Source organism: Camellia sinensis, chromosome 12 (genome assembly GCF_055761805.1).
Source record: "Camellia sinensis isolate YWXY chromosome 12, ASM5576180v1, whole genome shotgun sequence".
Taxonomy (NCBI): Eukaryota; Viridiplantae; Streptophyta; class Magnoliopsida; order Ericales; family Theaceae; genus Camellia; species Camellia sinensis.
The window spans coordinates 136,914,186-136,986,274 of record NC_138972.1 but is presented as its reverse complement, the minus strand read 5'-3'; the positions used below and the strand labels follow the sequence as shown (position 1 = coordinate 136,986,274).

Sequence of the window (72,089 nt, the reverse complement as noted above, 5' to 3'; positions counted from 1 at the left end):
AAGTGATACCCGTGATATTATTTTATGTTATTCATTTCATGCAATTTTGAGTACCCGTGACTTTGTGTACCTGTGATGTAGTCACGGACTTGGTTGTCAGATAAAATCATAATTGTAGGCCAGAGGATCACAATGCAATCCCTTCATATTCGAGCAGTGAGTTGTCAAATAAAACAAAATGCAGTGAGTTGTCACATCGCCACATGAAACTATTTTTTCATGCTTACTTTTGTAATACAAAAAGTAGTCACTCGGAATTGACGGTTTCAGTATAAATAGGTGTTTTAAAAAAATTATAAATGAAATCATAAAATGAAACAACGGCTTTAATTTTCTTTGTTTTAAAGTAATATTGTTCATAAACAACTATGAAACAGAGTGCAAGTAAATACACAACCGTCCAACTCACTTCGACCTACAAAACTATCGTTGTTTTTTGCACCAAAATAATAAAATGGTCACCTGATATGTAAACACGATTGGAACTTTGCACCCTATATTTTATCTTATTTTCACTTAATGAACTTCACAGTCATCCCATTTTCTCCTCTTTGCATTTTCTGCTTCTTTTTATATTCGGTAAATTACACTTCACTCCATCAGTCCATCACATAATTGTTTAGCAACACTATTGCCATGTGGTCGTATTAATGTGACTTAGATGAATTCTGAAATGTGAGGAAAAAACAAAGCATGTAAGTTGCGCTGCACAAAGTCACATGCATCACGTAATGTGAGGAAAAAAGTCACAACGTATACAAGCATGGCAAAGTCATAAAGTTACATGCATTACTGCATAAAGTGACATGCATCACTGTATCACTGCACAAAGTCACATGCATCACTGTATCACTGCACAAAGTCAGATGTATCACTGTATCGCTGCACAAAGTCACCTAGCATCTGAGGAAAAAACAAGGCATCCAAATTATTACGTCTGTTCAAGTCACTAGCGAGCATCACTGAGAAATGTTGGATGTATCACTGAGCCGAGCTACAATTTATTATCGTACCATACCTACTATGCCCATATGAATTGTGCAATTCATACAAATTTTGAGGGGATGCCAGAACAAAATAACAATAAATTAATAAATATTTCAATACACCTAAAAAGTAAAAAAATTTGTGAAAAAATATTTCAACAAATTAATAAATACATAAAAGTAAAAAATATTGTAGAAAAAGTGGTTTGAACAATGGGTAGAAAAATATATTGTAGAAAAATATTATAAAAAGACAAAAAATACCCTTATTTAGATCATCCCAAACAACCTCTTAATTTTCAACTTGCCTTTGAAAGAAGGTAAAGTTACATTTTTACAGTAGCCAGGCTGACACCATCTGCGGCACAACAGCCGATGCTACAGGCCTTTGATTCGTTCATGACTTGACAAAAGTGGAGTCTTGGCAGCCGAATGCACTGTATAAGGCCAGTGGCATGCATGTGATCGAACAAGAAATGCTCATAAATTGGTTGAGACAAAATATTATAATCAATTAAAATATTTTAGTACTTGAAATTGTAAGTATATTTCAATGCAATATTGTAGTCAAAATTGAGGCAGTGTTCAGTTATATTTGTCAAATACATTTTTACCCAATTTTACGGGCGTGGTGTTTGTTTTGGATTTTTAAATTATAATTTCACATTTATTTTTAAAAAAAATTTCAGGCAGAGAAATTTGACTAATTCAGACGTTTAGTCGGTTGATCAGCTTGCTTGTTTTCATTTTTTAGAAAATTCTACTTTCTTAATTTTCGTGTTTTTTTTTGTTTTTACTGAATTTTTTTAATATTTTAAGCAATTTTTTTTACTTTTTAGACACACCTAACATAAATACACTTAAAAAGTAAAAAAATTGTGAAAAAAATCTTTTAAAAATTCACTAAATACCAAAAATATTTAAAAAAAAATACAAGCATTTAATACATTTCTTTTGTATTTTCATGTATTTATTAATTTTTTGAAATATTTTTTCACAAATTTTTTACTTTTTGTTTTGAAATAACAATAAATTATGCAATTCATAAAAGTCGAAGTGATAACTCCTATCAAGTTGATGCATAGTTGTTCAGGTCATTAAAGTTGACGTGACAACTCTGATGTATAGTTGTTTACAATAATTTCATACATACAGCTACCATGTGTATATATGGTATAAATATCGCATCATACCACAACAAAAGTTTTACAGTTATTTCGAGCGATATCATCATGAGATATACGGTGGTTGATCTATATTCAGCAATGGGTCGCTGTTAGGTTGCAGATGGAGATGAATTTCAATACCCATTAAATCCAAATTTGCGGTACTCACGTGCTACCGTCAATACCATGAGAGCTGAGTGAGAATTTTGCATAACTCGAGCAAACGTTTTCGTTGAGTTATGTCGTGAAATTAATATTAAATTTCCTCGCCAGTTAGCCATGCGTATGCCAACTGACACTCCACAGTTGTTGCAAAGGGCATTGCATCGTATCCGCGATGAAGTTAATCGCATGACCCAACGTTCGCAAAGGTCCTCACTAATGAAGACCGCAAATGAGCGTACCGAAGATGGGTTAATGGATGATGCACACCAGTACTTCGCCTGAAGCATGGATGTTATGTATGAATCTGATATTGAGATGTCAGATGATGATGATAATGAATGAAATTGTTTGGATGAATGACCAAACCATTTATGTTGTAATGGATTTGTAATGCTTATCCACGACTTATCAATGAAGGAAGATGTTTCAATTGTTTTTAGGCCTGAACAAACATATTTTTTATTTTATGTTTTTATGGGTTGTTTAAACATTTTGTTCAAACCAAACGCGTTTGTAATTTATGTTTTTCTAAAAATAAACAAAAACCAGTTTTTAATTTTTTTGTAAACATAAACAAAAAACGTAAACGTTACCAAACGCTACCTTATTTATTTTTATTTTAGGGTTTAGGATTTATAGTTTAATTCTTAAAATTTATTTGAACTTCAATTTTATAAATTGATGTCTCAATTTGTTCGATAATTTTTTTGGTTTATAAATGGTTGTCTCAATTTGTAAATTTGAGGAAAAAACGTAAATTACTATAAATAATGCAGAGACTACGGAGAATGATAGAGAGGTAGAGATGTGAAAGAGACTTGTGTGATTCATCAAAATAAGTAAGAATAAAAAATTGTAAAATTATAATTTTGAATAAATAAGTATAGCACATTTACATCATCTGTACAAGTTTGATTTACAAAAACTATAACAATTACTACAAAAAAAAAAAAAAAAAACCATACAGTCCATATCATAACCGCTAATGCCCTAACCTGCCCCCAGTCCTACAACCCCGACCGTGGACCTCCCTCATCGGTCTCCTGCGGTAGACTCTCTGAATATCTGGCACTCCCTTCCCTGCATGTGGCCTTCCACTGACTGCCTGTGGAGCCTGTGAGTGTGACCCCCCCTCTCCTGCATCTGATGTCCCTGATCCTGTCTCTGTCTGAAGATCGGATACTACTGTGAGATGTGAAACTCCCTCATCTGGTGCAACTGTATCACGATCTATAGCTGGACCTCGACCTCTGCATTTGCCCGCACCCCGACCTCGGCCGCGACGTCCCCCATGACCATAACCTCGGCCTCTCCCTCGCGCTCTGGGGGGGGGCTCAATATGGGCCTCATCCTCAACGTGAGAGATGTCAGTGAGAACTGCATCATGTGTACTCATGGACGCGGTGGAAGTAGTCCCTAGAAAAGCAGGTGGTAATTGGGTGGGTGGGGTAACAACATCTGTGAAGCCCCTGAAAAATATTTTCTCTAAAAAAAAAAAATGTTTAAATTATTTGCTTAAAGCCCCTCAGTTACTAGACTTATTTCGAACTAGTGTATATAATGTTTAAATTATTGTCCAACTAGTGTTCATTTAATCCAACTAGTGTCCATTTAATGCCAACTAGTGTCTTTTCATAATCCAACTAGTGTTTATTAGTGGGCTTTAATGAACCAATAAATCCTAACTTGCCCTTTCAATTCCTTGTTACACCAAGTTGCCTATAAATATCACCAAGCAACACTCTCACACACCCACATTCAACTAAAGGAGAGGAAGGAGAACAAGAGAGAAATTTTGAGAGGAAGAGGAAGGGAGAAGAGAGTCATCTTGTTCAAAGCTTAGCAAGTAAGCCACAACACAACCTTCTCTTCATTTTCCTTTTCAATACATGTTCTTTAGAGTTCTAAAAAAATGTTTTTCAAATCTGTTATTTATGAGTTACTTGTGTTAAAAATGCTAAGAGTTGAGTATTGATTCTATCTCTCTTGTATTTTCCCCATTTCGGTACAAAACCATTTTTTTTCATATCAATCTCTCAACTTTCCAAGGGCACACCTTCAAGCAAACTTTCTGAGTTAGATATATGTTGGTTAGCATGTTTTCTTCACAAAAGAAACGAAAACTTTCCCTTGATGGAACCCTTTTCTCATAAATCTTCTTGTTTTGGACATTCTACCTTAGAATCTGTTTATGCAGGCCACTTTCAAAAATTCCAGAAAAATGTATAAAATCATTCTGGACCTCTATTTTAGGTCAAAATCTTCCTTAATGAGTTATCTTTAAACTAAAATTGGTTTCATCGAAAAACGTTTAGTGGTTTGCAAGAAAATCAAATTTTCGTAACAATCGACAGGTCTGGACAGAATCTGGACAGTGCTGGAATGTGTTCTAAATAACTTAAAATCTGGCAAAGCAAACCCATTTCCGAAAAATGTTCTAGAAACTAGATCAAATTCTCTACGAACCATAGAAAGACCGAGTCCGGTGAAGGATCTAAAATAGTCCTTTCATTTTAATCTTTAGGTGATGTTAAATCTGGAAATTTTGTTATGTTTTATGCCCTTGTATTCATGGAAATGTTTAATAGCTTATGATCATATCTTGGCATGATATTGTATGTGTTATGTTATGTTATTTATCTTTTTCATCTTAAGGATGCGTGCTTATGTGGTTATTATTATCTTGTAGGTTGGACTAACCTTGATTAAAACATTTAACTCAACGGGAAACCTAATTGGGAGGGTATTGGGTTTCGAGCACTTGAGTAATGAAAAGATGAGAATTTGTGATATATGATTTGTTGGGATGCGTTCCCTATTCGGAAGTTAAAGTCTTGGGCAAGTGGTTTTCGGAACCCTTGAACGGAGCGGTTGTATTCGGACCCTAGGTGGTTTGGTGTGAGGAGGGTTTTGGGCAAGGCCCTATTTCACCGTCTCTTTTGAGGCCCTGCGGTTGGCGCTATGCGGTATATAACCGATGGTAGGCATCCGAGGTTAGTTCTGCAACAAAACAGCAAAAGAGGGGGCATACTGAATAAACCGAATCTGATTCTTGTGGTTGGGAGGACAAAATCTCTTTGGGGGATTTCTAGTTTACTAACATTTAACTTGTAACCATTTATTTATTTATTCGTGTATCATGCTTTACTACTTGATGTTATACTTGTGATTGCGTATTGGACTCGGAAAAAAAGGTATGGGATGTGTGTGTGTTTACTGGGCATTCAAAGCTCACGGCGTGTTATGCCAGGTGATGAAGAAGAACATATAGCTGGAGACGATGAGCTTGAAACCTTTGAAGACCTTTGGCTATCTTAGAAAATTTAAAAAGTTCTCTTTTAATATTTTTGTAAGACTCGTACAAAGATTTAAATTTTCTTTTTGGGATGTAATGTAATGGAACAAGCTTTTGCAATTAAGGTTATTTGTGGTTGTTATGTATTTATATTCAATATAATCAGAGGTATACACCTTATCGATGCTTATGAGACCTTGTGTCAATACTTGTTAGAATCTGTCAAAATTGACCATAGGACTCAGCAGTGACCCTCCCTTACCTACAACCAATAGTGTAGAATCGAGGCGTTATAACATCATGCATGTACCGGGGCGGTGTCCAATCAGGGTCAGCATGCTGGGTAGGATGTACGTATGGGAAATCTGGAGAAATATATGGGGTATCATGCGGTGGGGTGACTGAAGTCCAAGGACCTGCTGTGGCTGGTGCTGAAGTGGGAGGCACTGACGTGGATGAGACTGATGTGTCTGGAGCAGCTGCTGCACTGTGTACACCGTAGTCCCCAAAATGCAGACGATCTACCCGATGGGCATGCTGGATCCCCTCGTACAATAACTCTCGGATCTCTACAAGGGCCTGCAGACCAAGCTGTCCATCACGTCTGAAAAGGGCGTCCTCAGCCAAGTGATATGACCTCCCAGCTCGAACCACTTGAACAAAAAATCAGACATATTAGGCTATAGTTGACTGAAAGTAAATCAATTATGATATTAACAATTATCTGACACATACTATGATACTCACCAATGCCTCGAGAGAAGGCCCAACTCCTTGATATCCGGACTCAGACAGGTGGCTCGAATTACCAACTAGTAGGTGTGTATGTTGCCGATACCACAACATGTAAGGGTCGGGAGAGGGGAGGACCCCATCGCTCCAGTCAGCCTGTACAATACTGTCGCGACGGGCATCCCGCAGCTGTATGTATCGCATATGATACGCACTCTAGTCAGTGCCGGCTCGGCCACGTCTATCAGTCGCATGCAACCGCCACTCGGTGTCGTACCGATCCAGCACGAACTGGACCCGACCAAACTTTCGGAGGACACGATCAGGGAGATGCCACTCAACCACGTCAAAACAAATAAGTGGCACTCTCGCCATCCATATCTCCTCACCTAGTCAGCAATAGTCTGGGAGCGTACCGAGGACCCCAGCATAAGGCTGCCAGATAAACTACAAGTCTATTAAAAATTGCTTATGAACATATACACTCCATATGACAATTAAAATTTAGGTATTTAAATTTCATACCTCGCCCTCTATCATCCGGTCAAGCTGGTCTCTATACACGACGACTACGTGGGTCGATACGACCTCGTGGCCCATGTCAACCCTTCACCGGCTACCTCGAGGTCCGGCCGGCAACTGCATGTCTCCCTGGCCGATGGGAACCTCACCAGGAGCAACCAGTTGCCGCCTAGACGGGGCAATGCAAATCAATCTCTCCCACGCCCAAATCTATAATAGTTTGAACGCAATTACAATACTAATATATGCCATACAATATGAATTGACATGTAATAAAATTCTTACTAACCTGTAGCAAGACAAGGGGTCCTCCGATCTCCTTCGCACCCATCTGAGATGCTCGACATAGCATCCTATACAAGCATGCCAAAGCCGCGGCGCCCCAGCTGTACTGGCTGATTACGTCAATGTCTCTCAACAGTGGCAAGTACATCAGCTTGAGCAGGTTTTATGACTTATTAGAGAGAAGTACCCCCCCAATAAGCCACATAATATATGTTCGGGCATGCTGCTGTACTAACTCATCTGGAGCATGATCTGGAAGATGGCTCTAAACCTACTCAGACAGCCATCTCACCCTCACTTTACCTGCCTGTAAGTCTGCAGGTGTAGGTGCTACTCCCAATAGCTCAGCACATAGGGCTATCCACTGGTCCCTCGTCAATGATGGGTCAGGTCCAGTAACTGCTCGCCCATCAATCCGTAGACCGTATAGGACAGATACGTCCTGCAATGTGACGGTGGCCTCACCAGTCGGGAAATGAAATGTATGAGTCTCTGTGCGCCACCTCTTGACGAGAGCAGTAATGAGTGGGTGGTCTAGTCTGATATGGCCTATACGATAGACACCATAGAATCCCGCGCGTAGTAGACACTGCAAGACTCTATGGTCCAATGGACGCTCCCACAGGCCGGAATCTCCCCGCCGGCATGTTACCACAGTGCGTGCCTGGTCCTGCATAACAGAATGAGTAGTTTAAATTATAGCATTATCACGTAATACAAAACAAAATGCAGGATATTTTCATTGTAAGCATAAAGTCCAACAAACATTATTGCATACCGGGTCCTTCCATATACTGTCAGCCCGATGTGGATGACTAAAAAGTGGGACCTCATCAGGTAGATGTGCCATGAAGCCTGTACAGTTGAAAAACAAATACATTTTAAAAAACTGTATTGGTGAGCATGCAATTTAACTATAACAATTAAACTCAAATTATTCCGTACATGATGACTTGAAAAACAAATGTGGTCGATTATTTTAAAAGTATCAATTTGTGTGCCACTAACATGGAAGCAATTTACTAAAATCTAAATTTATCAATTTATGTGCCATTAAATATGATAAACAATTCGAAGAACCTATCGTTATCTATGCTATAACTAATATAGAAATCTTTTACAAAATCATTTTAGGGTCTCAGTTACATAAGCTTAATAATGACCAGTAACATGTGGATAGTTTTCATACATAAATATTTGCGAAAAAATGGAATGAGAATTTTTTTTTCCAATAAGAGGTTGCTCATTACATTTATGGCATATTTGACAAAACTTCATTATTGATTTTGTAATGGTAAAAGTTCCAATAAAGTATAAAATTTGTAAATTACGTAGATCTGATTCATGAATTATAAATGTAAAAAATGCTTGCAGCAGTTGAAATATTAAAATCTTAAAATGGTAGAAGAACTATGTGATTTTCACTAAAATTTTGTAATAGACATTTTCAATCAAGTAGAGAATAAAAAACATATGCCTATGTGGTATAGTTAAATGTTTTTGCATTGTCATTTAGTTTAATTTATTTGTTTAGTATGTTAGTTGTAAATTTTGTCAAGGAAATCAAACAATTACAATATATAAAGAATTAAAAAATAGAAATGATCTATTACAAATAAAAAATGATCTATTTAAATGTACAACCCCGTTTACAAATAATGAATTACAAAATAAAGAATAAAATGATCTATTACAAATAAAGAATTAAAAAATGATCTATTATAATATGTAAGTATTACATAGTCTTCATCGACCAAGTCGCGCCAGACGTGTTCGCCTGTCATGACCTGTCTGCTGGCACTCACTGCACGAGCGGTCAAACGCCTATCTGATATATCCATCTCATTCGGAATACGAGACATAGATGTATGACCCTGTTTTACTTCTCGCAGACGAAGTACATTAGGCATTAAGGTCCACTCCGGATCATCCCAATAATCTTGATACGGTATTGGATTGAATTTAGTTTCCCAAACTCTCATGTATATAGGAAGCCTATATACTAGATCAACGCACTCGAATGGATTGTCACCGCATTCAGACATTACAGCGAGCATATGGGAACATGGATAGTGCCGTATCTCATATTTCCTACAACTGCACGTGGGTTGATTCATCCGCGCAACTTGTGTATTGCGACCTCGTCCATGGCGAAAAGATGTTTGCACCTCAAACACGCGGCGTGGCCTATCAGAAAATTGTAATAGAAACTAATCAAGTTCATGTTTTTAGGTGTACTTAACTTCACAACATAATAACAACAATTTAGTTTATATTACAAACTAACCTATCATACGATATTAACTTGAAAGTATTTGCCCTTGCGATGCCATCCTCAATAGTTTTTTTGCATCTCTCTGAGGTATTGGAACTCATTTTGTACATCTATTTCAGCTCTCGTCAAAATATTTTATGAGCCACCGAAATGTAAATTCAACCATAGCTGAGATAGGTAGGTTCCTTGCACCTTTCAAAATGCTATTGAAGCACTCTGCATCATTGCTGGTCAATACCCTTCACCGATATCCACCGTCATACGAAAGGGCCCACTCCACAGGATTCATCTTGTGAACCCAATTGATGGCATCTTGGTCAATAGCCTGTATTTGTTGTAAGTAACCATTACACTTTCGTCGTTGATGAGCACTCTCTGCTTTCCATAGAAGTTGTTTCAGCTCCTTATTTTTGAACCTAGTGTTGAAGTTACTACAAACATGTCGAAGGCAGTGCCGATGATATCCAACAAATTGGAGCAAGGGATTCAGCCAATGCCACCTCACAACAGCTAAAATACTCTCAGCTTGATCAGATATCAAAGTCACTCCCTGTCGGTCCATGACAATATGTTCCTTGATATTTGAAATGAAGAACGACCAAGACTCCAAACTCTCCCTGTCGACAATAGCGAATATAAGCGGTAATACTTTGCCATTGGCAGTGACAATCGTTGCTATAAGCAACACACCAGTGTATTTCCCGTATAAGAATGTACCATCTATGGTTATAACAAGCCTACAATGTCTGAATCCATCGATGAGGGGTTTGAAAGACCAGAAAACAAAGTGGAAGACGGGCATAATGGTTGTACTTCTGGTATATCTATGCTTCCATTGCACGATGGTGCCAGGATTAGATGTTTGTAATGCATGCATGAATTTAGGCAACATCCTATATGATTCATCCCAATCCCCGAATACCATTCTAATTGCCTTTTACCCTTGCATGCCACGCCTTCTTGTTTGATATACTATAGTTCATGGTCTTTTTGATATCTTTGATGACATTCTTAATGGGCATATCAGGTTCATTTTGCATACGATAATACCTATGAGTCAGATTATTTTGGTGTGAACACTTTAAACAAACAAATATGTATATAAATGTAAACATTTATTTTGTATACTCACCGCAACTTGTCCCAAAAGATGAGAAGCAATGTAACTTGAGCTAATATTAGTGTGGTCCCTGTTCATTCCTGGGTATAAACAATGGTGAGGACCCCTATACTGCTTTATTTCAAAAAGACCATGTATCCTACTAAGAGATGCACGCAACCACCGTCTGCAATCGTGCTTGCAAGCACACACCCAAACGTCTCGCTTAGAGGTTACGACTTTATACTCTCGATTATTTGTTGCATGGTACAATTTCACAGCATGTACGAGTTGCTTCTCATCAACGAAAACCATCCCTTTGTCCAACTTTGGATTTTCAGCATTCCAGATTCGGTTACGGGGAACGACATCGCGGTTACTAATGTCAAAATCACCACCCATGTGAATGTTTTCATAGAAAGGGATTTCAGGTCTAGGTGGAATGGGGGCATTCTGAATATAACGAGAGCGTCGACATTATCATCTTCATCATCATCATCATCATCTGATCCGCCCAATAAATTTTCTTCATCACACATTTCATTCTCATCATTGTGTAGGGCGACATTAGGACCGTACATGTCACTGTTAGCAAACTGTACAGAATTAACCGTTTCAGCCATATTACCAGCAACTTCAACTAGAGTGGTATGATGGCTGTAGGTGGGCACATCTTCGGTGTTATTGTGAAATTCAGTCTCATATCCACCACGTGAACTTGATTCTCCACCATGGCCATGAAATGTCTGCTGTGTGTAGCCCGCTGCATAACATTCATTTGATTCATACATAGGAGACTGAAACGCTGTCGTGTCAATCCTATGTTTCAGCAATGTAGTGAACGGATGAGAATCCATCTGTGTCATATTCGGGAGATTGTATACAATATCTTTCTCAATGTACACTTCCAAACAATTTGGTGGTTGGAAACTTCCACCGATACTTAATACGGTGTTCAACGCCTCATCGTCATTGATCGGTAATATTTTGTATTTGCTAGTTACTTGCCACTGGCGATAAGGATATGTACATTTGAAGATCAATTGGACTGTTTCCCCGTAACTTGCCACCTTGGACATAAACATCTCCTCCAAATTGCTAAGTGTGGTGCCAAGTTGCACCCCATATATCCCTTTCGGCTCAGCATCATATGACACACCTTCATCGGGATCCCGAATTATGTTTCTCCCCCAGTAGAAGATAATTGGAATAGTTGCCATATACTTGCTTCAATGAAACAATAAACATTAAAATATCAACAATATACATATATCGAATTTTACTTCTAAAAGAATTATATGAATTTTAAATCATTTAATTAGAATTACTTGTGCGGCAATAACTTTATCTAAGTAATCAGTAATTGTAATCCAACAATCATTATTCATTTTTTAATTATAATATGAGTTAAAATAAACCTTATGTTTTGGATTTTTTAGCTTTTTTAAGAAACAAGCTTACAATACATAAAGAATGTTGGTTTGTTTGGACATAACTGTCTATGGAACTCCTATGTTCTGCTTTTTCCATTATTTATTACGATCAATTTTGTTTGTTTATAACAAAACTACAAGATTTTTAACTACTGACCCATTTTGATTTACAAGATCTATAAAGGGACAATTACAAAGATTACAGTCATGGTAGAGCTTAGAGGAAGATCAGATATATGCATGCGTATTATTCAGTATGCAGAGACAGTGTGTTTGGTTTGTGTTTGTAGAGTAGTTTTTGAGATAAAAAGTAGGAAAACTTATTTGGTTTGCCTTCTTTCGGAAATGGTTGTGGAAAATTGTTTTGGGGAGAGAGTTTTACAAAAAGTCATTGATTTGATGTGTATGACAAAGAAAGTTATTTTGGAAAGTAGGTAACCAAACAAAAATTTGAGATTTTTTTTGACAAAATTTGTTTGGTTTGATTACTCTTGAAAATTTGTTTGTAGAGAATTTTTCCCAAACTTTTTTTATGAAAAACAAACCAAACAAGCCCATTATTTCTATGATTTGAATCCATAACACTCGAATTATAATAGATTTATTTTATTTTATATTATTATCAGCATAATAAAACAACCTTACCATTTCGGCAACAGCCTCCCTCCCTCAATATGATCAATTTTTAAAAAGCATTCACTGAAAATAAATAAATAAATAAATAATAATAATGACTCTAAACAACCGTTAATTTAGGCAATAATTTAATCAGACACATGTAAGCGGGACCAATTTTAAAAACACTAATTTTGTTTTATTTTCATAAATCTTTATCTATTTTTTTGTATTTTGATAAAATAGATAGATATATCACACATTTAAAAAACACTTCATTCTATCAAATATTTTTCTTATTCAGTGAGATTGGACAAAATTGGACAAGTCATACAAACATTTTAAATCATAGTGTAAGTTTTGTATGAAATTATTATTTTTCTCATTGAGTTGAAAGAACTCGATTGATTTGGACTATATAAAATAGAGGTTTCAAACATTGTTCTTTATTTTTTAAAATTGGTGATCCAATTCTTCAAATTTATGGACAATTAAAGATAAGTTAATTTGATTTGCTCAAACTTGTACCATTAGGGACCGTAATGACAAAGTTATTTCCTATGTAAAATAGTAACCCTCGTCCACTTTTTAGATTTTTAGAGGTCATAGAGGCTTTGTTATGAAATTCAAACAAAAAGCTCATTTTGGCTCATTCAATACCCATTTCAAAAACTTTTTCAAAGATTAGTTTCATGAAATTTAACTTAGGAAAAAATGTTAATCTTTCCATACACTTAGTATTTTTAATTGAAATTCATATTATGAAATTCATATTTGTCATTTTTTTGAAAGATAAAATTGACTTTAACCCCCTTTGCTTTACTCCATGTGTGATTTACCTTTGATATTTGAAAATAAGAACATAACCCCCTTATGACCTAGCACATGTTTCACACTTGATGTGAACTTGGATTGAACGTCTGACGGTATACTTCATTTAGTCCACAAACCAGAAGAACACTATAGTTATTTCCAAATTATATGGGTAGTTTGCACATGCACATTGAAGTGAAATTTGCCCTTGATTAAATATGCACAATGTCTTAAATTGAATAAATACACCTAGAGGGTAAAATAGTATAGTCATATAATAGACGGCAGATTCAAGTATACAACTCCACCTTGATATTACCAAGTGAAATACTGAATAAAGGTGTATATATATCTAGTACTATTATAAAGAGAAGTCTTCTCTGGGTGTTTATGTCTCATATTTTGGGTTTTCTATTACATAGTTAGATAATTTTCTCAGTTTTATTAGATAATTTCGCAAACTGAGAAATTGTTAATTTCGTATAACTAAAAAAATAATATTTTATTTTAATGAAATTTTATATTCAATATTGGTCATGTTTGATAAATCTCATTGTGTAGACTCCAAAAATATATATTTTATTAAAAATAAATGTGTATAATAAAAATTATGAAATTTGTAAGTTTTGAAAAAAAAAAGAAAGTAAAATTCCACATCAACAATACTATTTGAATAAGAGAAAATATCTAATACTTTTGAGGCATGGTTAGGTGATTTTCAAAATATTTATGATTGATGGGGAGGGTGGGGCCTACAATTTTGTATTAGGGCATAAGGTATAATGCTTGGTGATTAGTGGATAATATTGTCATGTGGTGCACTTGTAACACCTAATAATTTTCTACTAACACTCAAGGAATTGACACAATTCCTTCTTCTTTTAATAAAGAGATGAGTTTTATATAAATAAATATTTTTAAAATAAGATTTTATGCGTTAACAAAAAAGAAAGAGAACTTAATGGAACATGAACATTCCCAATAGGACTTTTAAGTAATTAACCCAATTATTAGGACTTCTTCCTTAAAATTTAAGAAAAACAAAAAGAAAATTTGATATTGAAGATTAAATTTAAAAACAAAAAATTAATAGAGTAGCGATGTATACTAACAAAATTTGTATAAATTTTTTGGGTTTGATGCGGATCTTTCCCCTAAAAAAAATGTAGATGACTTGCATTTGTAATAAAAGGCAAATTGAATCCCTAGTCGTGCAGTTTGCTTTTTGTCTCAAATCAATTTGATTCTTGAAGCTCTAATTGTATCAACTTTTATCCTTTAATTTTACACAATGTATGAATTAAGTGCAACAGATAATATCTATTAAGAGATTAGACCAAAATCAAATGCAAAATAATTCATTCAAAATGAAATAGATCACTCACACTAATCCCTTAATTAGTTTGAGAATAATAAATTGAATATTTTAATCCAATTTCTAAACACTGAATAAAGGTAAAATACTGAATAAAATTGACTTTAAGAGAATATGATTTCTTTTTTTAAAATTGACTTTATGAGAACATGATCTTTTTTTTTTATTATCAAAACTCTCAAATTTTGAATTTTTCAGATTCATTTCAATTTTCAGATTTTGAATTCAATCATACAATTTACAGTCTTATTTTCTGGAACAAAATGATCATATATATGTAAGCATGTGGACCTTGAATTGAAATTGCCAGTCCACCTTAATTCTCAATTCATGAATTTCATAATATGAATTTCAATTCTCAATTCTCAATTATATGAATTTCATAATATGACATTAACAATTCTGAATTATATGAATTTCAATTCGCATAATTTTATTCTTAATTAAAAAAAAATTCCTTTTATTAACAAGCAATTTTATAAAATTTCCAATTCAACAAATATAGGTTGGTTTATTCACAATACAAAATTCCAAACCCTAATTTCAAAAAATATACAATAATTTCAACAAATTGAAAACCCTAATTTCAACAAATTGAAAATCCTAATTCCAAACCCTAATTTCAACAAATCGAAAACCCTAATTCCAAACATTAACAATTCTGAATTATATGAATTTCAAGTCGCATAATTTTATTCTTAATTAAAAAAAATTCCTGAAAACCATAGAGCATAATCATAAACCCTAACATTTTACAATTCAAAACCCTAATTCCAAACATTAACAATTCTGATTAACAATTCAAAACCCTAACACATTTTTAATTTCATTTTGTTCCAAACATTAACAATAAACCAACCTAATCATAATTTCTGATTTCACAATTCAAAACCCTAACATTTTATGATTTCATAATTTCATAACCACACATTTAAAACCCTAACACATTTCATAATTCCAAACCTTAACACATTTAACCACACATTTAACCACACATTTCATAATTCAAAACCCTAACACATTTATAATTTCATAACGCTAATTTCTAATTTCAAATTCAAAACCACACATTCACAAACACAATAAACACATAAGATTGAAATGAGACACAGAGAGATAGATGCCATACCACAGACAGAGAGAGAGCAGAGACAGAGAGTGAGAGTCTGAGAGCAGAAGGAGAGGGAGAGCGAGAGTGCAAATCAGAGAGCAGAGGGAGAGCTCGAGCAAGCAGAGGAGTCGTCTGAGAGGGAGGAGATTGAAATAAGTGTAAAAACGTGATTGCAAATAAGGGCTTTTCCGTGTTTTATATGAGTTGTAAAAGCATGGTTTCAATCCACGCTTTTATTAATGAACAGTGAAAGCGTGATTGTGAATCACGTTTTCTTAACAAAATTAGATGAACAGTGAAAGCGTGATTCACAATCACGTTTTCTTCAGAAAAAAATAAATTATATGCACAGTGAAAGCGTGCTTCAGAAAATGAATTAAACGAGATGCACAGTGAAAGAACCACGCTTTCTTCAGAAAAAATTTATGTTAAAAGCGTGATTTGTAACCACACTTTCTTAATTAAAAGCGTGGTTTACAATAGCGCTTTCACTATTTATCACATTTTGGGCTCCAAACAGTGAAAGCGCGATTTGTAATAACGCTTTAGCCTAGTTTGGGAATTCCATCCAAACTAGGCCTAGTTTTGGAATTAAGATACAAAATAGGCTTAATATGGAAAAAAACCTCCCATATGTAGTATAAGTCTCCCTAATAGGACTTATAAATAATTTTCCCATAACTTTATAACATCGTTATTAAATTAAAGGATAAATTACACTTTACCGAGTAATGATTGAGACTTCATCTTCACAAAACCCCCACAAATCTGAACCTCTCATGTTGTGGATCCCATACATATATGAGTAGATCTCATACATACATAGAAGACCAGGATCACTTTAGGGGTGTAAGGGTCATCTCCAAATGGGGTTCCAAACATTTTCCCACACTTCACCCTTTTTATGTTTAGTCACTTTTCACTTTGATTCTTAAAATTTATTTTTTTTTTTCCACTTTTGGCCCTTAATGTTTCAATTTTTTTTTTTTCCAATTTACTCTTAAAGCTAATTTTTGTCTAAAATTAGATAGAAAATATCACGATGACTTTCACATAATATAAAAATATATTATTATATTAAAATTTGAATTTGTATAAGATATGTGAATTATTTATAATAAAATATTCTTATGTTATGTGATTGTCAATAAGTCATTTTTTATCTAATTTTTAATTGAAGTTTTTTTAAGAATAAATTAAAAAAAAACTTGAAATTTAACAACTAAAGTAAGAAAGGCGTCAAGTATAATTTTACAAAGTGTAATTTATCCTAAATTAAAATAGACCCAAAAAAAAAAAAAAAGTCCATTGGTTTAACGTGGAAGTAAGCGACAGAGCAATGAAGTGAAGGCGACATGGATGAGCGCTCACCTAATAACAAGCATCGTTCAACGCCCCCATTCGTCCTATTTGGCACCCCTCAAATTTAATTCCCAGCTCCCCCAGTGCGTGCTTCGCCTAATGACAAGCATCGTTCAACGCTCCCATTCGTCCTATTTGGGCCCCCTTAAATTTAATTCCCAACTCCCCCAGTGCGCGCTTCTCTCTCTCTCTCTCTATCTCTCTCAACTTAGCAGAAACTTCAGTTCCAGAGGTTTGTCAATCCAAATTCTGATTATCAAACAGTTTTACGAGACTATACATTCTCTCTATGTATGTGCAGAATGCAGATTTAGTGTTTGATTGTTTGTTTCTTTGAATTTTGATCAAGAATGGGAGGAAAGAAGCGTGTTATGGTTCCTGCGAACGAAGTTGACTTGGCGGCCGTGAAGTACGAGCCCGAGCCGATTCAAGGTGTGTTTGTTTGCTCTTTTAATTGCAGTTTCAATTTTTTCCCCATCATTTTTAAATTCAATGTTTAATTTGTGTAAATCATGGTGAAAGAAGAGAATGATCAGATTGATAATCGCTTGTTTTTGATGTTGTTGGTGGTTCTCAGCTCCACATTTGACCGGACTCTCGCTCAAGTTTTTTGTTAAGATACTCGAATCCCCACTGATAGGTTCATTGATCGCATCTTACTTGAAGAAGCAGAATCATATGGTTGAGGTCTGTTCATGTGCAAATTCTCCTTCAAATTTCGATGTATAGGCCATGTTTGGTACAATTTATTGGAAGTCAAAAGTTGATAATTATGAAGAAGAAGCCAAAAGCATCCTCAGTGATAGCTTCTAGATAACCATTTGTTTTTTAGCTTATTGAAGTTGTTTTCTGTTTAATAAGAAGTTACATCAAACCGTCTGGGCACAAACTCCTAGAATTAAAAAAGCTTTAATCAACTTAAATAAACTGCACCAAACAGCCCCTACGCATATACATGTGTATATTTGGATATGTGTTATTAGAAAACGCTAATACGTATTGAAATGCACATTTCGAAACATGATATACTTCTGTTCAAAACGGTAAAATTAGTGATCTGAAACTATTCTAATATATTTTCTTAAATGTTATCTTAAACCAAACCAAACCAAGTATTAAGTTCCATCAAATGGGGTCGGCTCTTAAATGATATCTTTGGAGGAAAAAAAATAAAAATAAAATACACCGATCCCAAGAGGAAAAAAAAAAAACTAAAATGAGTTAAGATTTGACAAGACAAAAACATAAAAATGAAGGGAAAAAAATTTATTGGATGCCTAATAGTTAAAAAAAATTATTGTAGAAGCATCTTAAATTTTCAAGTGTTACATATATAAGTGTACTCTTATGTACCACATTTTAGAGCATGTGGTGTACCACGTTCCCGTTCCCGTTCCCATTCTCGTTTCACATACGAGGATGATCCACGTTCTAGGAAACATAGATTTGGACATCTCTTTCTAGTTATATTCATATTTTTTTTTTTTTTGGTGTCAGTAGTTGTGATGTTAAAAGCATGAGACTAATTTTGCTAAAAATGTTGATAATTGACAGAAATTACGGAATACTGTGATACCAGAGACACCAATGTTTAAACCCGAGTTTCCTCCTCAAGGTTTGTTCTTAAAATTCTTATATCCATGATTCTTTTCCTTAAATGAAAAGCTCATGTTCAATGTAGTTTACAAATTGTTGGAATGAGTAGCTCCATGTTAATTCACTGAATTGGAAGGAAGTGGGGGGGGGGGGGGGGGGGTTGTCTGGGTTATCAAGCATTAAAATTTATTTTATTTAACCTGTTCAATTCATATATCACTCCTACAAATGATCCCCATTCACTGGTGAGTAATTAGATGAGAAGACCATGTGCTTAAGCAGTTTGACATCACACAATCGCATTTGTCCAGCTCTTTCTTGATGAATATTGTGATTTTCTTTTTGTCTAACTCTTTTTCAATGAATACTGCAATTTTCTTTTTGAACCTTTTTTTTTTCTCCCTTCCCGAGAGGCATTACCTCATTTGTGTATTATCAATGTCAGAAATTTGGGAAATTGGAAATCTTGATTGAAAGACGTTGGTGCTATACCTTGCTTGGCCTTTTGGCTTAGGCCAAGGGTACTTTGTGCTCTTATCAATTTAAGACACTTGCACTAGCTTTGTTGCTTTACCTGTGAGAGTATTGAAAGTGATTGAGGGCACATGAATCATGACACAGAGAAATTTGCAGTGTGGAATGGAGTGAAACATAAAAAAAAAAATTGCTTACAATTTGTTGTTAATAAGATAATGGCCACTGTACATGAAATTTACCCAGTTTGTATGATGTGAGTTTAGATCCAGAGCCCGGAGTTGTTGGTTTGGAAGAAGATGGAAAACCTGAAGACCGTGTTGAATTAGCCTTGCAGTGTCTCCCACGTCATGATGCTTCTACCTGTTGGACTGGTGATTCAACTCCATCCTTCCGCTACTGGAAGATACGTGATTATGCATATGCTTATCGGTCTAGGCTGGCAACCCCATCTATGGTATCTTGTTGTTTAAAATGATGTAATATTATTGCTTGATTGATTACAAGATTGATTTGATTACAATTCCTATACAATCTATATATAGAAGAAAATGTGGTAGTAGGTGTAGTGGAGGTGATAGTGGGTTAGGTGAAGTGGAGTGTGTGGTGAAGTGGAGGTAGGTGAAGTGGAGTGTGTAGTGGAGTAGGTGAAGGTAAAGGGGAAATTCTAACAGCCCCCCGCAAACTCAAGGAGGAGAGAAACTAACCAACTTGAGTTTGGAGAGAGTAACAAACCAAGAAAATACATAAAAATAAAAGAGGATAGGAGACACTGTATGGTCGTGTCAGACCATTGGTGAAGACACTGTATGGGGTGTCATAATGTTGTAGAGGACACTGTATGGTGGTGTCAGACCGATGTAGAGGACAGTTTATGGGGTCATGTCGGACCGTTGTAGAAGACAGTTTATGGGGTCATGTCGGACCGTTTGTAGAAGACAGTTTATGGGGTCATGTCGGACCGTTGTAGAAGACAGTTTATGGGGTCATGTCGGACCGTTGTAGAAGACAATGTTGTGACAGTTTACGGAGTCTTGCTGGACCCTTGTAGAAACTAACCGGAATCAATGTCGGGACAGTTTACAGAGTCTTGTCGGACCCTTGTAGAAACTAACCGGAATCTATGTCGGGACAGTTTACAGAGTCTTGTCGGACCCTTGAAGGAGCTAACCGGAATCAATGTCGGGATAGTTTACAGAGTCTTGTCGGACCCTTGAAAAAGCTAACCGGAATCAAATGTCGGGACAGTTTATAGGGTCATGTCGGACCGTTGGTGAAAGTGGCACCTTCAAAAGGCGTGCCCAATTTTATCAAAAGGCGTGCCCAAATCATCAAAAGGTGTGCCGGACATGATGACGAGGCACGTGGGCGCCTTGGCTTGCGTGCCCGTTTGTCGGCTGGTGGTAAGAGGCGCGCGATGCGCGTGGCTGCCTCGGCTATAAAACGGAGGCTGAGGCTGAGGCAGACGAGTCTGAAACCTCGGAACGCTCGGAGAGCTTGTCTCTGCAAATCTTGAAACACCTGGAAACCAACCCTTCTCTGAAACACTTAGCAACTCAAAAACATGGCCTCTTCTTCCCGTCCAGTTACCCAGAACCTGCTCACGCTCTTTCCAGAACTGAACGAGCCCACAAGAGAAATAACTGGTGCGGTGGCCAGTGAACCGCAACCAAACACCTTTGGTTTTGCTCCATTGAACTTTCCGATGCGGTCGGTGGAGCAAAAAATGGCGATGCAAACTGATATTGAGGCTAATCAGTATACTCTGAAGTCATGCGTGGAAACCATGACGGCGGTCACAAATTTGTCGAACCGGCTGCAGAGTAGGACAAATGAGGTGCAGCATTTAAACGCCCAGCTGGCGCTGCTCCAACGCATGTATAAGGATGCGCGAGCAGAGATAAGCGTGCTAAGGACAGAAAACAAGGAGCTGAAGCGGAAGGCCACCGTGATGTTCCGATTTGGAGGACCGCCATATGCGGCAGTGGAGGAGCAGGGAGTAAATGTGCTCGGTGGCGGGGGAAATCCGGAGGCAACACCGTCAAGGGCTGCTCAGGACGGAGGCAAGAAGAAGAGACCGGCGGAATAGGCGAAGAAGTGAGGTCGAGTGGTGGCCGGCTGCAGAAAAGAAAACAAAGCTGTTGGTTTTTTTTTTTTTTTTTTTTTTTTTTTTTTTTTTTTTTTTTGGTGTAAAATGGTGATCGGGGTGAATCCCGACATGAATAAAATAAGTTTGGTGTGCAGTTCTTCTGCTTCTTCATTCGTCCTGTTTTGTTTTGTTTTGTTTTTTTTTTTTTTGTTTTTTTGTTTTTTTTTTTTTTTTTTTTGAATCAAAAAAAAAAATATATATATATATATATATATATATATATATAAATATATATTCTATAGACTCTAGTGGAAGGAATGATGGGTTTTGTGTGAAGAATAAAAAATAAATAAATAAATAAATAAATAAATAAATAAAATAAAAGGTGTCTCTTTATGTGCGTGTCGGCTAGTGGAGCAGATATTAAAAGAAAAAGAAAGGAAAAGAGAGGGTGTAAAAGGAGAGAGAGAGAAAAGAGTGTGCTGTTCAAAAGATGGAGTAAAAGAAAAAGAAAGTTGAGTGGGCTCTCTCTCTCTCTTTGTGTTTTAGAGTTTAGATTTGATATATTCCTGCAGATCTGGTGTAACAATGGCGTGGCCTCCATCTGCATCCAACGAATCTGGATCTGCCAATTTTCCATATTGCAGAAAACAGAAATCTCTTGGTCTCTTATGCACCAATTTCGTGAGCTTGTACAATCAAGACAACGTGGAAACAATCGGACTTGACGATGCCGCCACTCGATTAGGAGTTGAGAGGCGTCGGATCTACGACATCGTCAATGGACTAGAAAGTGTTGGTGTTCTTGCAAGAAAGGCAAAGAATCGATATTCTGGGAAAGGGTTTGGAGGAGTTCCAAAGACTCTGCAGCAGCTAAGGGAAGAGGGTTTGAGGGAGAATTTCAATACATTCAATGGAAATAACTAGGTAAAAGTTTCAGATGATGATGAGGATGAGAAAATTTCCAATCCAAGTTTGGATTTCTTCCCATAGTCAACTAACAGACGTTCCAGCAGAAGTGAACCAAGACCAGAACTAGTGCCTCCACCAACAGCATTGAAGACCAGGAATGAAGAAGTCATTAATGCCATCATGCAGGATGTGGACACCGACAAGGATGAACGTATAAGTCATGAAGAGTTTGCATCAATGATGAAGGCCGGGACGGATTGGAGAAAAGCATCAAGGCAGTATTCAAGAGAGACGGTTAGTGTGTAGAGGTCCGGCGGGCGGCCAAGGCGAGGCTGCCGCCCGCCGGGGAAGCAAAATTACTAGCTTCTTTAACCTTGCTCTGATACCATGTTTAAAATGATGTAATATTATTGCTTGATTGATTACAAGATTGATTTGATTACAATTCCTATACAATCTATATATAGAAGAAAATGTGGTAGTAGGTGTAGTGGAGGTGATAGTGGGTTAGGTGAAGTGGAGTGTGTGGTGAAGTGGAGGTAGGTGAAGTGGAGTGTGTAGTGGAGTAGGTGAAGGTAAAGGGGAAATTCTAACACTTGTAATTGTTGCCAATTTTATTTATTTATTTATTTATTTTTCCCAACTAACTACTGTGAAGAAGAATCTCACTGTCAGCATATAGGTTGCAGAACGCTTCATTTCAGCCATGGAGGAGTTCAGCAATAAGAAGCCCCCAACTCCACTATTGATATCTTTTGATGCTGAGGAAGTAAGAAAGCAAGCTGCGGCTTCCACACAAAGGTTTGAGGAAGGTATCACTGATTTTGAATGTGAATTCCTGTTTTTGTTATTGTTAGTAGCAGATCTGTTACTAAATGTGTATTTTACATCTGACTGTCCGCTCTTGAGTGTGGAAGTTTTCTGAGCTAGAATTTAGTTGTTAATTCCCCAATGGTTGTGGGTTGTGCAGGACACCCACTGTCAATCTTGGATGGGATTTTCATGGCTATCAAGGATGATATAGACTGCTATCCTCATCCATCAAAGGGTAAAATATAATTGAATTTTCATTTTCATGAAGTTTTCTTACTCAATTTACAAATGTAGCTCAGTATTCTATGACAAACAGGTGCAACGACGTGGTTTCATGAGGTGCGCCCTATTAAAAAAGATGCAGTTTCTGTATCAAGGTTACGTAGCTGTGGTGTTATTTTTGTTGGAAAGGCAAATATGCATGAAATGGGTCTAGGAACAACAGGAAATAATGCAAACTATGGGTAAGATTCCATGTAGTAGCTATGTAAACAAAGAGATAAATATGATTTCAGTGTTCAACATGCATGCATGACAAGGTGACTGCAGAGATTGTTGAATGGAGAAATAAGACTGTTATATTCAGCGTATTACCTGCTGGTAGCGCGTTAGCTTTACAAAGGCTACTTAATTTATAACGTATCTTGCATCTTAGAATTATATTTGATTTATTTATCTGCTTAAAATTGCTTTATACCCTGATATTTAAGTCTTTGCAATGTTCTTAGAATTATTTAAATGGACCCCACATAACAATGGTGCTTCATATATTGAACATGTTAGATTTTTAGTTTGGGGAAATATCTCAGCATATTGCCTTTTGTTTGCACGTTATTCTTGGAAAACTTATATTATCAAATGTCTTGCGTCCAATTATTATTTATATGATTTACTGGTTATCCACTTTTGCATATATGCTAACCTCATGAGCCACTAACCTCATGAGCCACATAAGTTATAACTTAAGTGATTTTTTTTGACAGAATAAATATATTGTTTGGACATAAATGGCCAAGATTATGTTTATCTTATATAATTTGAACCACGGTTGGCTTAGTTCCTGATTTTTTGTTTCCAGTTAAATGAACCTATTATTAATAAAAGTGATTCATTGGCTTTAGATCTTGCTTACATGAACTTAAATCGTCTCACATTATAGTTATTTATTTATTTATTATTTTTATGAACATGATTTATCCATTCACCTTTTTATCTCCATCACTTCTTTCATTGACTTCTAAATTGCTATCATTGACAAATATCTTTCACAAATCTGCTCATAATGACAGAACAACAAGAAACCCACATGATCCAAAAAGGTATACAGGTGGATCTTCCTCAGGCCCAGCAGCAATTGTAGCTTCTGGGCTTTGTTCAGCTGCACTAGGAACAGATGGTGGAGGTTGTACAAATTTGTCATATTGTCTTCAACTGATTCTCTTTATTTTTCAAGACAATTATTGATATTGCTTTATTAATGCAAAATACAGGTTCAGTTCGTATTCCTTCTTCCCTTTGTGGTGTAGTGGGCTTGAAAACAACATATGGTCGGACTGACATGAAAGGGTAAAATTTTGGAATTATATGATGTCCAGTGTCTTACATTACCATTGTCCATTTTACTGTACGGTTCTCTGCATAATGAAGTCACGTTAACTGATAAAAAGAAGCATAATGCTTGCGTCTGTCAGCCAATCTTCTGCGTGTTTTAGGGGAGGTTTATTGATTAGTATATTTACAGACACCCACACACACACACACATATATATGCATGCAAATATCTTTGTACATTTTTTTCTTTTATGTGATAGAGGGCTTGCTTCATATGCTGTTGGTGTATTGGGTAAGCTATGGATATAACAAGTCTTAAAAAATGGACACCTACCACAAAGCAAGAAGAAAGCAAACTAAAGAAGAAAAGCTACCACAAGTCTTAGTATATTGAAATGAAGATAAAGAAGAAAAGCTTCAATATTAAGAAAGCAAACTGAGCAAAGCAAAAGGCTTGTGGCCACACCATCCTTTGCAGCCTTAAAAAAACTGAATGGCATATCATTCATGATGTAGGGTCATGTTACCATAGCCTGACAACCTGTGGTTTATTGTTGCAATATCATAGATGCAACTATAGTTGCACTTAGCCAATGCTAAGTTTTTATTCCAAGTTGTGTGCAAGATTGAAGTTAGAATTGCTCAAGGGCTAGCATATGCTTTTGTTGTAGTTAGAAAGGTATTCAACTGATAAAAAAGAAATTTTTTTAGCTTCCCAATGCTATTAGTGGTTTTTAAAAAAAGTAGCGTTTTCTTTCTTTTCCCTTGTAGGTACAGTCCAAGAAGACCTGTTTTTGTTTTATGAGTTGTCTGAAATCTCTCCTCATTTTTTTAATATCCCCGTCAGATAAGCAATCAGATAGTGTCACTTTGGGTGATAAAATTTGCAACAAGTTTTTTGGCCATCCACCAAGTCTTTTGAGTCTTTTATCTCCAGCGGAATGCCTCTTCCCGCTTTTTATACGTCTTCCTTGCACAGGCTCAGATGATCTCACTGGCTTAGGAGGTCTCCAATATATATATATATATATATTCCTGCTAAGGTTATCCAACAATTATAGAGCCTAGATTCTTATCTGAATTTACATTTAATGTTCATTGTTGCTAAATGATGTTCAACAATTTACTTTGCAAGTAACAGCTACTTTTACCTTGATATATGGAATCCTTTCTATCTGTATATCAGTTTCAGTTGCAATTAACTTTTCTATTACATGTTGCTGACATTGAATTCCATATTATTTGTCTCTGTAAAAAATAGATGTATTATTGATTGATTGTATTGATTGATTTCTAATTTATTGTGTTAGTTACAAATTCCTATATATAGAAGAAAATGTGGTAGTAGGTGTAGGAGTGAAGTGGAGGTGGTAGGTGGAGTGTGTGGTAGTGGAGGTGAGTGGAGGTGGTAGGTGATGATATATTTTAACAGCCCCCCGCAAACTCAAGGAGGATAGGAACTAACCAACTTGAGTTTGGAGAAAGGAACAAAACAAGAAAATACATAAAAATAAAAAAAGGATAGGTGACACTGTATGGTCGTGTCAGACCATTGGTGAAGACACTGGATGGTGGTGTCATAACGTTGTAGAGGACACTGTATGGTGTTGTCATAACGTTGTAGAGAACACTGGATGGCGGTGTCAGACCGATGTAGAAGACAGTTTATGGGGTCATGTCGGACCGTTGTAGAAAACAGTTTATGGGGTCATGTCGGACCGTTGTAGTAGACAATGTTGTGATAGTTTACGGAGTCTTGCTGGACCCTTGTAAAAAACTAACCGGAATCAATGTCGGGACAGTTTACAAAGTCTTGTCGGACCCATGAAGGAGCTAACCGGAATCAATGTCGGGACAGTTTACAGAGTCTTGTCGGACCCTTGTAGAAACTAACCGGAATCAATGTCGGGACAGTTTACAGAGTCTTGTCGGACCCTTGTAGAAACTAACCGGAATCAACGTCGGGACAGTTTACAGAGTCTTGTCGGACCCTTGTAGAAACTAACCGGAATCTATGTCGGGACAGTTTACAGAGTCTTGTCGGACCCTTGTAAAAGTTGCACCCTCAAAAGGTGTGCCCAATTTTTCAAAAGGCGTGCCATCAAAAGGCGTGCCCAATTCATCAAAAGGTGTGCCGAACATGATGGCGAGGCACGTGGGCGCCTTGGCTTGCGTGCCCGTTTGTCGGCTGGCGTCGCGCGATGCGCGTGTCTGCCTTGGCTATATAACCAAGACGAAGGCAGAGGCTGAGGCAGAGAAAAAACTGAGAGAAACCTCTGAAAAATCCTTCGTGTTGCTGAGAAAGATAGTTCCGTTTGCTGAGAGAGAGTCTGTAATACTCTGTTGCCCAGAAAATAGTCTGTAACACTTTGTTGCCCAGAAAATGGCCTCGTCCTCGTCTTCCCGTGGACTGCTCACCCTCTTTCCCGACCTCAACGAGTCAACAAGAGAGAGAACTGGTGCGGTGGCACTGGAATCTCAACCAAGCGCCCCGGAGTTTGCTCCGTTGAACTTTCCGATGCGGTCTGTGGAGCAAAGAATGGCAGTGCAGTCGGATGTGGAGGCCAATCAGTATACTTTGAAGGCATGTGTGGAAAGCATGACGGCGGTCACAAATTTGTCGAACCGGCTGCAGAGTAGGACAAATGAGGTGCAACATTTAAACTCCCAGCTGGCTCTGCTCCAACGCATGTATAAGGATGCGCGAGCAGAGATAAGCGTGCTAAGGGCAGAAAACAAGGAGCTGAAGCGGAAGGCCACCGTGATGTTCCGATTTGGAGGGCCGCCATATGCTGCAGTGGAGGAGCAGGGAGTAGTGATCATGCCCAGTGGAGTGGGAAACACGGAGGCAACACCGTCAAGGGTCGCTCAGGACGGAGGCAAGAAGAAGAGACCGGCGGCAGAGTAGAGAAAAAAAATCCCGCCTGTGGATGTGGTTGTTTGGGTTTTGGTTGTGTGGTCTTGGTTTTTTGTTTTTTTGTTTTTGTTTTTGTTTTTTTTTTGTTTATTGTTTTTTTTTTTTTTTGTGTGATCGGGGTGGATCCCCAGCATGAAGAAATGACAAGGTTGTGGAATGTTGTTGGTGTTATTTTGTGTTGTTTAATAATAAAAATAAAAGAAAATAAAAATAGATAAAAAAAAAATATTTTTGGATGGGTTATTTGAGAAAGAGATATTATTATAGAGTGGATATTTGAAAGAGAGGAAAAGTGGTTTGGAGAAAATAAATAAAAATAATTGATTTTGAAATCAAACGGAAGAGATTGGGGAAATAAGGAAAGTGGTTCACGTGGTTTTTTTTTTTTTTTTTGGAATGAAAAAGAGAAGATAAAATAAAATAAATAAAGGTAATGTTGAGGGCGGCGGTGTAGTGGTTTATGTGTAGTTGATACCAGCTTTGTCTGGTACTCATTACTTGTGCATTATACAACTCCAAATAAAATAAATAAAGGAAAAGAGGGGGACAAAACCCATGTGCTCTGCTTCACCGTCTCCAAACAAGAGAGAAAGAGGGAAAGACTGCAGCGCACACTAGCGCCAGGCCATTTTTCTTCTCTGGTTCGGTTTCATGAATTCTGCTCTCTCTACTCTACTCTCTTCTCTCCCTCTCTCTACAATTCAGTTGGAGGAGAGACTGTGTTGAGAGGTGTTTAAATGGAGTGATGGTGTAAAGTCAACCACCACTCGTTGCAACTACCCCCTCAGATGAAAAAGTTTGGTATAGGTGCAGCAAGTGTGCTGCCCTTCCAAAGGACTGCACCACCGTGCAGAAATGTTACATTGAGCTCTCCAAGCAAGTCAAGGCAAAGCTTGGAAAGGTGGATGAGTACTTCCTCAAGCTGGCTGACGCCATGGTCACATGGATTGAAGCGTGGGATGAACTCAACCCGGCTGAAGGAGAAGCAGTTGTACTAACCAAAGAATCCGGAAGTATCATACTGCAACCATTGATGTGCCTGGACCTGAAGTTCATCGATTGGCTGCTATGGCTGGAAAATATAAGATATATTTAGTGATGGGTGTGATAGAGATGACAGCGGAATAGGTTGAGGTCCGGCGGGCAGCTAAGGTGAGGTTGCCGCCCGCCGGGGAAGCGAAAATACTAGGTTCTAAACCTGCTCTGATACCATGTAAAAAATAGATGTATTATTGATTGATTGTATTGATTGATTTCTAATTTATTGTGTTAGTTACAAATTCCTATATATAGAAGAAAATGTGGTAGTAGGTGTAGGAGTGAAGTGGAGGTGGTAGGTGGAGTGTGTGGTAGTGGAGGTGAGTGGAGGTGGTAGGTGATGATATATTTTAACAGTCTCCATGCAATTAATTTCAAAACGTTTAGATTTTGAGGCACTCTTCTACAATTCTTTCTTGTTAAATATCATCTCTAGTATAGTTGTTCAGCACATATGACATAACGTCATCTTATAGAAAACAATTTATTTGTACACAGCCATTGCAAAAGAGATATCTTCACTGGGCTGATCTTATTTGCAAATTGTAATTGGCAAACCAATTTTCTCTCCGCCGGTTTTTCTGGTCATAGCAATGTTTGCTTGATGGATGTTCATAATAATGTAAACCATCCATTTTCCACCCATTTGAGTAGTCATACTAATGGCAAGATTATCTACCAGTCACCCTAGTCATTTGCCATATTGAAGTCTTAAGCTTAACAGTTGAGGATATGCTTTCATGTTGGAATAATCATTCTAGGGCTTAACAGAGTCAGCACCTTTTGAACAATATGTTTTGTCATAAATATTTATTAAGACATTAGTTAATGGCAGTCTTATTTGTTAAATCAAGAATTTATCTATAGGAAAAAGTAAAATGGAGGCCAAGTTTGATGTTATAAGAAATCTTGTGTAATAGATGATACTAGAATTGAAAAGCCCAACCCACATTTCTTCTTATAACCCAGGTATTAAGGAGAGGGAATTTGGAGTCTTATAACCAGCACATATGGGGCAACTCTAGGCGATGTGGGACATATTCTAACACACCCTCCTGGGCCACAAGATACAGCTGGACAAATGGCACACCAATCACAGGTCCAACCAAGCTCTGATACCAAATTGAAAAGCCCATCCCACACTTCTCCTTAAAACCCAGGTATTGAGGAAAGGAAATTTGGAGTCTTATAACCAGTACAGATGGTGCAACTCCAGGCGATGTGGGACACATTCCAACAATTAGTGAAGTTCCCAATGTAATGCACATTACCATACTTGTCTAACCTACTCGTAGTGGAATTTTTGCAATATACCATATAACTAAAGAAGGAGAATTTGTCCTATATTTTAAGATGTGTAGTTTCTTTATAGCAAGCATTTTCTGTGTTGAAGATGTTATAAACGCTTGTTGGATGGGCCAGTCATGCTCCATTTCACTTTTAACCTTCTGGATGTCTACTCTTGTAGGGCATTATGTGATGCAGGGACTGTGGAAATTATAGGACCAATTGCATCAAACTTGGAGGATGTCATACTTGTGTAAGTGATTCATCTAGATGTGTTGTCGTTTTTCTAAATTTCTACCTTTCTTATGTGGTAAAGCCCTTGGCATTAGTTAAATAGATTGCCTTACAAGTAAATGTTTTATCTTGATACCCCATTTATGTGTGGTTTAAGAATTGTATATCAAAATTTGTATTAGCTTTTTATCATGGGGCACATGTGTGGAATTTTTGTTTTGGCTTTTTTTTGGGTGAATACCTCTCTTCTCTGTTTTGGCTTGTTTGGTAAGATATAGAATCTTTCAGGCTTGCATTTCATCAGTAAACAACTGTAGACATGATCTTTTAAATATCAGTGCCGAATCACGATGGAGGGCTTGCCAAACTTCTATCAGTACAGGAATAATAAAAAAGAGAGAAAATACATAACTTCATATTGGAAAAAGTGGCCTTCTGAAGTCATATACATACATGTGCTTAACTAAGATGGTGGCGGTGAAATGTGATGTGATGGTTGTTTGGGTTGTACTGGAAGAGAGAAAGGAGGTCGGGGAAGTTGATGTGCTGGTTGCTTGGGTCAGGTTGTTGTAGGAAAAAGAGAATTGAGGGAATTAATTGTTCAAAGGGAGAATTAAAGGAATTAACTCTGTTAGAATTTACCATCACCTTCCCATCACCTACCACCACTACCACCTCACCTACTCCACTAAACCTAACCCACTACACACTCCACTTCACCTAACCCACTATCACCTCCACTACACCTACTACCACATTTTCTTCTATATATAGATTGTATAGGAATTGTAATTAATGCATCTTGTAATCTATCAATCAAGACATCAATCAATAATACATAAATTCTTACATGGTATCAGAGCAAGGTTAAGAATTTAATATTTTTTCGCTTCACCGGCGGGCGGCAACCTCGCCTTGGCCGCCCGCCGGACCTCAACCTAGTCCGCTAGAATTGTCTACTACATACCTACCTCCTCATCATATCTTCATAACATCTCATTCTCTCTCGGCATCATAGTAGCCGTGATACTGCTCATACTTCTGGACAGCGGAGAGAACATCGTCTTTCTCGATCTTTCCGCCGACGCCGGTGGCGAGATCCAAGGCTCCGGCTTTCGACATCACTCTCCCCAAATAGTCCATAGCAGCTTCTCCACCGGAAAGATACTCCTAACAGCAGCGGAAAAAAGGTGTTTCCCTCAGCCAAACAAGGCTCAATAGCTGTGGTCCTCATCAAAATACGTGTAATTGCTACTCCTGAACTTGGTTTCCCTATCCTTGCTAACAAGCTTCTCAAATGCTTCCGGGCCATGTTCTTCTATGTACTTCTCAGCAGCAGTTAGAATGTCATCTGGCTTACTGAAGATGTCCTTCTTCCTTGGGACATACTAGACGTTAACAGTCTGCTGTGGGTTAAGAAAGAAAGGCCTCAAATAATGCTCATAAACATATGCAGCACCACTGATACTCTTTATGATGGTGGATATTTCAATGCCATTACAACACAGCACCTTGAAATTTATTTTATTTTATTTTCTTATCTCTCTTTCTGACCATTACAACACAGCACCAGCACACTTGTTCCCACCTTTCATCATGGTCTCCACTTTCTTTTTCTTTTTTTATATTTATTTTAATCCATCTTTTTTGAAAACAAAACCAATATCACTTTTTTTAATTCCTTAATTTATTTTAATAACATGAGTGGCCTCTCTTTTCCACCATCTCCCTCTTTTTCTACACAATATTTTTGTACCACCGCCCACTCCATGATTTCCATATTAATATTATTATTATTATTATTTTCACAAAAAAAAAAAAAAAAAAAAAAAAATCATTCCAGTTGATTTTTCTGCCTTACCACACCTACCATTCGAGTTTGCCAAACACACTTATTTTATTCATGTCAGGATCAACCCCGATCATAATTTTACACGCGAAAAAAAAAAAAAAAAAAAAAAAAAAAAAAAAAAAAAAAAAAACCACCATAACACACCCAACACCCACAGTGGGATTTTTCTTCTCTACTCTGCTGCAGATCTCTTCTTCTTTCCTCCGTCCTGGGCGGCCCTTGACGGTGCTGCCTCCGTGTTTCCTACGCCGCCGAGCACGTTCACTCCTCCATACTCCTCCACTGCAGCATACGGCGGACCTCCAAATCGGAACATCACAGTGGCCTTCCGCTTCAGCTCCTTATTTTCTGCTTTCAGCACACTTATCTCTGCTCGCGCATCCTTATACATGCGTTGGAGCAGAGCCAGCTGGGAATTTAAATGCTGCACCTCATTTGTCCTACTCTGCAGCCGGTTCGACAAATTTGTGACCGCCGTCATGGTTTCCACGCATGACTTCAGAGTATACTGATTAGCCTCAATATCAGTTTGCACTGCCATTCTTTGCTCCACAGACCGCATCGGAAAGTTCAGCGGAGCAAACTCCAGGGCACTTGGTTGAGGTTCCAGTGCCACCGCTCCAGTTCTCTCTCTTGTTGACTCGTTGAGGTCGGGAAAGAGGGTGAGCAGACCGCGGGAAGACGAAGCCATTTTCTGGGCTACAAAGTGTTCCACAGTTTCTCTCTCCGAAGAGGCAGAGTTTTTTTTTTTTCGAGAAGGGTTGGTTTCAGAGGTTTCAGACTGGTATGCACAGCCTCCACCTCAACCTTGGTTTAAATAGCCAGGGCCGATCCACGCGTATCGCGCGCCACACCAGACGACAAACGGGCGCGCCAGCCAAGGCACTCACGTGCCTCGCCATCATGTCCGGCACATCTTTTTATGACTTAGGCTCGCCTTTTGATGGCACGCCTTTTTATGGATTGGGCACGCCTTTTGATGGCACGCCTTTTGAAAGATTGGGCACACCTTTTGAAGGTGCGACTTTTCAAGGGTCCGACAAGACTCTGTAAACTGTCCCGACATTGATTCCGGTTAGCTCCTTCATGGGTCCGACAAGACTCTGTAAACTGTCCCGACATTGATTCCGGTTAGCTCCTTTATGGGTCCGACAAGACTCTGTAAACTGTCCCGACATAGATTCCGGTTAGTTTCTACAAGGGTCCGACAAGACTCTGTAAACTGTCCCGACATTGATTCCGGTTAGTTTCTACAAGGGTCCAGCAAGACTTCGTAAACTGTCACAACAACTGTCACAACATTGTCTGCTACAACGGTCCGACATGACCCCATAAACTGTCTTCTACATCGGTCTGACACCACCATACAGTGTCCTCTACCACGTTATGACACCCCCATACAGTGTCATCTACAACGTTATGACACCACCATACAGTGTCTTCACCAATGGTCTGACACGACCATACAGTGTCTCCTATCCTTTTTTTTTTTTTTTGTATTTTCTTGTTTTGTTCCTCTCTTCAAACTCAAGTTGGTTAGTTTCTATCCTCCTTGAGTTTGCGGGGGGCTGTTAGAATTTACCATCACCTTCCCATCACCTACCACCACTACCACCTCACCTACTCCACTAAACCTAACCCACTACACACTCCACTTCACCTAACCCACTATCACCTCCACTACACCTACTACCACATTTTCTTCTATATATAGATTGTATAGGAATTGTAATTAATGCATCTTGTAATCTATCAATCAAGACATCAATCAATAATACATAAATTCTTACAAACTCGTTGAGAGAGAGAGACAGAGAGAGACAGAGAGAGACAGAATAGATTTTGTTTATGGTGAAATTAACGTAATTATTTATTTATTTATTTTATAAATAGCATAATATAGGACTCATGATTTTCATGAATGAGGGAAGTCTGGTGATTTGAGGCACTGTCTGATGTCTGTTGTAGTGCTTGTGTCACAACTAAGGGTATATTGGGATTCAAATGGCTTATTACATGAGATACAACTACTTGAAGGGAGTGGGGGATTTTTCACTCATCCTTTGCATGAGGGAGGTTACAGTTAATACTTGGACCAGAGAGGTAGTAAGTGTATTTTGGGGAAACAACAGGGGTACTGGGTGAAATTTGCTTTCTTTCCGCCCCCTAAAGAATTGTTACCTTCTTTATGCTTATACTTTATGGCACTCTATTTTTTAATCCAGACTTCCATTTTTTGGGGTCATAATCCATTATTATTATAACACTTATAACTTAATACTCATGCTTTGAGAGACCTGAAAACACTTGTCATGATTGTTTAAATTGCTTGCATGGCCTCCCAAAGCATTTATGTCCACATTCATATTTGCTTAAATTCTTTCTTTTTCTATGTTTTTGTTTTGTATAGTGACCAATGTTTTTTGAACTCTCGTTGCTTGAACTGATGTCTAGATGAAAATGCAGTAAAAATTGATGTGAATAACCATCAGCAAACAGGACGCTTTAGACTATCTTCATTTGTTATTATTTATTTCTTCAGGTATGCCGCAATTTTGGGCTCCTCTCCTGCCGATAGAATCAGTTTAAGGCCGGTAATTTCTTCAACAATATTTACTTTTTGGCTGAATAAATATTTGTTGCTATAACCTCTTAAGACTTGGCTATGTTGTCATATAAATCAACTAAGTAGCTGAACCCGATGAGTTTTATGGGTGAAAAGGATTCAACTGTGCTGTCTTAATGACATTCTCCATGAGCAATGTCGAAATAATTCCCTTCTCGTTTGTTTAAATGACATTTGGACTAAATCCCCTGTGCAGATGGTTCAAATAAGTACTGACATAAAGTTCTTAATTGAAAGACTGCAAACAATGACCTGAAAAATATGCGATGGATGAATTAAATTATCTTCCTTACTGATCTTTTCAAGTGTCCTATCTGATTTAAATATTTAAAAAAAAAAAAGAAAAAAAAGTAGTAAGACAAACAATTCACCTTTTTTTTTTCTTTTCTTTTTTTGGTGTTGAAAAATCTAAAAGTTTCACTTACTTGTAGCAAGTAGTATTGTTGAATAACTTGGCATGCACATTATGATTCATAGATATAATTTGTTTAAGAAAGAGGGGAAATAATTTTGTCACGCCCCACTTTTTATTACTCGAAGTCATTACCAAATTCATTAACTTAATTCAATTTCAAGGATAACATGCGGAAATAAACTCATACATTCAATCCGTAGAAGTGATTAACAATACTCTCATTCGTATGCAAAGTAAATATTACATGAACATACTTAATAAATTGCCCTTGGGCTTACATCACTTAAGGTACAAGAAGAAGGGTGTAACCCTTTTACAACAATGGCATTCCGCCAATATAACTAAGGCCCCGTGGCCAGTAAATAAGTAGATCCAAATCTTGCAGCTCAACCTGCTTAATACCTGAAAAAGATTCAACAACGTGGGATGAACATAAAGTCCAGTAGGGAACTCAACATGATCCTCAACAATAACTGTAAAAAATATATTGATATAGAGAAAGGAGAGAATAAATTGTATGTATTATTGATTGATATATATTGATGTACATTACAATGATTCATGATTCCTATATATAGAAGAGGGTGAGTGTGTAGTAGGTAAGGAGTAGGTGAAGTGGAGGTGGTAGTGGTGTAGTGGGTTAGGTTTAGTGGAGTAGGTGAGGTGGTAGTGGTGTAGTGGGCTAGGTTTAGTGGAGTAGGTTTAAGTGGGTGAAGGTTTAGTGGAGTAGGTAGATTTTAACAGCCCCCCGCAAACTCAAGGGGGATAGGAACTAACCAACTTGAGTTTGGAGAGAGTAACAAAACAAGAAAATACATAAAAATAAAAGAGGATAGGAGACACTGTATGGTCGTGTCAGACCATTGGTGAAGACACTAGATGGTGGTGTCATAACGTTGTAGAGGACACTGTATGGGGGTGTCATAACGTTGTAGAGGACACTGTATGGTGGTGTCATAACGGTGTAGAGGACACTGGATGGCGGTGTCAGACCGATGTAGAAGACAGTTTATGGGGTCATGTCGGACCGTTGTAGCAGACAATGTTGTGACAGTTTACGGAGTCTTGCTGGACCCTTGTAGAAACTAACCGGAATCAATGTCGGGACAGTTTACAGAGTCTTGTCGGACCCATGAAGGAGCTAACCGGAATCAATGTCGGGACAGTTTACTGAGTCTTGTCGGACCCATAAAGGAGTCGCACCCTCAAAAGGTGTGCCCAATCTTTCAAAAGGCGTGCCATCAAAAGGCGTGCCCAATCCATAAAAAGGCGTGCCATCAAAAGTTGCGCCCTCAAAAGGCGCGCCCACTTCATCAAAAGTCGTGCCCGACAGAAAGCGTCGAGCCATCAAAAGGTGAGCCGGAGACGCGGCGAGGCACGTGAGCGACAGAGCGGCATGTCGGCCGCGTCGTCTGTGTCAATATAAACCAATGCGGAGGCGGAGGAAACCAAACCAGACTGAAACCTCTGAACTTGTTATTCTGAAACAATCTGTAAATACTCTGTATCCAACCCTTATCGGAAACACTCAGCAACCCAAAAAACATGGCCTCTTCTTCCCGTTCAGCTACCCAGAATATGGCCTCTTCATCCCGTGGTCTACTCACTCTCTTTCCCGACCTCAATGAGTCAACAAGAGAGAGAACTGGTGCGGTGGCCAGTGAACCTCAACCAAACACCTCTGTGTTTGCTCCGTTGAACTTTCCGATGCGGTCGGTGGAGCATAAAATGGCGGTGCAAACTGATATTGAGGCCAATCAGTATACTCTGAAGTCATGTGTGGAAACCATGACTGCGGTCACAAACTTGTCGCACCGGCTGCAGAGCAGGACAAATGAGGTGCAACAGTTAAACTCCCAGCTGGCTCTGCTCCAACGCATGTATAAGGATGCGCGAGCAGAGATAAGTGTGCTGAAGGCAGAAAACAAGGAGCTGAAGCGGAAGGCCACCGTGATGTTCCGATTCGGAGGTCCGCCATATGCTGCAGTGGAGGAGCAGGGAATAGTGATCGTGCCCAGTGGAGTGGGAAACACGGAGGCAACACCGTCAAGGGCCGCCCAGGACGGAGGCAAGAAGAAAAGACCGGCGGAATAGGCGAAGAAGTGAGGTCGGTGGGTGGCCGTCTTGGTGTTGTGTTTTGGTTTGTTGTTGTTGTTGTTGGTTTTTTTTTTTTTTTTTTTTTTTTTTTGGTGTAAAATTGTGATCGGGGTTGATCCCTAATATAAATAAAACAAAGTTGTTGTGCAAATCTGTATTGTTGGTTTTTTTTGTTTTTTTTTTTTTTTGGTTAATATATATATATAGGAAAAAACGAAAATGATAAATACGGGGATAAGAAGAAAAAGAAAAATAACTTGTCAAAAGGTTGAGGGACATGCCATGTGGGTGGATGTTTTTTTTGTTTTTTTTTTGTTTTTTTTTTATTACGAAAAAAGGAAGATAAAATAAAATAAATAAAAGGAAAGTGGGGTGCAAAAGGTGATTAAAAGAAATAAATAAAGAAAGAGGGTGATGATGGATATGGGTATAGATGTAATAAAGGAATGAAAAGAAAGAAATAAATAAAGAAAGAAAAGAAGAAAAGAAAATGGGTTTGGACTATGTGCTGCTGTGTGTGTCCCCTCCATGTGCTGTCTCCTCCTGTCATCATACGAAATGGTGGGAAAGTTGACAAATTGGTGGGTGTCATTTATAATAATGGAAATAAAGGTGAGGTAGTGGATGTGTTTGGGAACTGCGTGGAAAGAGAGTGCAGAAATTTAGTGGTCGCCTATTCAGATATTAGAATACGAACCACTAGTTCTCACAACATCAAAAGACCAACAGTGGCCTCTCATTCATTTGCAGCTGCATCCTCTGATGGAGTGTTCTCTCCTTCACCATCTGACGGACCACAAGGCGATTTCCGGTATCGGGTTTGCTGTTGTGTTGGCTGCAGTTTAGGTTGAAGTGCCTTGAGTGGTCCTTTGGGCTTCTCTCCACCTTGCTTCCCCAGAGCCCAATCAGCAGAGTCAAAGTAAGCACGTTCATGGTCCTTACAAATAAGTGGTGGTTTCTTGGGCCCATACTTGCTCTTAACAGCTTCCTCCTCCTGTTGGGGTGATGGCATGGCCTTTTCAGAGTCCTCTGGGACATCTTCATCCACACCTTCATGCTCTTTGACATCTTCCTCCTTGCCTGACATAGTGTTCTTGCATCAATCCAATGTACAGCAGCGGTAAAAACAAGCTCTTGGGAGAAAGGAGAGAGAGCTTAGAGATCTCTTCTTGCAGAGTTACAGCTGTGGAGAGTGGAAGGTATGTGTAGAAAATAAGCGGAATAGATTGAGGTCCGGCGGACGGCTAAGGTGAGGTTGCCGCCCGCCGGTGAAGCGAAAAATACTAGGTTCTAAACTTGCTCTGATACCATGTAAAAAATATATTGATATAGAGAAAGGAGAGAATAAATTGTATGTATTATTGATTGATATATATTGATGTACATTACAATGATTCATGATTCCTATATATAGAAGAGGGTGAGTGTGTAGTAGGTAAGGAGTAGGTGAAGTGGAGGTGGTAGTGGTGTAGTGGGTTAGGTTTAGTGGAGTAGGTGAGGTGGTAGTGGTGTAGTGGGTTAGGTTTAGTGGAGTAGGTTTAAGTGGGTGAAGGTTTAGTGGAGTAGGTAGATTTTAACAATAACAACTTACAGATAGCTATGATCATGAACACTCATTCTCATACTAGAATAGTAATGTGACAGTTTATACAAAAATATATATGTATGAACTTTTCTCGAAAACAACCGTTTCATTCAACGCTACAAGTAGTTTGTCTTTCCTTTTTCCTTTCATTAACCCCCATTCCCAATCTTTCATAACATTAACAAATACTTAGGAAGTAATTACACTAAGCTCGACACTTTCTTCCATTTCCTATACATACTCAGATGTACCTTTTCAAACATGTTTATCTTTAAAACATTCGTTCTCCCCCACACTTTCCAAAAGACAAAAATGACATTTTGGTTCGTTTCCATTACTATCATAACTATACATGTATATCATTGTAAAAATATAAACTTACAACCCACCAACATGTATACAATCAACCAATGGAGTAACTCAGTCCTCCGAACTGTAACCAATCAAACCCATGATATTTTCAGTTACAACGAAACAACAACAATCCCATTTCGCTCTACTAGCTATGTGCGTAGTAAGCCAACAATACACCCCACTCAACAACATAACAACAAGCCAGTTTACCAGGCGCTAGCTGGAGGGGTATGGTACCTTCGATTATTAGCGCAGACAGTTCTCCAGGCGCTAACTGGAAGGTAACGGTACCTTTGATTATAAGCGCGGGGCATAACACCAACAATCACAGCACATCAAGGCATAACCAACATGTATAATGCATATACATAAACTATCAAGACACCAGCAATGCGTTAAAGCATATGAACACATGACTATCTCCTTCCGAGCAAATATACATATATATAATGTATCTAGCACTTTATCACATACGATGTTCAATTAGTCAATGGTAAAATGCAAACCCGACAATTCTACACAACCGTGTCATCCTCCACCGATGACCAAGGACAAAACCTCTAGATGCATATAGTTAGTACATCTATTAAAAGACTCAAATATCATGAATCACGAACCCAACAACAATATTAACATGGTAGTTAAAGATACAACTTCTACATGTGTGTTCAACACTCAAGATACAACAATCCAATTCTCAAACTTATTTCGAAAATACTTCCCTTATTTTCACAAAAAACGATTCCATTTCCTTTTTGTTATCACAAAACCAACTCCACTAATCTTGCTTTCATAAAATCAACTCCAAAGCCATGGTTAATCCCTTAGGTATTAACACCCTTACCACACTCATTTTGACAAAAGAGATTTACACACAATGGTCAACAAACCCCCATTATAATTTACCCAACCAAAATATAATTTAGGGCTTTTCTTCTATTAACTACAACATGCTAATTTATATTTATTTTAGCCAAGACAACAATCAATGAAGCCAAAACCATTCTCCACACAACCAACCCTAGGTTTATTTCATGATTTTCAAACAAATCCAACATGATACAATTTTCATGCAATACAAAAATTACCACATGTCTATTTATAGACGGTGTATTGAAAAAGAATAAGGAGAATCCCTACCTCAAATGGAGAACTCAAATAGAGAAGATGACCTGAAATCAAAGTGCTCAAAATCCTAAATTTCTTGGATCACAACGAAGCCCTCGACGATCAACACACTTCTTACAAAGGCCCAAGGTGGGGAAAAACACCCTAGCTAGATCAATCCTAAGAGAGAAGTTAGGTTTTAGAGTGAGGTGCTCTCCAATGGCTTTTTCGGAAAAGTAAGAGAGAGAAAGGAAATCAAAAAGTGATTCAAAAAGTTGAATCTCGGTGTGTTATACAGATCGACCCGCTCGAGCGTGGAAACCCCCGCTCGAGCGTCACTCACAGACTCCCACTCGAGCGCCAAAACCCCCGCTCGAGCGGCGGATACAACCAACCAGAAGTTTTGCAGAACAGGCCCCTGCTCGAGCGTCCAACTCCCCGCTCGAGCTTCACACACGAACTCCCGCTCGAGCGTCAAACCTCACGCTCGAGCGTCCAACACTATAGAGGAAGTACTGGGAAGGTGATTTTCCCGCTCGAGCGCCGAAACCCCCGCTCGAGCGGAGAGGCCAAAAACTAGGCAAAGATTCTAAGTTCTAAAACATAACCAACTTATTCCCAACAAGTCCAACACAATCCAAAACTCTAAGATAAAGAGTAAGGGATAGAAAAGAGGATAAGACAACAACAAATTTACGGAACCAAGTTCGGATTACAGTTCAATAACAATGGGGAATACCGGGATCGCTATAAATTTTATGTAGATTCCTCAACTAAATCACGCATTATGAAAAATCTCATAAATGATTGGAACCCTGTAAAGCTTTTACTTGCTTTGTATAAATCTCTATTCTAATTGTTATATATATATTATACTGTTAGAATAGTTATTTTTTAGTTTATTTCTTTATTGTCTTTCTGTTAATATTTACTTAAGTTGAGGGTATGATTGTCATTTCACTATGCTCGGGTTTGTATATATATTTTGTTGATGTAGAGTAAATATTTCAATTCCAAATATATAATATAAAATCTCTTTTTCTCTTCTTCTTCTTCCTCTTCCTCTTCCTCTTCTTTTTCTTCTTCCTTTTAAACTCTATAAACCCTAATCCTAAATTTCTTCATTATTCTTCTTCCCCTTAAACCCTAACCTTAAATTTCTTCATTATTCATTCTAACTTGGTATTAGAGCAATCTATCCTTCATTAGGAAGTGTTCTACAGATTCTGGAGATCAATTAGAGGTGACCGTGATGTGCTAACGTCAGTATCCGTACGATGACGCCAGCATGACATCAGCACTGTACCTCGAAAATCTCTCCTAAGATTTATGGTGATTTTTGTGAAATTTTTTGATCATCCCTGATGTGAGTTTTCTATTTTCGAATGTTTCTCGTATTTTTTGGTGCCTTTCCTTGAATCTAGTGTTGGGCCTTGTTTTTGCTAGTTCTTCTTATTGAAATCTACCCTATAGGAGCCGAAACTTACCTCCCTAGTGATATTTGGTGTTAATTTGTTGTTCTGATGTGGTTGGGTGAGTATTTGGTTTGAATTTGTGCCTCAATCTGTTCAGCAGCTTCAGTATCTGTTCAGTGAACTTGTTTTGTTTTTTTTTTTTTTTCCATTTCTATCGGTTAGAATTGACTATATAGGGGCTGAAATCCTTCTAGCAAGGGATAATTGATCTTTAGTGTTAATTTCTGCTAGTGGGTTGTGTTGGTTCAATTTAGGTTTGAATCTGTATGATAGACCTGTGTCTTCTCCATTTTTGCTTGATTTGTCATGGATTCTTGTTTGTTGAGCTAGTTTTGTTGCCTTTATTGGTTGTTGTGGCTACTATTTGCTGTGGATGGTGACTATTTGCAAGTATTTTGCTACATTCGTGGTCGTTGTTGCATATTCTGTGTGATTGATCATTATGGCCGAGATTGAGACTAAGGCTATGGTTGTGGGTAAAGATGATGACATGCCTAAATCTATCACTACAAAGAAATTGAATGGTGCCAACTACTTGACTTGGGCTCATGCAGTCAAAATTTTCTTGTATGGCAAGAAGAAGTCCCACTTCCTTAGTGAACTCCCTCTTGCCACTGATGATAAAGCATATGATAATTGGTGTAGTGAGGATTCTTATGTTATGGGTTAGATTTGGCACAGTTTGAAGCCATAGGTTGCCACTATCTTGGAATTTTGTGATACCTCTAAGGAAATATGAGACTCCCTTGCTGAATCTTTTTTGAATCAGAGTAATGTCTCTTGGGTCTATGAGTTATATGAGTAGATCTTTGCTATGCGCCAATCTGGTCAGTCCCTTCCTGAGTATTATAGTAGTCTTAAGACCTTGTGGGATCAGTTATTGCAGCATCAACCCTTCACTACTAATGCAAACAAACAAAAGCAACATTAGGAGGAGTTTATGATGGTTTCTTTACTCTTCGGCTTAGATCCTGAATTGCAAGGGTTCAAGGATCAGATTCTTGCTAGTCTAGAGTGACTCTCCCTTTTGCTGCTAATGCCTATTCTCGGCTGTTACGTTCTTCCTTGGGTTAGGCACAACTTACCACTAAGTCCTTTACTTTATTGTCTGCAATGGTCTCTAATCGTGGGCCTACTCGAGGGGGTTTTCGTGGCCCATCTGGCCCGTAGGGCTCTTCTTACAATTCACGAGGTTCTCGTGGAGGTGGTTCCCGTGGTGGTGTATCTCGTGGTGGTGGTTCCTGTGGTGGGGTTAGTAGTGGACCTAGCTCTCACACACGTGGTGATCGCAAGTGTACTCATTGTGGTTCTCAAGGTTATACTAAACCGTGGTGTTGGCAGAAGTATGGCAAACTTGACCATGTGCATCAGGTTATGGATGCTCCATCCTCACAGTCCTCCTTGTTTTCCACTGGTTCTGTTGCTTCTCTAGTTGATTCTCACGAGACACTCACTACTTTGATTAGTGAGCTTACTGCTCTTGTCCAGTCTCTCCGGCCTAGTATACCTTCATCCTCTACCGCTACTCTAGCTAGTTCAGGTAATATTGCATGTTTTGCTAAGTCTACTCAGCCTTCGCTCCTAGACTCTGGTGCTAGTTCCCATATCTTTGGTAATTCCTCTCTTTTTGATAATCTGAGGCCTGTTGATCATACTATTATATTTGCTGATGGATCGTCTCGACCTGTTAGTGGTCAAGGTCCTCTTCACCCCACTCCATCCCTTTCCTTACCCTCTGGTCTCTATGTTCCTAAGGTCTCGTTTGACAAGTTAACATTTTAGCCAAAAAGTCAAAAGGTTACTAAAAAAGTCAAAAAACTTATAACCTATACCAAAAAGTCAAAGATTCCCTTTTCTCTCTACTTTTTGCACATCTTTTTGTAAAAAGCCAAAAAGTCACCCCAAACATACTAGTTTTTTTTACCTCATATTTTAGCCAAAAAGCCAAAAAGTTACTAAAATAGCCTGTTCTTAAACGAGGCCTATGTTTCCATTTAATTTGCTTTCTGTTAGCCAATTAACTCAAACTCTCCACTGTTCTGTAACCTTTTCTCCCACTTCATGTGTTTTGCAGGACCCTCAGACCAAGAGAATGATTGGTTCGAGGCATGAGAAAGATGGCTTATACTTTTTGGACACTGAGATTCCTCCTCATCCTCCATCTATTGTGTTGAGTGCTACTGTATCTCCTCTTTACTGGCATTTCCGCTTGGGTCATCCCTCTTTAGCCCAGCTCAAGTTAGTTGTTCCTGGTTTGAGTCATGTTTCTCAGATTGAGTGTGAAGCCTGTCAATTTAGGAAGCATCACCATAGTTCTTTTCCTAGTAGAAGTGTTAGTTGTGTGTCTGAGTCTTTTGTTCTTGTCCATACAAATATCTGGGGTCTTTCTAGAACACCCGTTGTTAATGGTTTTTTTTATTTTGTTATTTTTGTGAATGATTACTCTCGGATGGCTTGGTTGTTTTTAATGACACAGAGATCTGATTTGCCTTTTATTATTTCTAAGTTTTATAATGAAATCTTTACTCAATTTGAGAAACTGCTGGAAATTGTGTTCATGTATAGAATATGATAGTGGTGTTGGTGGTAGATAGTGGCATGTATATAATATGATAGTGGTAGATAGTGGTAATATATAATATGTAAGTGGCATATAATGGGTTATGATGATGTTTGTAATATCTCCTATATAAGGAGTGTCATTTGGTCTTGTAAGATAAGAAGTTTTGAATATAACTGAAATATATTCCTTCTTCCTCATATTTTCGGAGTTCTTCTTCTTCATATTTTCTAAGTTGGTATCAGAGCAACAAAAAACACAGCAGCCCTAAAACCGTCATAGCCATGTCGGAAGTCACGTCTGGAACCACTTCAACCCCTGCCGCTGCCATTCCGGTGAAAACGTCCAACTCTCACTCTGTCCAAATCACCACCATCCGCCTAAATGGTGATAATTTTCTCCGCTGGTCACAATCTGTCCGGATGTATATCCGTGGGCAAGGAAAGATCGGTTACATCACTGGTGACAAGAAGGCTCCTGCTGTTAATGATCCGTTGTTCGACAATTGGGACGCTGAAAACTCCATGGTTATGACATGGTTGGTCAATTCCATGGAGGAGGATATAAGCTCTAATTACATGTGCTATACTACTGCACAAGAATTGTGGGATAATGTTAGTCAGATGTATTCTGACCTAGGAAATCAATCTCAAGTTTTCGAATTAACTTTGAAGTTGGGAGAGATTCGTCAAGGAGATGATTCCGTCACCAAATATTTCAATTCGTTGAAAAGGTTGTGGCAGGATCTTGACATCTTCAACACATACGAATGGAAATCGGTTGACGACTGCAACCACCACAAGAAAACTGTGGAAGACAGCCGTATTTACAAGTTTCTTGCCGGCCTCAACATTGAGTTCGATGAAGTGCGAGGAAGAATTATTGGCAGACCTCCTCTCCCATCCATTGGCGAAGTATTTGCTGAAGTCAGAAGGGAAGAGAGCCGAAGGAGCGTCATGCTTAAGAAAAAAGGTAATGGTGAATCAATTGAAATTTCTGCTTTAATTAGCGATGCTGCGGCCAACAAGGCTGCAAATTACCAGCGCAGGTTTGATGATAAGCCACGGGTCTGGTGTGATTTTTGCAACAAGCCTCGCCATACACGCGAAACGTGTTGGAAGATTCATGGCAAACCTGTCAACTGGAAAAGCAGCAAACAAGGAGAGAAGAATCGTGGCTTTCCTACCGCTAATGAAGCCGATTCAGGTCCCTTCAACAAAGAGCAGATTGATCAACTCTTAAAGCTGATAAAATCCAACTCCTCAACCGGTACTCCTAGTGTTTTGTTGGCACAAACAGGTAGAAATCCTAAAGCCTTCTCTTGCCTAAACTTCTCTCCGTGGATCATAGATTCCGGTGCCTCCGATCACATGACTAGTTTTTCCCATTTATTTAGTACCTATTTCCCTTGTTCTGGTCATGACAAAATCAGAATAGCCGATGGTAGTTTTTCACCTATTGCAGGAAAAGGATTTATTAAACTAACTGAGAAAATTAATCTCAATGCTGTTCTTCACGTCCCCAACTTAGCATGTAACCTTTTGTCTGTCAGTAAACTATCTAAGGATTCTAATTGTCGTGTTACATTTTTTGAATCCCATTGTGAATTTCAGGACCAGAACTCGGGGATGATGATTGGGCGTGCTAGGATGCTTGAAGGTCTTTACTACTTTGATGAAGTACCTGTTAGTAATAAAAAAGCTCAGAGCTTTAATAGTACCAGTTCAATCTCTGTTCGAGAAAAAATAATGCTATGGCACTATAGGCTAGGACATCCTAGTTTTCTTTATCTGAAACATTTATTTCCAGAATTATTTAAAGGGATTGATTGTTCTTCTTTTCATTGTGAAAGTTGCATTTTTGCAAAATTTCATCGCTCTACTTATTTGCCAAAACCTTACCAGGCTTCAAAACCTTTTTATTTGATTCATAGTGATGTTTGGGGCCCTTATAAAATCACTACTCTTTCTGGTAAAAGATGGTTTGTTACATTTATTGATGACCATACCCGCTTATGTTGGATTTATTTGATGAATAAAAAATCTGACGTGAAAAATTTATTCACAAATTTTTACAATATGATTGAAAACCAATTTCAAACCAAAATTGGTATTTTACATTCTGATAATGGAACAGAATATTTCAATGAGCATGTTAAAATCCACCTACTCTCCACCTACTTCACCCACTTAAACCTACTCCACTAAACCTAACCCACTACACCACTACCACCTCCACTTCACCTACTCCTTACCTACTACACACTCACCCTCTTCTATATATAAGAATCATGAATCATTGTAATAGATATCAATAAACATCAATCAATAATACATAAATTCTTACATGGTATCAGAGCAAGGTTAAGACCTTAGTATTTCTCGCTTCACCGGCGGGCGGTAACCTCGCCTTGGCCGCCCGCCGGACCTCAACCTATTCCGCTTATTTTCTATACATACCTTGACTTCTTCATCATTTTCTTACACCCCTCCTCCGATATGTCGGCGGCGGCACCCGCATCATCGTCTAGCCTCTATCGCCGTTCACCTTGCCTCTCACATATCCGTGGTTGTACTCTTACTCGTCGTCGTCGTTGGCGTTTCTGGCGCTGCTTTTCTGCTCGTCACTGCTGTTTTTTTTTTCCCGATTTGCTCTCTCTCTCTTAGCCATGGATTTGGGTGTGGGGTGTAGAGCTGTGGCTCTGTTGTTGGTAGCCATGTTTGCTGGCTTGAAGGTTTCAATGGCAGCAGTGTACAAGGTTGGGGACTCCGCTGGTTGAACCAGCATTGGGAATATTGATTACAAGGCCTGGGCTGCTTCCAAGACGTTTCATGTTGGAGATGTCATCATTTTCGAATACAATTTTCAATGTCACGTGTTGCAAGTGCCCCACAAAGAATACCAAGCCTGCAGAAGTGTAAGACAGTAACATGCATCTTCACATACAGCTTGGGTAATGTGTAACTATCAAAAGCACAAGCTTCTTGGACATCTCTCTCTCTCTCTCCATGGACCCAACATCATCATCATGCACCCACTCTATCTCCCTCTCTCTCATCTTTTCCCACTTTCAAACCCACTTTAATCATATCTCTCCTTTCTCTTAATTTATTCCATCCACAAATATTTTTCTCTATTTTCTTTATCCATTATTTTCTTTTATTTTATTTTTCTTATTAAACAAAACAACACCACAAAATAACACCAACAACATTCCACAACCTTGTCATTTTATTCATATCAGGGGATCAACCCCGATCACACTTTTACATCAAAAAAAAAAAAAAAAAAAAAAAAGAAGAAAACCCACACAAAAAAAAACAAAACTACCACACCCACAGTGGGATTTTTCTTCTCTACTCAGCCGCCGGTCTTTTCTTCTTGCCTCCGTCCTGGGTGGTCCTTGCCGGTGTTGCCTCCGTGCTTCCTAGACCACCAAGCAAGTTGCCTCCTCCCTGCTCCTCCACTACAGCATACGGTGGACCTCCAAATCGGAACATCACGGTGGCCTTCCGCTTCAGCTCCTTATTTTCCGCCTTTAGCACACTTAACTCTGCTCGCGCATCCTTATACATGCGTTGGAGCAGAGCCAGTTGGGCGTTTAACTGCTGCACCTCATTTGTCCTACTCTGCAGCCGGTTCGACAAATTTGTAACCGCAGTCATGGTTTCCACACATGACTTCAATGTATACTGATTGGCCTCCACATCCGACTGCACTGCCATTCTTTGCTCCACCGACCGCATCGGAAAGTTCAACGGAGCAAAACCAGAGGTGTTTGGTTGAGGTTCACGGGCCTCCGCACCAGTTATCTCTCTTGTTGACTCGTTGAGGTCGGGAAAGAGAGTGAGTAGACCACGAGATGAAGAGGCCATATTCTGGGTAGCTGAGCGGGAAGAAGAGGCCATGTTTTTTGGGTTGCTGAATGTTTCAGCGAAATAGCAATTTCAGACTGATAATGTTCGGAAGGGGAGTGTTTCAAGATTTGCAGCTCTTAGAGGCAATCTCTCAGAAAAACGAATATCTCTCTCAGAAAATGAAGAGTTTTTCAGAAGTTTTTTCCCAGGTTTTTTTGTTTTCGCTTCTGCCTCAAGCACAGCCTCCGCATTGGTTTATATCGACACTGACGACGCGGCCGACACGCCACTCTGTCGCTCACGTGCCTCGCCGCGTCTCCGGCTCAAATTTTGATGGCACGTCTTTTTATGGATTGGGCACGCATTTTGATGGCACGTCTTTTTATGGATTGGGCACGCCTTTTGATGGCACGCCTTTTGAAAGATTGGGCACACCTTTTGAGGGTGCGACTTTTTAGGGGTCCGACAAGACTCTGTAAACTGTCCCGACATTGATTCCGGTTCTCGACATTGATTCCGGTTAGCTCCTTTATGGGTCCGACAAGACTCTGTAAACTGTCCCGACATTAATTCCGGTTAGCTCCTTTATGGGTCCGACAAGACTCTGTAAACTGTCCCGACATTGATTCCGGTTAGCTCCTTTATGGGTCCGACAAGACTCTGTAAACTGTCACAACAACTGTCACAACATTGTCTGCTACAACGGTCCAACATGACCCCGTAAACTGTCTTCTACATCGGTCCGACATGACCCCATAAACTGTCTTTTACATCGGTCTGAGACGACCACACAGTGTCTGCTACAACGGTCCGACATGACCCTATAAACTGTCTTCTACATCGGTCTGACACCGCCATCCAGTGTCCTCTACACCGCTATGACACCACCATACAGTGTCCTCTACATGGTTATGACACCCCATACAGTGTCCTCTACAACGTTATGACACCACCATCCAGTGTCTTCACCAATGGTCTGACACGACCATACAGTGTCTCTTATCCTCTTTTATTTTTATGTATTTTCTTGTTTTGTTACTCTCTCCAAACTCAAGTTGGTTAGTTCCTATCCCCCTTGAGTTTGCGGGGGGCTGTTAAAATCCACCTACTCTCCACCTACTTCACCCACTTAAACCTACTCCACTAAACCTAACCCATTACACCACTACCACCTCACCTACTCCACTAAACCTAACCCACTACACCACTACCACCTCCACTTCACCTACTCCTTACCTACTACACACTCACCCTCTTCTATATATAAGAATCATGAATCATTGTAATAGATATCAATAAACATCAATCAATAATACATAAATTCTTACAGAGCAGTTGGGTGAGTTTTTGGAAAAAAATGGGATTTTTCATCAATCTACATGTCGGGATACCCCTCAACAAAATGGCATTGCAGAACGAAAAAATAAACATCTACTTGAAGTAGCACGTGCTATAATGTTTTACATGCATGTTCCTAAATATTTATGGGGTGAAGCAATTTTAACAGCCTCTTATTTGATAAACAGGATGCCTACAAAGGTGTTAACATACAAAACACCTTTTGATTGTCTCAAAACTTTTTTTCCTGACACGAGGTTGTTTTCTGATTTACCCGCCAAAGTTTTTGGATGTACTGCCTATGTTCATGTTCCCAGTCAATTTCGTTCAAAACTTGACCCCCGTGCTATAAAATGTGTTTTTTTGGGTTATTCCTCAAACAAAAAGGGGTATAAGTGCTTCGATCCTCAAAACAAGAAATTTCATGTGAGTATGGATGTGTCATTTGTGGAAACAAAATCCTATTTCCCCAACACTTCTCTTCAGGGGGAGACAAGTGGAGTAGAAGACCGTTTTTGGGATATTTCTATCCCACTCCCCAATGTCATTTATCCTACACAAAAATCACATCTGTCTGATAATGATCACTTAGGAGAACCAAGTTCTATGGTGCCTAGTCAAGAAGATTCTTGTTTAGGGGGAGAAGTACTACAAAATGATCTAAATCCTGAGTTTCAGGTTTATACTAGGAAGCGATTTCATCTGAGGAATAATGACCCGAATGTCCATCCTAATGACCCGAATGTCCACCCGAGTTCTGGCATCGAAATTTTAGGTAATCCTATTCCTTCTATTTCCGACCTTGATGTACCTATAGCAATTAGGAAAGGTGTCCGAAATTGCATTAAACATCCTATTGCAAATTACCTCTCCTATCAAAGACTGTCTAAAAACCATAGAGCTTTCACATCTAGGATTTCACACTTGTTTGTTCCAAGGAATATACAGGAAGCATTGGATGATCCGAATTGGAAATTAGCAGTCATGGAGGAGATGAATGCTTTAAGGAGAAGTGGTACTTGGGAGATAGTTGATCTACCCAAAGACAAGAAAACAGTTGGGTGTAAATGGGTGTTTACGATAAAATGTAACGCAGATGGAAGCGTTGAGAGATACAAGGCGAGACTGGTAGCTAAAGGCTTCACTCAAACTTATGGGATCGACTATCAGGAGACGTTTGCTCCTGTTGCTAAAATAAATTCCATCAGAGTACTGTTATCTCTTGCAGTAAATTCAGATTGGCCTCTACATCAACTTGACATTAAAAATGCATTTCTCAATGGTGATCTTGAAGAGGAGGTGTTCATGAGCCTACCGCCGGGATTTGAGCAGAGACTTGGAAGTGACAGAGTATGCAGATTGAACAAGTCATTATACGGACTCAAACAATCACCAAGAGCGTGGTTTGAACGCTTTGGGAAGGCAGTTATCAGTTGTGGCTTCTCGCAGAGTCAAGCAGATCACACAATATTTTATAAACATTCAAAAAACAGTAAAATTGCAATTTTGATTGTTTATGTTGATGACATCATTTTAACTGGTAATGATGAAGCAGAGTTAGCAGCCCTCAAAGAGAAACTCGCAAAAGAATTTCACATTAAGGATCTGGGAGCCCTCAAGTATTTCCTCGGAATGGAATTTGCAAGATCCAAGGAAGGTATATTCGTTAATCAGAGAAAATATGTTCTTGATCTCCTTGGAGAAACAGGTATGCTTGGTTGTAAGATGGCGGAGACTCCGATCGAGCCTAACTTGAAGTTACAAGCTGCTAAGGCTGAAGAAGTCAAAGAGAGAGAACAATATCAGCGACTTGTAGGGAAATTGATTTACTTGTCTCATACGCGGCCTGATATTGCCTTTGCAGTCAGCATGGTAAGTCAGTTCATGCACTCACCAGGGGCAGAGCACTTTGAGGCCGTTTATAAGATCTTAAGATATTTGAAAGGAACTCCAGGGAGAGGCTTACTATTCAAGAAACATGGACATCTTCAAGTTGAAATATACACAGATGCAGACTGGGCAGGAAGTGTTACAGACAGGAGATCAACATCCGGATACTGCTCCTTTGTAGGTGGGAACCTAGTTACTTGGCGGAGTAAAAAACAGAATGTGGTAGCTAGAAGTAGTGCAGAAGCAGAGTTCAGAGCTGTTGCCCATGGAATCTGTGAAGTAATGTGGATTAAAAGAATTCTTGAAGAATTAAAGCTTTCTCACCCGACACCTATGAAGGTCTATTGTGACAACAAAGCAGCTATATCTATAGCTCATAATCCAGTTCTACATGATCGCACCAAACATATAGAAGTGGATAAACATTTCATCAAGGAGAAAATCAATGCTGGCATAATCTGTATGACCTACCTTCCAACAGGTGAACAATTAGCTGATGTGCTAACGAAGGGACTACACAAGAAGCAATTTGATAAGCTGACTAGCAAGCTGGCTATGGAAGATATCTTCAAACCAGCTTGAGGGGGAGTGCTGGAAATTGTGTTCATGCATATAATATGATAGTGGTGTTGGTTGTAGATAGTGGCATGTATAGAATATGATAGTGGTGTTGGTGGTAGATAGTGGCATGTATATAATATGATAGTGGTAGATAGTGGTAATATATAATATGTAAGTGGCATATAATGGGTTATGATGATGTTTGTAATATCTCCTATATAAGGAGTGTCATTTGGTCTTGTAAGATAAGAAGTTTTGAATATAACTGAAATATATTCCTTCTTCCTCATATTTTCGGAGTTCTTCTTCTTCATATTTTCTAAGTGAAACGTATTAAGATATTTTGGTCTGATAATGCCTTAGAATATGTGCAGTCTATTGTGACTACCTTTTGCGATGCTCGTGGTATTATTCATCAGGCTAGTTGTTGTCATACATCTCCTCAAAATGGTGTTATAGAGAGTAAACACCGTCATTTGTTAGATATTGCTCGCACACTGATGTTTAATATGCATGTTCCTAAACAATTTTGGGGCGATGTTGTTCTCACAGCTTGTTTTCTTATTAACTGTATGCCTTCTAGTGTTGTACACGTCTCCCTATTTTAGTTATATCCCACATCGTCTCCTTTCCCCTTATCACCTTGTGTTTTTGGTTGTGTGGCCTTTTGCCATGTTCTTGAACCCGGCTTAGACAAGTTATCTCTTTGTGCTCACAAGTGTGTGTTCTTAGGCTACTCGTGTACTCAGAAAGGGTATCGATGTTATCATCCCAAGTCACGTCGATAGTTTGTTAGTGCTGATGTTACCTCTTTTGAGTCCACTCCTTTTTTCTCCTCTTCTGGGCAATAGGTATACATTGATCTTCTCTCTTGTCCTGAGGGGGAGCCAGCTTCTCTCACCCCTACTCTTTCGTCTTGTGTTCCTTCCTCTACTTTTATATCCTCTCTCTCTAGTCTTCCTATTACCACTCCTTTGCAGGTTTATCAACTGTCTTAAGCTTGTCGCATTGCATCTTATAACCCAACCAGTTCGTCCCGTTCGTCTGAGGTTCTTGACTCCCTTGTTCCATCTGCTGATGTGCCCTCTGATGACTCCCCTGTTCCATCAACGTACTTGCACTCAACATCCTATTGCTAATTTTGTTTCTTATGGTCACTTCTCTCCTGGTCTTCACTCCTTTGCTTGTAACTTGTCTAGTATTCTCATTACCCGCTTCTATCAGCAGGCTATGTGTTAAAATTGATGTATTATTGATTGATATATTGTATGTACATTATATAGGAGATGTGGGTGGAGAGTGGAGTAGGTGTAGGTGTAGTGGAGTAGGTGGAGTAGGTGGGTTTACATTAACAGCCCCCCTCAAACTCAAGGAGGTTAGGAACTAACCAACTTGAGTTTGAAGAGAGTAACAAAATAGGAAAGTAAACTGATAAATAAAATAAAACAGGATAGGAGACATGGTATGGTCGTGTCAGACCGTTGTAGGAGACACTTTTATGGGGTCATGTCGGATCGGTGTAGAAGACAGTTTACGGGGTCATGTCGGACCGTTGTAGCAGGACAGTTTACGAGGTCATGCCGGACCGATGTAGCAGACACTGTGTGGTCGTGTCAGACCGATGTAGAAAATAGTTTATGGGGTCATGTCGGACCGGTGTAGAAGACAGTTTACGGGGTCATGTCGGACCGTTGTAGCAGGACAATTTACAAGGTCATGCCGGACTGATGTAGCAGGACAGTTTACGAGGTCATGCCGAACCGATGTAGCAGACACTGTGTGGTCGTGTCAGACCGTTGTTGTAGAAAACAGTTTATGGTTATGTCAAATTGTTGTTGAAGACACGATATGGTTGTGTTGGACCGTTGTAGTAGATTGTGGTGGTGCACCAAGGGGGCGACTTAGGGTAGCAGATTGTGGTGGTGCACCAAGGGGGCGACTTAGGGAGTGCGCCATGGGGTGGCTTGGGTGGTTCCTATGGTGTGTAACCGTGCTCACCATGATACATGATATATGTATAACCCCCCCTCAAACTCAAATAGGTGTGAAGATAGAAACCTATTTGAGGTTGAAACAAAGGGATTGATAAAGCTGACCGTTGTAGAAGACACTGTATGAGTGTGTATATAGGCTGCCCAAAAGATATACATGGATATATATATCGAGCCCTCAAAAGTCGCGTCCTCAAAAGGTGTGCCCAATCTTTTAAAAGGCGTGCCATCAAAAGGCGTGCTCAATCCATAAAAAGGTGTGCCGGACATTATGGCGATGCGCGTGACTACCTTGGTTTGCGCACCCATGTTGTCGTCTAGCGCCGAGCGGCGCACGATGCGCTTGTCTGCCTTGGCTATTTAACCAAGACGGAGGCTGAGGCTGAGGCTGAGGCTGAGGCAGAGGCTGAGACAAAAAACCGACTAAAAAACCTCTGAAAAACTCTTCGTGTTCTGAGAGAGAGACTCTGTAACACTCTGGTGCCCAGAAAATGGCCTCTTCTTCCCGTGGTCTGCTCATGCTCTTTCCAGATCTCAACGAGTCCACAAGAGAGATAACTGGTGCGATTGCCCTTGAACCTCAACCAAGCGCCTCTGGTTTTGCTCCGTTGAACTTTCCGATGCGGTCTGTGGAGCAAAGAATGGTAGTGCAATCGGATGTGGAGGCCAATCAGTATACATTGAAGTCATGTGTGGGGACCATGACGGCAGTCACAAACTTGTTGCACCGGCTTCAGAGTAGGACAAATGAGGTGCAGCAGTTAAACGCCCAACTGGCGCTGCTCCAACGCATGTATAAGGATGCGCGAGATTACTGCGATGCAAGTTTTCTGACTCTTCTCAAAAACAACACAGCATTTGCTGTCCCTCGGGGGGTGCACGGGCAGAAAGAGAGCATGTGTTGAGTCAAAGACCCAGCACACAGAGATATCGCTGTGTTGATGAGGATTGATTTCACATAGGCATCACCAAACCCAGCCACACAGCCTTGACTCCCCCTAGAGAGAGAAGATAGTGCAGCCCATGCGAGATAGAGAGAGCCAGAGAGCCCGAGAGAAGATGCTGCCCGTAGCTGTCTACCTCCAACGGCTGATAAGAAATTTCTTTCTTTTTTTTTTTTTTTTTTTTTTTTTTTTTTTGGATCCAATCAAAAAGAAATGAGAGAGAGAACCTCCGAGAGAGAGAAAGGTAGTTCTTGGGCGTTCGAGTTTACTAACACTGCAGATAAGAATAGTAACAGAACAGCTTCCATGGCCTCATGGTCGAGGAGGACAGTTCAACAACAGAGGTGGAGATCTGGGGAGATGGCCGGACGCCGCCGCGATCTACATGTTCGGTAGCAACCGCCGGCAGCATTCACATCTTTGGGAACCACATCGCCTCTGTACATCAAACAACAAGCCATGTACTTGCCATGGCGCGGGTCACACTTGGCCATCATTGATGAAGGTTCGAATGCACTGTTGGTGATAATGCACTGTTGGTGATCTCTGCTACTGAAAGCTGCTCGTGATAGGCTTTCTCGGCTGAGATAACAGAGGCATAAGATGAAAGCATGAAGTGGATCCTGAGAAACCAAACGGTTAAGGTTGGTGTAGGTGGGACGCTCAATGTCTAGGGAGCGCCTGCATCATACAATCTATATCTATAAAGAGAATTCTAGCGGACTAGGTTGAGGTCCGGCGGGCGGCCAAGGCGAAGTTGCTGCCCGCCGCTGAAGCAAAAATACTAGGTTCTAAACCTGCTCTGATACCATGTTAAAATTGATGTATTATTGATTGATATATTGTATGTACATTATATAGGAGATGTGGGTGGAGAGTGGAGTAGGTGTAGGTGTAGTGGAGTAGGTGGAGTAGGTGGAGTAGGTGGGTTTACATTAACACTATGTTCATCCTCGGTTGGAAGCATGCAATGGATGAGGAAATGCATGCCCGTTATTAGAATCGAACATGGGAACTTACCCCTTTACCTTATGGAAAATCTAGTGTTGTGGATTGTCATTAGATTTATACTGTTAAGCATCTTCTTGATCGGACAATTAAGCAGCTTAAGACTTGCCTGGTAGCCAAAGGCTACTCACAAACCTATGGTGTTGATTACTTGGAGACTTTCTCTCTTGTGGCACGTCTTAATTCTGTTCGGATCCTTCTCTCCGTTGCAATTAGTCAGTCTTGATCTTTGTATCAACCTGATATCAAGAATGCCTTTCTTCATGGCGATCTCCAAGAGGTCTATATGGATCAGCCTCCTGGCTATGTTGTTCCCAGTCATGAGCATCTTGTTTGTCGATTGTGGAAGGTCTTGTATGGTCTCAAGCAGTCCCCTTGTGCCTAGTTTGATCGTTTCAGTGTTGCTGGGCTTGCCTCTGGTTTTTTGCCGTTCCATTTTTGATCATTCTGTCTTTGTTCAACACTCGTCTCCTGGGAGTATTGTTCTTATTGTCTATGTCGATGACATAATCATTTTTGGGAGTGACTCCACTGGTATTGTTGATTTGAAGCAGTATTTGGGCCAATTATTTCACACCAAAGACTTAGTCATCTTTGCTATTTTCTTGGGATTGAAGTTGCTCCCCCTTCACAGGAATTGTTTCTCTCCCAACGAAAGTATGTTTCTCTCCCCTTTCTTAGGAATTGTTTCTCTTCGCTATTTGCTATATTGCCCATTTTCCTTGTTATCTGTCACTGGCTTCAGTGACGCTGATTGGGCTAGTAATAGTACTGACTGTCATTCCATCTCGGGTTATTGTACCTTTGTTGGTGGTAATCTTATTACTTGGCATAGCAAGAAACAACTTGTTGTTGCTCGTTCTATTGCCGAGGTTGAGTATTGTGCCATGGCCCATACTGCTTCTGAGGCGCTCTGGGTTCAATCTCTTCTTCGGGATTTTGGTTTTTTATGTTCCCACTCCTGTATGAGTATGTTTTGTGATAATCAGGCTGCTATCTTTATTGCCGATAATCCCGTGTTCCATGAATGAACTAAACATATCGAAATTGATTGTCATTTTATCCTTGATCCCTTACTACGCAAGTAACTTGTGACTCCTTATGTTTGTTCTGAAGATCAATTGGGTGATATTCTCATTAAACCTTTGTCTCGGTCTTCATTTCATCGTTTATTCATCAAGGTGGGCATGCTTGACCTCTATGCTCCAGCTTGAGGGGTAGTATTAGAATAGTTATTTTCTGGTTTATTTCTTTATTGTCCTTCTGTTAATATTTACTTAAGTTGAGGGTATGATGGTCATTTCACTATATTAGGGTTTATATATATATTTTGCTGATGTAGAGTTTAATATTTCAATTCCAGATATATAAAATCTCTCTTTCTCGTCTTCTTCTTCCTCTTAAACCCTATAAACCCTAACCCTAAATTTCTTCATTATTCATTCGAACTTATACTTTTTTTGTTTGTTGATAAATGTATATTATACTGTCACTGTTAACACCTTCTTTGTAGGCCCTCCCTTGTCTGCCAAATTTATCATCATATGAGAGTTCAAATGCTTTGGGATCAATGCGATTAGGGAAGTATACAGAGGTGATCACTTTCTTCATTTACTGAAGCATGATTAATGTTGTCGTTCTTGGATATCATATAATCATATGTGGCTATTCTTGTGCAGTGGTTTAATGATGTATTCTCAACTGATATTTCTGAAAAGTGTGAAAGCATTCTTAATCTACTTTCAGAAAAGCATGGGTGCAAAGTAAGTCCATGACCCCTATTATGTGCTTGTATTGTCTTTCTCATTCATGGTTATTGTTCATGACACAAACTATCTACATTGATATTAGGATTAGTACAAATTTATATTTACTTTCTTCTAAATTCAACTGCATTTGCTCTTCATTTTGGAAGGCAATGGAGATTGTGGTACCTGAGCTGGCTGAGATGCGCTTGGCTCATATTGTTTCAATTGGTTCTGAATCATTATGCTCATTAACTCCTGACTGTGAGGATGGGTATGTTTCTTTACCTTTTTGTAGGTTTCCTTATTTGCATGTCAGATTGGTTTTCCCACAACTTTTTTCGCTGCATCCACAGCCTCAAAGGGGAAATAACCATTTCTCTAGCAAGACTCTGGGTTCAGCCAAAAAGAATGTGGAAAATGATGACCAACTTTCTATTGTTTTGGAAGGATTATTTCGTAATTTGGACTAGACTAGTGATATACAAACAAAACTTTTACACTGAATTTCTATTCAAAATGATTTTGGATTATATAGTTTGCTCTTCTCTCTTTGTATAGGAAAGGTGGGAAACTTACTTACGACACTCGCACTAATCTGGCCCTTTTCCGGTCATTCTCAGCTTCAGACTATGTTGCTGCCCAGCGTCTTAGGTGAGGCAAAATTTTGTCAGTATAAATGAAATGTTAATGGAAACATGCAACTGCAAGTTTGTAGATGACTTTAGATGTTACTGTATTGCATTTTTTTTATTGGGTTGTTAGTAATAATGACTAATGGTTTAGCTGTTTGAACTAGGATATCAACACTTCACAGTTTTTTGTATTTAAAATGTAGTAAATATTTATCTAAATTACATGTTCAATTTTTTATCTTGTTCTTCTCTTTACAAGTCTTTAGCAAGAATGCTGGACCCAAAAGTCAACAAACTAATGGAAGATGTGGCTTTGAAAGGGTAGACTAAGCAGAAACTAATGGGAGATTGGCTATTTCTTGTTCTTACACTGTTAATTATGGTTTAAGCTGTTTGAAGTAGGATATAGGCGCTTTACAGTTTTGTACCTTCAAATGTAATATACTTTTCTAATGTTGATGGTCATCTTTTTCCTGTTATTTTTTTCATTAGTCCTCTAACAAGAATGTTGGATCACAAAGCCAACAAACTAATGGAAGATTTGGCTTTAAATGGCAAGATTTGCATAATGTGTAAGAATGTATTTATTGATTGATTGATCTGATACATTGATGTATTACAAGATTCATTCAATTACAATTCCTATACAATCTATATATAGAAGAAAATGTGGTAGTAGGTGTAGTGGAGGTGATAGTGGGTTAGGTGAAGTGGAGTGTGTGGTGAAGTGGAGGTAGGTGAAGTGGAGTGTGTAGTGGAGTAGGTGAAGGTAAAGATGGGAAATTTTAACAGCCCCCCGCAAACTCAAGGAGGAGAGAAACTAACCAACTTGAGTTTGGAGAGAGTAACAAAACAAGAAAAGACATAAAAATAAAAAAGGATAGGAGACACTGTATGGTCGTGTCAGACCGTTGGTGAAGACACTGAATGGTGGTGTCATAACGTTGTAGAGGACACTGTATGGGGGTGTCAGACCGCTGTAGAAGACAGTTTATGGGGTCATGTCGGACCGTTGTAGAAGACAGTTTATGGGGTCATGTCGGACCGTTGTAGAAAAACAGTTTATGGGGTCATGTCGGACCGTGTGTAGAAGACAGTTTATGGGGTCATGTCGGACCGTTGTAGAAGACAGTTTATGGGGTCATGTCGGACCGTTGTAGAAGACAATGTTGTGACAGTTTACGGAGTCTTGCTGGACCCTTGTAGAAACTAACCGGAATCAATGTCGGGACAGTTTACAGAGTCTTGTCGGACCCATAAAAAATCGCATCCTTAAAAGGTGCGCTCAATTTTTAAAAAGGCGTGCCATCAAAAGGCGTGCCCAATTCATCAAAAGGTGTGCCGGACATGATGGCGAGGCACGTGGGCGCCTTGGCTTGCGTGCCCGTTTGTCGGCTGGTGGCAAGAGGCGCGCGATGCGCGTGGCTGCCTCGGCTATAAGACAGAGGCTGAGGCTGAGGCAAAAACACCTGTGAGAGATATTCTGAGAGAGATTTCTGAGAGAGATTCTGTATAACACTCTATTGCCCAGAAAATGGCTTCATCTTCGTCTTCCCGTGGACTGCTCACCCTCTTTCCCGACCTCAACGAGTCAACAAGAGAGAGAACTGGTGCGGTGGCACTGGAAACTCAACCAAGCGCCCCGGAGTTTGCTCCGTTGAACTTTCCGATGCGGGCTGTGGAGCAAAGAATGGCAGGGCAGTCAGATGTTGAAGCCAATCAATATACACTGAAGTCATGTGTGGAAACCATGACTGCGGTTACAAATTTGTCGAACCGGCTGCAGAGTAGAACAAATGAGGTGCAGCATTTGAACGGCCAACTGGCTCTGCTCCAACGCATGTATAAGGATGCGCGAGCAGAGATAAGTGTGCTGAAGGCAGAAAACAAAGAGCTGAAGCGGAAGGCCACCGTGATGTTCCGATTTGGAGGTCCGCCATATGCTGCAGTAGAAGAGTTTGGGGGAGTGAACGTGCTCGGTGGACAAGGAAACACGGAGGCAACACCGTCAAGGGCTGCTCAGGACGGAGGCAAGAAGAAGAGACCTGCAGCAGAGTAGAGAAGCAAAATCCCGCCTGTGGATGTGGTTGATTTTTTTTTTTTTTTTTGTGGTGGTGTAAAAGTGTGATCGGGTTGAGCCCCTGACATGAATAAAATGACAAGGTGGTGGAATGTTGTTGGTGTAATTTGGTGAATGCTGTTTTGTGAATGCTGTTTTGTGTAATGCTGTTTTTTTTTTTTTTTTTTTTTTTTTTTTTTTTTTAAATAATATATATATATATATATTAAAAGAAAAGAAAATGGTGAAATCGTGGGTGGAAGAAAGTAAGGAAAAAGGAGAGAAATTAAAGTGGGTTTGAAAAAGTGGGAAAATGTGATGATAGTGGTGAGTGGAGGATTGATTTAAAAAATGAAAAGGGAGATGGGTGTGTGCAAAAGGTGGGGAACAAGAGTAAGTGGTGTGGTTTCTTTGAAAGGGTGGAAGGAGACACATCATCAAATGGTGTTATTGGGAAGAGATGGTGAAATGACATCGCCAAATGGGGAGAAGAAACAAGGGTCAGGCCACAAATTCTACATTCAGTAGGCAATTCACAAACGCGTGCTTTGCATCTTGGACAAGTGTAGCCCCCACCAACCTTAGCCTCTTTATGACATGAACAAATTGAGATGACGCCCTCTGCTGCCCTCTGTGGAAATCCCATCTTGATCAAATTTGCAATTGCAAATTCTGCTATTGCTGGGGGTGGCGGTGCATGCTCTAGCACCAAATCTTTTAGGTGAGACTCATCCAACGCGATAGAGTATGATCCACCAGTTTCTTGGCAGAGATATTTGCATATAAAGATTTCTGCTGATAGACCGATCACTGAACACCTTATTTTAGATTTCTTGCATTTCTGGATGGTCTCCATTATATCCCCAGGATCACAAGTACTAAGGGCCGAATACAAAAAAAAAAACTTCACGGTGACCATATGATGGGATTTGACATAAATAGTCATGAACAAGATCCAGGGCATTTTGAAGAGAGGAATCACCAGAACGCTCCAACTTACCCATCAGAGCTTTAACATGGGACTCAGGACTTCCACCAAGATCTGTTAGACACTGAGCAACCCCATCTTTTATAGTTACCAGGCCAATTTGACTCAGTGGATTTTGGTCAAAGAACTCCCTAATGAAAGCCTCAATTTGTTTGGCAACTACAACCATTCGGCTTGGTTTGAAATCCATCTCTGCAGCCGCCCTGGAGAGGTCAACAACAATGTAAAGGTAGCGAATGAGGCCCTTCTGAATACGAGAGCCGGTTGAAGAGGAGGAGAGAGAGCGCAGCCGCCGACGATACTGAGCATGGTAGAGAGGGTCCAGCTAGAAATTCTTGTCGCGATCAAGACTGGGATCGGGAAGCACTGATAAGAGAACTTGATTATGTGAGTAGAATTTTCCGTGGGAGTGAGGATCCACGAGGGAGAAAACTGGTCTGGAAGTGTGACGAACTCATAGACAAACTGAAAAAGGGGATGGCAGAGAGAGAGTAAAGGCATGTGTAGAGGTCCGGCGGGCGGCCAAGGCGAGGCTGCCGCCCGCCGGTGAAGCAGAATTATTAGCTTCTTAACTTTGCTCTGATACCATGTAAGAATGTATTTATTGATTGATTGATCTGATACATTGATGTATTACAAGATTCATTCAATTACAATTCCTATACAATCTATATATAGAAGAAAATGTGGTAGTAGGTGTAGTGGAGGTGATAGTGGGTTAGGTGAAGTGGAGTGTGTGGTGAAGTGGAGGTAGGTGAAGTGGAGTGTGTAGTGGAGTAGGTGAAGGTAAAGATGGGAAATTCTAACATAATGCAATCTGTGCATCAAACCACAAAATAGGTGGGTTAAGTTTGGATGGCAATGATCAAGATAATAACGTTAAAATTTCTGAAGCATTTTCTCAATGCAAAGTTTCCCTTTACTGAAATGTGCAGCTGAAGTTAAAAATAAAAAAATAAAAAACTTTCTTTTTTCAAAACAAAAAAATTTTTTTGAAAAAATGAAGTTTGTGAAGAAAGGTGGAATGTTTAATGATTCATTGTGATAGATAGTTCTCATTCATCCATTGGAGATCAATGGTTGCATGGTCTAAATAACAGTATCAATCTAGGTAACGGTTGTGGTATCAGTGTAGTGTTATTGGGGTGTATTCTCACTGTATAGGGGGAATTGGTTATCTAAGCTGTGAATTTACTCTTTTCAATATTAAACCCTTTAAAACTAAGCATATTCATTATCAAGACCCACTTTATAAATGCTAACAATTTTAGTAAATTTTAGCCGCTTGAAAGACTTCTCAAGAACATTGTGCTGTATATTGATTTCTTTAAGCATTAGGAGAATTGTGTGGGAGGGAGTCACTAGAAGTACTTTTCATTATTGGTTCTCTCTACTTTCATGATTCCAGTGAGATTCAAATTGATAGATCATCGGTACAAACAAATGTCGTCAAATATCCATTGTTGGTGCAGCTGAATGAACTATGAGAAAAGATAGTGCACAAGTGACATAATATTTGACCTATCAAATTCTAAGAATTGAGCTCATATCTTGCTACTAGAGGTGTGGGCACTCACAACGTGTTTCGAATTTAAAATAATTATGGCAGTTATTTAAAGCAGTTAAGCTCTGAGAATGGATTTTTTTTTTTTTTGGGGGGGGGGGGGGGGGGGTGTTTGTTGTATTTTAGGTATATAGAAGTTATGGCAAAGCGAAGTTATGGCAAAGCTTTGATACCTGAAAGCATAGATCTAGCTTATAGTTTTTGAGTGGAAAAATTGATGAAAAATGAAATTTTTGGAAGTGTTAGGTACCTGTCACATTCATGTTTTATGACACACGTAATTCCACCATAATGAATTATAAAGATTGATATGGGATGGAACAGTATGTAGTGGCGAATACTGCTGTGATTTTCAATCCCACAGATATCTGTAGTATTGGAATCCTACGTAATGTTATCTAAATATTAGAATGCTCTAATGTTTCGATCATTGAACATGAAAGCTGGAATCGTTGTTTCTCTTTGCCACCTTATCCTGTAGTTTATCTTGTTTTTTGTGTTATATTCGGCTCAACTATATGGTCAATATGTGTTGGTATTTTCACCACAGTACGCTCTACTTGGAATTAACATCTTCTGTTCTAAGATTCTCGGCAAAGTATAAACATTTTGTATAGGATCTTATTTACTGAAAACATACAAGATTACTCGTGTCCCAGTTTATTTTGTCGACCGCCTATGTCAATTTGATCTTACTTTTCACAGACGAAGGTTAATGTACCACCACATGGAGATCTTCAAGAAGGTTGATGTCATAGTGACTCCAACAACTGGGTATGAGAAGCTCACCTGTTTATTTTAAGCATAATTTTGGAATTAAGTTCGTGTGCTTGGCAATCCCATACACTTAGGCCTTTCTCATTCCAGGTTTTGGCTCATCGTTTTTTTTTTTTTTTTTTTTTTTTTTTTTAACTTCATTTTTTTTTTTTTAGGTTTTATTATTATTTATTTATTTTTCCCCTTTCTTTTTTTGGGGTATGGTATTAGTTCAATTGTTATATAAATCATATAAATACAGGTTTTCATGTGTATGTCATTGCATATTCCATGAACATCTATATTATGAGCAAGAATTATTTTTTGTCGCAGCAACTTTATTAAGGTGGGTTTGGCAATTGTTTTTTTTAGTAGTTTTTTCTTTTTCTTTTTATTTTAGTAGCTTTTTTGCTTGTTTAGAATCTAGAAAAGCTGATGCAATTGATAATTGTTGATTTTTTAAATATTTTTTAGTGAGAATTACATCCTAGTGATAAATATGGAGGTGTGCAAGCGACACTTTTTTTTTTTGTTTTTGTTGAAGTGCAAGTGACACTTGCACCCTTAGGCCATGTTTGTTTGGGTGGACATGAGCTTGGGATTGGACTAATAGTCTAATAAAATTATTAATTTGATGTTTGGTTGAACAATTGAAGTACGGATTAACAATCCATTCGGATATGCTATATCACATATGATGGACTATTCAATCCCACAAAGGGGGGTGAGATATAAATTGGAGGAGTAAGCCAAAGCCTGGACTGTTAATCCCTCCTTATAATCCTAACTCAATCCAAACATAGGATAGGATACACAATCCAAAAGGATTTGTAGTCCTAGAACTATTAGTCATGGGAATACTAATCCAACATAATTCAGTCCGCCCAAACAAGCATGGCCTTACAGTTTTCCACTTTCACCCTACTATAGAATAACTTCACCCCACATGTTTTTCCAATTTTTTTCTCTATCCCACTGTGTTGTAGTTCTTCCCTATTTTTTTATGGGAAGATAGTTTTGTGGGTCTTTTTAAACTTCAATTTTTTGGTGGGAAATTACCATATTATTCTATAGTGTTGTAGAGCCCTTGTTACCATAACCAAAGGAACACCATGGAATTTCTCTAAGTATTGAGAGTAAAACCGTCGTTATAGAAATCTGCAGAGACATTGAAAAAAAAGGAGTTTCTATTTACGCAACAAAATTCTCTCCTTACTCCTATTTTTTTTACCAGCATGACAGCACCTGTAATACCTCCAAAAGCTCTTGAATCTGGGGAGTCAAATTTGCAAGTTTCAGGTGAGTTGGTTATCACTCTCAACTTGCACCATGAGAAAGTAATGTTGCCTTTTTGAATCTGAATGTCATACTTTGAATTGCCTTCTAGAATCACCTTTGAATCTTTGATGAATGTAAGTTGTGATGTAAAAAAGTTATATTTTTATCCCACTTTAGAGCGGTAGTAGGGCATGCAACCAATCTGCCACCTGCAATAGTAGAGTAAGTTTACATACACAATCAAACTACAGAAAAAAGTATCAAGAATGTAAATGTTAGCATGATAAGGCCCATTTTCTGGTGAAAACAGCAAATTATAACTTTTAGTGGGTCTCATCGTGCTAATGTGTATATTCTTGATTTTTTTTTTTTTTTTTTTTTTGCTATTGGTTTAATTTTATGTATGTAAACTAACTCGTATTAGTAGGGTTGTTCAATGCACAAGATGGTTGTTTCAGCCAGTTGCAAGTGCTTCTAGTTGATTGCATTGCCATTAGCTTTTAGACTTTTGGCACTGATTGCAAGTGCTCCTATTTTTACCATGCAATTTTGTGTAAGAACACGGGGCCCTCTTGTATTTTTTACTTTTTTCCAATCAGTGAACGATGAAACTTTATTAAAGAAAATGATTAAGTACAAAATGAGGACAAGAAGTCCACCAGAAAGAGAAAAACAAGAAGAGCAAAAAATCTCACATCTCTGCAATCCCTAGAAAGTCACTGATACCCACAAGCATGCCAAAAACCAAATTATTTTGTTCCTCTGAACTGTTGATGTAATTTTCCATTGCATGTAAAATCATCTCAATTATCTTTGTGGAACTCTGTGTTGTTGCCACTTTTTCAGTTTTTGTGACTTTATGTTCTTGTAAAAATATTTTATGTTTGTGGTGTTATTTTCAGGTAATCTCATGCGATTTGTTTTAGCAGCAAATCTTCTTGGACTCCCAGCCATTTCTGTCCCTGTAAGTTTACATGCATCCTTTTCTCTTGGCATTAAGACTTAAAAGTATTTCAACTAGGTTAACAGTATGTTTGGTGGGGATTTAACTTGGCGAGAAATGATAATAAATAATGAAAACACTTTCTCATGTCATGTGTTTGGTTTATAAATTAGGCAAGTAAAGACAACATCATTTTTTTTTTTTTTGCCTATTTCATTTCTCACAAAAAATTGTGAATTAGTGAGAAACAAGTTGATTGGTTATAAAATTTTGAAATTGTCCATTTAAAATAAATAAATCTCACTCATATTCTTATTTCACATACTTTGTTTTCTTTTATCCGTCAAAATATAATAGTGATAAAACACAATTTTTTTTTTTCTCACCTAAATAAGAAACGACATTTATTTCTCTTCTTTTCTCACCAGGTTGAGGACTGGATCAAATTTATTTGAAATTTCATTTTAATTACTGTTCATTGTTGATGATTGTTTAGGTTGGATATGATAAACAAGGACTGCCAATAGGATTACAACTAATAGGCCGTCCATGGGCTGAAGCTTCAATTTTGCGTTTAGCTGCTGCAGTGGAGGTACATCAATTACTGTTATTGCAGCCTCTAAATTGTGTTTTATCATAATAATAATAATAATTTGAGAGTCTGTGAAGCTATTTATTGCAACTTCTATTACACCTTATGACTAACAAATGACTTAAACAAGATTTTAAAATTAAAAAAGAAAAAAAAAACCAATTATCTAACAGCTGGAAAGAAGGGTGTTGATTGATTGTTGACTTGTAACTTTCAATAAGCTGCACAAAGGCACATACGACTAGCACCAGTATCCCATCTGTATGTAAGTAATATGCAAGTGGAGTAAGTACTAACATATAGATGATCTCGCCATTTCCAGGAACTCTGTCCTGAATCTAAGAAGAGGCCTCAGTCATTTTATGACATTTTAAAGGGGAACTAGAGAAACGAGGGAGGGGTTCACTTCATGCCTGCCACGCACAGGGTTTACTTGCTTTGGAATCTCTAGCCTGCTCATGGCAACGACCGTCCCTTTCATACCATGTTTGAACATCACATTTTGTTGTAGTATGAATATATATATATATATATATATATATATATATATATTCTTGACCTTTTATAAAACTTCCATTCAATTATACAAACCGTGTTCAACGAAGATTATGACGAGTAAATTACAGGTTGCTATTAGCTGCAAGTACTAAATAAATTGGTGGCAACGGTGGTCCCCTTCAGTGTGTGTTTGGCCAAATTATCCATGAATTCTGGGCCCAAGTAGATGGGATTCTTAGGTATTAACCATACTCAAGAGTTCTAACTATAGTTACAAAAATAGAATTTTCTGTATCATACCTTTAAAAAATTGGGAACTATAAGTTAATTTCAATGGTAAGTAAAAAGTTATAATGCTACCTTCATCTCCCCGACCAAAGGAGCTGCCTGACAAATGAGCTAAACGAAGGCCCTCTGTAATGACTGTTGAATCTTTTTAAATCCATAATGGCATAACAAAAGGAATGCTTGTTGTCATATTCGGGAATATTCGAATCATGTAGTCAATACATTCACCTCGAAAGCTAAAGAATTGGATGTTCTTTACATATCCAGAATTGAGCTTGGCTTACTTCAAGTTCTTCTCGTCTACACTATCACTAGGGAGATCAGGACCAGGGGGTATCTTTCCTGGATAATTAGTTGTCGATGGATATGATCCTGACATGCTGGAGGATATAAGAGAAATCAAAATCGGGACCCTGAACAACCAAGAGGAATTCATATAGCAGCCAATCAATTGAGAACTTATACCTTTTGTCCACAATAACCATAGAGCAAAGCTCGCAATTTGCAAAACTGCAGATACATGTTGCAGAAGTCAATCAGGTGAAGACTACGACGCTAATTTTTCTGTTACTTCTTTTCCATTTTCAAATCTTAAATAGAGAAAAGAATATTAAAGAAATGAATTTGCACCAAATTTACAAGTTTTAGAAGCAGATTATGGAAATGATTGGTAGCTCACAGAGAATAATTTTGACTTCTACTTTTGTTCTGTTTGAGTAAACAATGTTTAGCATAGAAAAGAAAGTAACCACATACATAAGAAATTGAGAAAATGCGTATGCACAATAGCGTTTCATCTTTCTAGTCAACAACTTACAGTATATCAAAACTAAGCATTATTGAGTACTAGTTTTTTGCTTCAAGAAAAACAATTCTAGCAATGGAAATTTTATTTTTGTTTTGTTGTGTTTTGTTTTGGTGTTTTTGGTGCCTTTCAAAGCAGAAGAAAACAATAATATCCATGTTTCTATAGGAAGAGTAAAACAAAAAATATTAGCCACCTTGGAGAGAAATTTTTAATGAAATTACAGGCTCTAACCGTTGACCGAGAGAGAGAGAGAGAGAGAGAGAGAGAGAGAGAGAGAAGTTCTAACCACCCAGATGAAAAGAAAATCAATCCTTCACAAAGACAAGAACTCACATTGTCTTGCAAACAATGGGTTCATGGATGCTTACTGCTTGCAAATTTCTTTCTTAACCAAAGGGTGACAGTCATTGCCGAATCCATTTAGTGCGTGAAACAAGAATCCACTATGTGTGATGATGGCTATCTCCTTTTCTTTCCGTGTCCACAACCTGTATAGAATAAAAGAAATCGTCAAGAAGGCGGCTCAAGTTCTTATTCTTTGTACAAAAAAGGCAAGGCTTGAGTTCTGACAAAGTTACACTAAGTTAAACCTTTTAAGTCCCACTCAAGTGGGGTCAGTAAGTGGAGTGGAGGTAACAATCTATCTGGTAAATCAACAAAACAATTGTAACTTTTATTTATTGGGAGCCATTTAAATACATGTTCATCACTAGCAGAGACGAAAATTATCCACCAAAAATAAATAAATAAATTGATATGAAATGGAGCTACACATACAGAATTATAGATGTTCAGTTGAAAAGGACATGTACACCAGACTACCTAACGCAATAGAAAAGGATAAGAGTCAAGCTAAGTATACAACTCGGGACAACACAATGGGATCTGTGTTCTTCAGGTGGTTACAGAGAATTATTATGACAGCACATTGAGCATCTTGTGCATAAATTTAGGCACCAGAAATGAAATTATCATGTGATGCCAATACACAATTTAATGAAACACTTTTTGCCATGACAGCTCCTTTTTCATACTAAATAATTTAATATTGAAACATGAGAAGATAATTGGGGTAAAAGTCTTGGAGTCTAAAGTTTCATGGGCAATCTTTAATTCACATGTATTTGACTAAAGTACTTTTAAAATGCATTAAAAGATCCAGAAAGAATCAATAAATCCACTTTATTGACATGAATATCAAAAGGTATTCACCAGTTCGTGAACTCCATTCCCCTAGCTGCAAGTTCTTCCTTTGTCTCTCTTATATTGGCTTTCCATAATAAATCATCATCACTTTCTATCTAAACAAAGACAAAAGGTATTATGAATGAAATAGGACCATGCTTGAATATGTTCAATTGATAGTAATGATAGCATTGCAGACAAATGTTTTGTACTACTTTACATAAGCATTACTAATATCAAAATACTTGCCAGTGAAAAATCTACCGCTGGAAAAAGGCATTGATAGTCACTGATGCTTCTCCTCCTATCACAAGGATGAACACCCTGCAAAATTATTTTAACCAGGTTATAAATCTTTTTTTCATTTTTTTTTTTTGGGGGTAAAAAGAAGCACACCAGATATTACATGCCAAGATTAGCAAGAGTTCTAGAAGCTTCAGTTTTAACCTTATAGAATTAATAAATATGGACACCGAACTACCTCTATAGCAAGAAAAATCAGGGGTTTCTAACAATTACCCAATCGAAGGCTAAGCAACCCTTGCCAACTCACTCATATAGGTTAAATCACATCAAAGCCTCACATGTGAAAGGAGAGAGAAAGAACTCATCTAGACCTTTTTAATCTCTCACAAAAGATATATGCTAAAATTCATTTCGAACTAAAATCTACTTGGCCAGATTACACATGCAAATGACCATCAACACCTCATATCATGTACAACTCTAGTTCAATTTTTTCAAAAGAAGATGCATTAAAAAGAACTATGGAACTATGGATAATCACATAAAAGGTTAACAATGAAACTACTAGAAACTACTGTCTTAATGTCCTGGTTTACTCATGCAAATTAGGAATGAACCCTAGTGCTGACAACAATACATTCAACCATCTGACAAGCATATATGCATTTAAAAGAAGAATTATAAACAATTGTGCCATGTTTCGAAGTATTAGTTTTTCCTTTCCATACAGTGTTTGCCTATCTTTAAAAACAGCTAATAGCTTTCTAAACTATCTACCAATATATAATTATATATTATCCCTCTCTCGCATATGGCTTAGCTACAGAAGCTTTGATTAGCTCCCCTACAGATCTTTAAGGTTTTCTCTATTGGTCTTCATGCCAACTTTCTCCAATCACACCTACAAGTTTCAACTTTGCTACACAACTTACTATTCAGCCATCAACGACATTATAGAGACTTGAAAAGAGAGACATGTTTAAGATTCCTTTCCTAATGTTACCTATTGCAGCAATAAAAGCAAAATACATATGGTGCTCAAACATAGTAGAAAAATAAACTACAAATTAAAGACCCAAATATTTCTATACATGACCTACCAAATGTTCTCGACAAAGCTCTACTGCAATGATAGGTGGGGAATTTAGACTTGAAATTGCAGGACGGTCACTATTTCCTGCATTTGCCACCATTAGTGGTAGTGCATCAATCTTGTCTGTATAACCTTCACCACCAAATACTCCAACAGCCGTTTGCATAGTCCTGCAATGCCATAGTAAGTAACCATAATCCAATGCAAGAAATTAATTACCAAAGAATGCCTTATCTGACTTCTAAAAAAAAAATCCCGAAGCAAGAACATCCACACACAATATCTGTGGTCTGAAAACAAGGAATAAACGGATGAACCTACAACTCTGTTATTCATCCAACATATTTTTATAAACAATAAAATTTCATTAAAAAATGCGGCATCCACCCCCCCCCCCCCCCCCCCCCCCCAAAAAAAAAAAAAAAAAAAAAAACTATACACTTTTGCATGTATCAAAAACCTCTAAAAGTCTAAGAATTGGTCAAAAGAAAGGTTATTCATCCAACATAACTGTTATGTGTATTAACTAGAAGTTGATAGATTCATATTTCAGAAATTCAAATTCCTAATTAAATACTTCTAAGTGCGTTTTGTATCTTGTAACCAATTTGTGGCCAAAAAAAAGCCTTTCCAACTGTCACTAAACCATTCAAGTGCATAACAGAGAAAGTCATTCTAGATATAATAAACCATTCAAGAACCTTTTCACATATCTACAAATATACTAACACTTTTCAAGAAGCATTATCACTTTCATGCAAGTAACTAAAATTTCCATCATCCCAAGTCCTGACCATAAGTTAAGAAAACAATATTCAATTAAAAAGTGACATTTTAGGCTTATCTAATAATTAGAGATGGAAAATTGTGTAGAATTAGAATATCATGTATAAAAGTACAGAAAACCAGCATTAATACCTTAATAAAGGGGACGTGATAACTAATTCAATGCTCTTAAAAAGGCCACATGATTGGACATGTCTACGCAAATTATCAACCTGTTACAGTAGTACAAAAATTTCACATTAGCCTGAAAATTTTGCTCAGGAGTCAGGACTATATATGTAAGAATACACTTATTACAAGTTTTTCGTTATCCAAATGAGTTTGCATAATAACATAAAAATGATTGGTTTCCCACCTGCTGCCAGCCCAGTGAAGGAAGCTGTGCATCAACATATTCAGGCGACATGTATGCTTTATAGTTCTTATAAAATATAGAAATAAAAAATGAATTTGACACCTACAATGTGAAGAGTTTTGCAAGGGTGCAATGGGTACAAACTTGGACCTCCACTATATCCATTTTTTAAACTGCATAAAACAAAAAGTAACTTTAAAAAGAAAGGCCATTAGCAAAATAGGGCAAGAGAACGTCAAATATTCTTCCAAGTTCTATAGGATATCTCAAAATGATTACTGCGTAGCCACTTCTAAATTTACACATTTCAGCAGGAAGAAAAAAAAAAATTACAAGCTACTATTAAAACAAGAAACATTTTCAAAATTAGTTGAAAACTAGTGATAAAGTTCAATCCAGTTTTAAAAAAAAATGGCAACACGCAGATATTCTGCTTTACTTGGTGGTGCTTCCCCACCCTTTGTT

At 38.4% G+C, this 72,089-nt stretch overlaps 2 protein-coding genes, 1 long non-coding RNA gene and 1 pseudogene across 6 annotated transcripts; 2 read left to right on the top strand and 2 right to left on the bottom strand.

Annotated features, from left to right (window-relative positions):
• Window positions 1–17,144: 17,144 nt before the first annotated feature.
• On the top strand, window positions 17,145–67,048 carry LOC114317986 (fatty acid amide hydrolase). Of its 3 annotated transcripts, XM_082899988.1 has the most exons (21): window positions 17,145–17,466; window positions 17,584–17,666; window positions 17,812–17,921; window positions 18,789–18,849; window positions 19,571–19,761; window positions 22,988–23,117; window positions 23,276–23,353; window positions 23,435–23,582; window positions 24,408–24,520; window positions 24,609–24,684; window positions 30,093–30,164; window positions 34,540–34,591; window positions 57,319–57,399; window positions 57,485–57,568; window positions 57,721–57,824; window positions 58,112–58,204; window positions 63,502–63,570; window positions 64,787–64,851; window positions 65,733–65,794; window positions 66,270–66,365; window positions 66,688–67,048. In XM_082899988.1, the coding sequence occupies exons 2-21, from the start codon at window positions 17,585–17,587 to the stop codon at window positions 66,748–66,750; spliced, it is 1,830 nt and encodes a 609-aa protein (XP_082756114.1). In that variant the 5' UTR covers window positions 17,145–17,466; window position 17,584; the 3' UTR covers window positions 66,751–67,048. The 3 variants fall into 3 exon arrangements, 2 of the variants coding, with proteins under 2 accessions (XP_082756114.1, XP_082756115.1); XR_014347278.1 differs by lacking the exon at window positions 64,787–64,851 and having other exon boundaries at window positions 17,155–17,466; XM_082899989.1 differs by lacking the exon at window positions 17,145–17,466 and having other exon boundaries at window positions 17,473–17,666.
• LOC145804812 (uncharacterized) lies at window positions 34,598–37,122 on the top strand. The gene is made up of 2 exons (XR_014347284.1): window positions 34,598–35,696; window positions 35,739–37,122. It is a non-coding gene; the product is annotated as an uncharacterized LOC145804812 (long non-coding RNA).
• Window positions 58,760–62,046, bottom strand: LOC145804809 (general transcription factor IIH subunit 2 pseudogene; annotated as a pseudogene). The gene has a single exon (XR_014347279.1). The product of XR_014347279.1 is annotated as a general transcription factor IIH subunit 2 pseudogene (transcript).
• LOC114258965 (phosphoglycerate mutase-like protein 1) lies at window positions 64,575–71,478 on the bottom strand. Its single transcript, XM_082899990.1, has 8 exons — window positions 71,402–71,478; window positions 70,491–70,653; window positions 69,409–69,468; window positions 69,172–69,260; window positions 68,328–68,447; window positions 67,617–67,661; window positions 67,224–67,531; window positions 64,575–65,039 (listed from the first exon to the last, which is right to left on the bottom strand). Exons 2-7 carry the CDS (start codon window positions 70,647–70,649, stop codon window positions 67,432–67,434), a joined length of 573 nt encoding a protein of 190 aa, XP_082756116.1. The 5' UTR covers window positions 70,650–70,653; window positions 71,402–71,478; the 3' UTR covers window positions 64,575–65,039; window positions 67,224–67,431.
• Window positions 71,479–72,089: the final 611 nt, after the last annotated feature.

Excerpts from the sequence above, each read along its gene's own strand:
- LOC114317986 (XM_082899988.1), top strand. The coding sequence starts at position 17,585 with ATGGGAGGAAAGAAGCGTGTTATGGTTCCTGCGAACGAAGTTGACTTG. Across the intron at positions 65,795-66,269 it reads TCCCAGCCATTTCTGTCCCT|GTTGGATATGATAAACAAGG; the intron begins GTAAGTTTACAT and ends ATGATTGTTTAG. Across the intron at positions 66,366-66,687 it reads GTTTAGCTGCTGCAGTGGAG|GAACTCTGTCCTGAATCTAA; the intron begins GTACATCAATTA and ends CGCCATTTCCAG.
- LOC114258965 (XM_082899990.1), bottom strand. The coding sequence starts at position 70,649 with ATGCAAACGGCTGTTGGAGTATTTGGTGGTGAAGGTTATACAGACAAG. Across the intron at positions 67,662-68,327 it reads AAGAAAGAAATTTGCAAGCA|TTTTGCAAATTGCGAGCTTT; the intron begins GTAAGCATCCAT and ends ATGTATCTGCAG. Across the intron at positions 67,532-67,616 it reads ATGGTTATTGTGGACAAAAG|CATGTCAGGATCATATCCAT; the intron begins GTATAAGTTCTC and ends TATATCCTCCAG.